Source organism: Saimiri boliviensis, chromosome Y, assembly GCF_048565385.1.
Source record: "Saimiri boliviensis isolate mSaiBol1 chromosome Y, mSaiBol1.pri, whole genome shotgun sequence".
NCBI lineage: Eukaryota > Metazoa > Chordata > Mammalia > Primates > Cebidae > Saimiri > Saimiri boliviensis.
Genome location: NC_133471.1, coordinates 11,399,442 through 11,471,530, shown reverse-complemented (window position 1 = coordinate 11,471,530; position 72,089 = coordinate 11,399,442). Strand labels below are relative to the sequence as shown.

The window sequence follows — 72,089 nt, the reverse complement described above, 5'->3', positions numbered from 1 at the left end:
GGGAAGTGACCATCAGTCCCAGAGAACAAGAACCTTGGAAGGAGAAGCTCCTTGGAAATGGCCACAGCTGCTGGACTATCAACCCAAAATGCCATCCTCATCCAGCTCCAGGTGCCAGAAAGGGAGGGAATTCCCTTCTCACAAGCACCTACTATGTGCAGATGTTATACAAATGTCTGTTTTCCTCCTAAGGATTCTGCAAGGGAGATGTTAGATGTTCCCATTTGACAGTGGGAAAGACTGAGGCTCAGCAAAGGAAAATCACAAGGTCAAGTTCACCCAGCCAGGGAGACAGAGGAGACCAATGGAAACACCAAGAGAGCACCTGTTATGTCACATGCCTTGGCTATGCAGGCAGTGGGAACTGCTATACAGAGCTCCAAAAACCACCCTATGAAATACCTAATCCAAGATGAGGAAACAGATATTCAGAGAGGTTCCTTGCTGTGATCTCCTTGCCAAATCAGGGCAGAGTAGGCATTGGAGGCAAACTCTGCCCTTTCCTACTTTCCAGGGCTGCTGGGAGAAAGGAAAGGGAGGAGATGGGGCCAATAATGGCTAATGACAGCAAATACTTACGTAGTGGCAGTTTTTCATCAGGCAATACTCTAAGCAATCTATGCCAATGGACATGTGCAATCTCTACAATATTAACCCCCTGGGAGATAGGATCAGGGCCGTTATTATAACCACTTTACAGGGGAGGAAACTCAGATGTCAGGAGGCAGCTGGGGTCAGATTCAAACTTGGGCAGCCCAGCTACTACCTCTCCGTTATAAGAAGGGCTGGGTGTTGGGCTGGTGGAGGAGCTGCTTTGCCTTGGTGCCAGGCTTCGCCTTGGGTTCAGCAGGTGTTCCCGGCACCCAGAGTGACGCTCTGGCCTCATCCAGGGTGCTCATCTGCAGTTCCTCAGCTGACCACTAGATGGCAAGACTGCCCAGGCAGTGAGAACCTGCTGCCCAGGGAGAATGGGAGGAAAGTCCAGGCATCTTCCCCAGGGACTGTCAGCCTGGTCCTGGCCACCCACCTCCAGCTCCCCAGAGAAGTCAGGCGAATGAGGCCTGCTGTGGTTTTGGAGGGTCAGGCTGAGGTGCAGGCCATGGTCTGGGCTGGGGTGAGGCCCAGCTGGCAGAGGGAACAGAGCAGCAGCCCACTCTGGCCCAGGATGTGCTCTCCAGAGACCAAGAGCGCCTAGGATGAAAGAGTCTGGGTGTCAGGCAGGCACAGGGTGGGGGTAAGAGCTGTTTCTCACGATCCCCTGTACCTGGAATACTGCAGTAGCTGTCACTTCCCAGCCTCCATGCCTGCCTCTGCCCCAGCTAACCTCTAAGAAATGCAAATCAGGGCCAGGCATGGTGTCTCACACCTGTAATCCCAGCACTTTGGGAGGCTGAGGTGGGTGGATCATGAGGTCAGGAGTTCAAGACCAGCCTGACCAACATGGTGAAACCCCGTTTCTACTAAAAATACAAAAATTAGCCGGGCATGGTGACGCTTACCTCTCCCAGCTACTCAGGAGGCTAAGGTAGGAGAATTCCTTGAACCTGGGAGGTGGAGTTTGCAGTGAGCTGAGATCACACCACTGCACTCCAGCCTGGGTGACAGAGCAAAACCCTTTGTCTCAGGAAAAAAAAATGCAAATCAGACATTGTTCTGTGCACTTAAGAGAAGCTGGGCTCTGGCATGGCCTGTGGACTGTTTCATCTTCCCAACCTCACCTCCCTCGCTACTTCTGTAAGGGCTACCCCGTGGTACTCAAGACAAAGTCCTGCCTCAGGCCCCTTCCCTCTGCAGGGCTCACCCTCACCAGTAAGGCCCCTTTTCCAACACCCTGCCCCCTCTCCCTGCTTCCTCCCTGCACAGCATTTATCATGCCCTGACCACAGACCAACCTGGCCCCACTGGAATGCACCACCCAGGAGGTCAGCACTTGGGCTGTCTTTTTCAACCTAGAGCACAGCCTGACATAGGTAAATCACACACGTTTTCTGAATGAACAGAGGAATAGATAAGGGGTGGGAAACGATGGTTCAGGGCTGAATCTGACTCACTGCCAACTCTTAAAAACACTTTTACTGGAATACAGCCATATTCATTCACTCACATGCCATCCATAGCTGCTTTCACAAGACGGTGGTGGAGTTGGTAGTTGAAACAGAGACTGGATGGTTCATAAAGCCTAAAATATTTACTATCTGTCCCTTTACAGAAGAGTGTGGGTCCCTGGGATGCATGGATGGATTGTGGATGCATGGATGGATGGTAGATGAATGGTGGATGGATGCATGGATGGATGGTGGAGGTATGGAGGGATGCAAGGGAGTGAGGGTGGTAGGGTGGGAGGGCAGAAATAGGGGGATGGATGGAAGATGGGAAGGAAGAAGGAAGGATGGGTGAATAAATGGGTGGGTGGGTGGGTGGATAGAAGAACCAATGAACCAGTACCAACACCAGGAGGGGAAAAGTGTTGAGGAAAAGGGGTTCCAACACCTCTCTTTTGAGGCAGTCTTGACAACAGCAATGCTAACTTCTGTGCCAGGCACCAAGGCTGAGCATTCCTGCATCACATCTCTCTTAACTTCCACCATCACCTTACATCCTGGAACCTGCTGCTGCTTCCATTCCTCAGATGAAACACTGGAAGCTCAGAGAGGAGATGTGCTCTGCCCAGTCACCCAACAGGCAAATGGCAGAGCCACCATACTGGTGTCTGGCTGCCTCGCTCACACCCCTGTCCTCTGCAGGCACCACCATCTGTACTGCGCCATTACCACAGGTCCCTGGTCCTCCAGCTGCCTCTTTCCCCAGGGCGGACTCACCCTGGGCAGATCACAGAGCCCCAGTTGGAGGGAGTGCCACAGCCAGTGTGTGTAGTCAGTCTATACTTCTCCCTAGAAACTCTGCTGGGCTCAAAAGGCCCTGAGGATGTGCTCCAGCATGACCTCCATGATGATCTTGTCTGGCTGAGATGGCTGATGCCTCTGGAATGAGAGGGCCCATGTGTCAGGGGCTCATCACATAAGAGAATGCCCATGGCCAACTGCAGGTGGAGACCCTCACCTAGCAAGAACATGTTCCAAGAATCCACCGTCAGAGACCTCATCAGCCACAGGCATTCCCTTACACTCTGGTGCAGGATTTTTTTTTTTTTTTTTGAGACAGAGTCTTGCTCTGTAGCCCAAGCTGGAGTGCAGTGGCACAATCTCGGCTCACTGCAACCTCTACCTCCCAGGTGCAAGTGATTCTTCCACCTCAGCCTCCTAGATAGCTGAGACTACAGGTACACGTCACCATGCCAAGCTATTTTTGTCATCTTAGTAGAGACAGTGTTTCACCATGTTGGCCAGGCTGGTTTCGAACTCCTGACTTCAGGTGATTCCACACCTCAGCCTCCCAAAGTGGTGGAATTACAGGTGTGAGCCACTGCACCCTGACCATGGCAGGATTCCTGCTGTGAGCACTTAGGGGGATGGGTCTAAGAGCCCCAGGAACCCAGATGGGAGGCCAAGGAGAGAAAGGGGGCTTCCAGGGCCAGTTCTCCCTAGTTCTCCGTGAGTGAGTTCCTGCCTGAGGCTCTGCAGGACAGTGCTAGGCCCCATGAGGAGCCCATCAGGTAGTGATGCTGGAGGAGACCTGGTTCCTGATGGCTCCAGAAACCTGAGCTCCCAATCTCCCTCTGCCCCCTCCTGAGAAGCCCACTAGCACCCCATCTCCTTCCCCATCTGTTTCCAGGATCTCATGCTGAAAACACATGCTTTTCTTGTCTTCCAGATCCCTCACCACATCCCAGGTAGGAAGGGAATATCGTGCCCATTTCACAGGTGAGAAACCCAAGGTGCACAGCAGGGAAGTGAGTTGCCCAGCATCCCACAAGAACTGGAACTCAAGACCAGATAGTACCAGTGCGGGGCACTTCTGCAGCATGTGGAGCCATATGGGGGTCCCTGCCTGGACACTGCTTCCCAGCCCTCACCGCATAGGTAAAGCTGCACTGCATATGCTGTTGGCTCCAGGACAGGTGGAACTGTTCAATGAACACATCTGGGGTCTGGGGTCTGTGTTATGGCCCCGCAGGCCTGGAGGGGTTCCAGGCCCAAAGTTTCCTGGAGCTGACAGGGAAGAGAATAGGGTACATGACCTGGCGGGGGAGGCAGCAGAGAAGCCTTGAACAAAGGGGAGCCCCACACTGGGCACAATGGCCAGACCCAACATACTTGCCCTGGGGAGGCAGCCAGACAGCCATCCCAGGTGGTGCTGTGTGCTGAGAACCTGTTGGCCCAGGTGAGCTGCAGAGTCACACGCTGTCCTCTCTTCCAGGTGAGCTGTACCTATGTTGAAATGGGAGAGCAGTGGTGGGGGTAAGAGAAAAACTCGAGGGAGAATGGGTGGGCGGGTGGATAAAAGAACCAATGAACCAGTACCAACCCCAGGAGGGGAAAAGTGTTGAGGAAAAGGGGTCCCAACACCTCTCTTTTGAGGCAATCATGACAACAGCAATGCTAACTTCTGTGCCAGGCACCAAGGCTGAGCATTCCTGCATCACATCTCTGTTAACTCCCACCATCACCCTACATCCTGGAACCTGCTGCTGTTTCCATTCCTCAGATGAAACACTGGAAGCTCAGAGAGGAGATGTGCTGGACTATGGTGAACGTGGTGTTATTTGGAAATAGTTGCAGGTTTTTTTGTTTGTTTGTTTGTTTGTTTTTAAGTATCATCAAGTTAAGATGGGACCATAGTGAATGAAGGTAGGCCACACACCCAATGAATGCTGTTCCAAGGAGAAGGCCATGTGAAGACACCACCCAGAAGGCAGGAGACCATTACGTGGGTCAGAGACAGAGACTGGCTCGATACCACCATAGCCACTCATTGCTGGCAGCGACCAGAAGCTAGAGGTGGCACAGAAGGATCCTTCCTAGGACTTTCAGAGGCAATGCGGCCCTGTTGACAAATTCTGGCACCCCCACACCCCATCACAAAACCTAACTCTAAACCCTAACCCTAACGCTAACCCTAAATGTAACCCTAAACCCTAACCCTACCTTAATCTCTAACCCTAATACCAACCCTAAACATTAACCCTAACACTAACCTCAACCCCAACTCTTAACTCTAACACTAACACCAACCCTAAACCCTAACCCTAACCCCTACTCTAACCCTAACCCTAAACCCTAAGCCTAACCCTAACCCAACTCTAACCCTAACCCCATCCCCAACCCTAACATGTAACCCTAACCAAAATCCCTAAACCCTAATCCTAACCTCTACCCTTAATCCCTAACTCTTAACACAAATAAAGTCTTCACTAAAAACACATTAAAAAAAAAAAAAAAAAAAAAAAAAAAAAAAAAAAAAAAAAAAAAAAAAAAAAAAAACAGGCATGGTTATGCACATTTGTAATCCCAGCCTTCTGAGGAGGCTCATATAGGAGAATTGCTTGAACCCAAAAGCTGGAGGTTACAGTAACCAGAGATTGTACAGCAGCACTACAGCTTGTTCAAAACAGTAAGACCCGTCTCAAAAAAAAAAAAAAAAAAAAAAGAAAAGTGAAAAAAATAAACAGAAAATATATTGAACATTATATAACAACAGTCTGTTACCCACAATGTATAATTTCTATGACTCAACAACAAAAGCAATAAAGTAATAAAATGAAGGAACACTGGGACATACACTCCTTCAGTAACACATGCAAACTGAAAAGAAGCACATAAAAATATGATTAATGGCATTATCATGATGGCCATCTAAACTGAAACCACAGTGACATACTCCTTCACACACATTAGAAAGGCTAAAATACAAGAAATGTAAACGGACAAGTCAGTGATGTCGGAGACAAATTACAAACATTAAACAAACATTAAATACTTTATATGGAATATTGGATGTTACAATCTATTTGTAACATACTTTGGTATCTCCTCAAAAATAAAAAAATAAAAAATAAAATAAAATAAAATAATAATAATAAAAAAAGCCCGGGCACAGTAGCTAATGCCTCTAATCCCAGCAAATTGGAAGGCTGAGAGAGGTGGATCACTTGAGTACAGTTCAAGACCACCCAGGATGACATAGCAAAACCACATTTCTAGTAAAAATACAAGATTTAGCCAGGTACGGTAGCACAAACATGTAGTCCCAGCTGCTTGGAAGGCTGAGGCAGGAGGACTGCTTCCGCCCAGAATTGGAGGTTGCATTAAGTCGAGATTGCACCACTGCACTCCAGCCTGGAAGACAGCACAACACCCTATCTCAAAAAAGAAAGGCTGGGAATGGTGGCTAATGTCTGTCATCCCAGCACTTTGGGAGGCTGAGGCAGACAGATCACTGAGGTCAGGAGTTCCAGATCAGATCACATTGGCCAGCATGGTAAAATCCCATCACTACTAAAAATATCAAAATTACTCAGGCGTGGTGGCACACACCTGGATCCAAGCTACTTGGGAGGTTGAGGCATGAGAATTGCTTGAACCCAGGAGGCAGAGGTTGCAGTGAGTCAATATCAGGCCACTACACTCCAGCCTGGCCGACAGAGCAAGATCCAATCTCAAAAACAAGAAAGAAAGAAAAACAAAATGCCTGGGAGTGACAGGGTGCAATGGCTAACACCTGTAATCTCAGCATTTTTGGAGGCCAAAGGAGATGTATCACCTGAGGTCACGAGTTCGAGACCAGCCAAAGCAACAGGAGAAACCCCGTCTCTACTAAAAAATACAAACATTATAGGTCGTACACACCAATAATCCCAGCTACTAAGGAGGCTGATGCAGAGGAAGCACTTGAACCTGGGAGCTGGAGGTTGCAGTGAGTAGATAGTGCTACTGCACTCCAGCCAGGGAGAGAGAGCAAGACTCCATCTAAAAAAAAAAAATAAAAGTAAAAAGATAACCTTACAGACAGGAAGAAAATGTTTCTGCATTATGTATCTAAAAACAATCTGTTAACAACAATGTATAATTCGAATAACTCAACAACAAAAACAAAATTACAAAATAGAGAAACAGTTGAACATACCCTTTGCCAATAAGACATGCAAATGGAAAAGAAGCACATAAAAAGATGATCCATTCCCTTATCATAACCAAGGAGGTGGCGGTTTCAGTGAGCCAAGATCTCGACACTGTAGTCCAATCCTGGTGACAGAACAAGACTCCTTCTCAAAAAAAAAAAAAAAAAAAAAAAAAAAAAAAAAAAAAAAAAAGCGAAAAGACAACCCAAAAAACAGAATAAAATATTTGTGCATTAAGTATTTAATGACAGTTTGTTAACCACAATGTATCACTTGGATAACTCAACAACTAAAACAACAAAACTACACAATTCAGAAATAGTTCAACACACACTTCACCAATAAAACATAAATGGAAAAGAAACACATGAAAAGATCATGAATGCCATTATCATTATGGCCATCTAAACTGAAATCACAATCACATGTTCCTTCAAACACACAGTAGAAAGGCTATGATTTAAGAAATGTAAAATAACAAGTGTTGGCAAGGTAAGAGAGAAATCACAAAGCTTAAATATCGTATGTGGAACATAAAATAGTGCACTCTACTTTTAACGTAGTTTGGTATTCCCTAAAAATGTTAAACATAGGTTGGGCATGCTAGCTAACACCTGTAATCCGAGCACATTCAGAGGCCAAAACAGGTGGATCATAAGGTCAAGAGTATAAGACCAACCTGGCCAACATAGCAAAACCCCATCTCTACTAAAAATACAAAAATTAGCTGGGTGTGATGATGGGTGTCTATAGTCCCAGTTATTCAGGAGACTGAGACATGAAAATTGCTTCAACCCTGGAGGTGGAGGCTATGGTGAGCAAAGATTGTGCCACTGCACTCCACCTTGAGCAACACAGGGACACTTCATCTGAGAAAAAAAAAAAAAAAAGGATCATCTCACAGGTGGTCTAATAAATAATGGATTACTCCTTTGTCTTTAGAAAAATGATATTATGATATTATTAACTTTTCTACTTTTAGATAACACAACTGCTATGACTTTAAGAACTTAACTAAAAAAAACCTTAAAAACCTAAGGTGGTCACTGGGAAAACACATAGAAAATCACTGCTGAGAAACCCAGGAGCCTGTGTTCCCAGAGGAACTGCACACACCTGTGGCAGACTGGATAGGAGAGGGCAGCAGGCAGGAGCACTCAGAGCCTGGAGGCCATGGTTCTAAGAGCATTGGGAAACCATTGGCAAAGTTAAATCCAGAGCTTGACAGGATGAAATTTGTGATTGTAAATAAATACTCTGACATGACCAAATGAGATCACCAGTCGGGTGGGATGGATGAAAGATCTTCCAAGTAGTCAGCTGGTTACAGGTGGCTTATGCCTGTAATCTCAGCAGTCGGAGAGGCCATGGTGGGTGGATCACCTGAGATCAGGAGTTTTACGCCAACCTTGCCAACATGGTGAAATCCCATCTGTACTAAAAATACAAAAAATTAACCAGGCGTGGTGGTGGATGCCTATAATTCCAGCTACTCAAGATGCTAAGGTAGGAGACTCTCTTGAACCTGGCAAACAGAAGCTGTAGCGAACAGACATCACAGCACTGCACTACAGCCTGTGCAACAAACGCAAAACTCCGTATCAAAAAAGAAAAAAAAAAAATTGAGAGAACATTAAGAACAATTCCCAAAAATAAAAATTGGGCCCATGTGGAAAGAGACATTTTTCTGACAACTAGGGTAAGAAGTGAATTCAAGTCTGTCTGTGGAGAGGACTTTCACACAGAAATCTTGTATTTTAGACTGGGCACGATGGCTCATGCATGTAATCCCAGCACTTTGGGAGGCCAAAGCAGGAGGATCAGGAGGTCAAGAGGTCAAGACCATCCTGGCCAACATGGTGCAACTCTGTCCCTACCAAAAATACAAAAAATTAGCCAGACGTGATGGTGCACAACTGTAATCCCAGCTACTAGAGAGGCTGAGGCAGGAGAATCCCTTGAACCCGGGAGCTGGATGTTGCAGTGAGCTGAGATCATGCCACTGCATTCCAGCCTGGCAACAGAGCTGTCGTCTCCAAAAAAAAAAAAAAGAAAAAAAGAAAAAACGTGTTATTTCCTGATTTGGGGGTTACGTGGGGGTCACCTGAAGGAGTGTTTATGCTTTTGGTGAAACACATGGGGGTATCTTATGTGAAGCTGCAAATCTGACACAGCATGTAAATGCTGGGGAATCAGAGGAAAGGAGATGGCATACTAACTGCAAGTGCAAGTTTCCCAGAAGCATGACGTTATTGGGAAGTCAACTACTTTTTGTAACAATCCTGTCAACACCTTGTCAGAATAGCAGAAACAACATCACACTTCATAACAGAGGCCAAATCCAGCCCAAACACAGTCCAGCATAGGCTGTGAACCCAGTGCCCCGGCAAGACCCAGAGGGTCCCATCCTTGGTGCTGCAGACATTCCAAAGGTGACATCTGCAACCCAAGTGATAGGTATGTTGTAAGAGACACTTGCATGTTCTGGGGGTTATATGAGTGTGATGGGTGCTGCATTAGTCTGATGGTATCATGGTGATTCCAGGCATTACAAATGTGTTCTGAGGGACACAAGTGTGTTCTGGGGGTTATATGAGTGTGATGGGTGTTGGATTAGTCTGACAGCATCATCTGTGTGTTCCAGGTGATAAGAGCGCTCTAAGTCTGACAGTGTAACAGTCATTCCAGGTGATATGTGTGTGTTCTGAGGAACACATGCATGTTCCAGGGGTTATATGAGTGTGATGGGTGTTTGGCTTAATTTGACAATATCATTTGTCATTCCAGGTGATATGTGCACTCTGACACTGTCACCGGCATTCTGGGCATATGTGTGTGCTCCGAGGGACACATGCTTGTTCTGGGGGTTATAGAAGTGTGACAGATGTTGGGATAGTTGGTGTCACTTCTGCGTTCCAGGTGACACATGTGCACTCTGAGTCTGATGTTGTCAAGGGCTTTCTGGGTGATATGTGTGCACTCTGAGGGACATATGCATGTTCTGGGTGTTAGATGAGTGTGATGGGTGCTGCATAAGTCTATATTATGGGTGCTCTGGATGATACGTGTGCACTCACAGGCATTAGAGGCATTCTGTACACTCTGAGAGACACATCCACATTCCCAGGATCGGGACCTGCACAGCGGCTGGCACATTCCCCTAACGGAATTGACATCTGCATAATGGGTGCTTACATCAGCACCACAGACAGAGCATTACTGGTATTATAAAGGATTATCATCAGTGTGGAGGGTGTTCTATTTGCTCTTGATGCTGCATTTCTGATCTGAGCCTGCAGCATAGTCCCGTGGCCACCTCACCTTGGGTGCTGACAACAACCCTGGCTGCAATGGATTCACTGTGGTTTTTGGTTTCTAATTTTCCACACGAAGGGTCTCTGCCCCTCAGCAGTCAGAGTGGCAAACAGGAAAGATGTTACCGTGGTCACGGGCTCGATGTGTCCCAAAGTGAGTAGCGTTCTCTGGTCTGTGCTGAGGAGAACCTGGCTCCTGCCCTTGCAAGGGCCTGCGTGGAGTAAATGGGTGGGATGCTGTGGCCCCTGGGACTAGAAAATCTGGGGCTCATGTGCCCTTTGCCGGCAGCTGGTGGCACTTCAGGGCCATCATGGTCATGTCACTGGTGGGTGGATGTGTGCCCTTCAAGTCAAAAGGCAAAGTGTTCAGCGCCATCATTCTGGAAATGCAAACTGACACGGAGCCCATGAAGAAGGGAGAATTAATTGGAAACGATAGGAAATAAAAACATGGATGCCCATTTTCCAACTTATACAAAAATTCACTCGACATATTCTTCAAAATTAAACTTAACTCTAACCTTTACTGTAACCCTAACCATAAACCTCACTAACCCTTTCACCCTAACTCTTTACCATAATCCTGACCTCTCAACCTAACCCTGTTACTCACCTGATCTCTCCCACTAATCTCTACTACACAGCTCACAACCACCAACTGGAATATCCTATCTTGCAACCCTTACACTATAATCTACAATTGGTAAACTCTTAACCCTTAAATCCCTATCTCTTGATTCTGTAATACCCTGACACACTAAATCTGTAAATACTAACCACAGCCTATTCACAATCCCATTCTTATCCATCCTAGTCAGTGCCACGCCACTTCAAGGACTGATCTATAAACTCAGAAATGTAGACTAAAAATCTTCAACATAATAACAGCAAATTTAAACCAAGAGCATTTTGAAAGCATCAAACATCATGAACATGATCTTTTATCCCAGTAAGTCCACGGTGGCCTGCCTAATTTTGTATTTTCAGTAGACCTAAGTTTTTGCCATGTTTGCCAGGCTGGTCTTGAGCTCCTGACCTCAGGTAATCTGCCTGTCTCGGCCTCCCAAAGTGCTGGAATTACATGTGTGATCCACTGAGCCTGGCCAAAGAATCAATTTTATATGTATACACTAACAATGAAGAATCTGAAAACAAAATTATAAAAATTCCCCTTTAAATAATACCAATAGCAATAATACATTTAGGAATAAACGTAATCAAAGAGCAAGACTTAGATGGGGGAAATTATAAGACATCGCTTAAGGAAATTAAACAGAGCCCAAATAAATGTAAAAACATAACGTGTTTATGGATTTGAAGACCGTATCTGTTATGTTTGCCAAACTACACAAAGCAATCTACAGATTCAATATCATTCCTACAAATATCCCAAAGGCCTTGGGACAGAAATGGGAAAGCTTATTCTAATGTTCATATGGAACTTCAAAGAACCCTGAGAAGCAAAACTGATCCTGAAAAATAACTCCAAATCTGGAGCTTCACACATTCCAGTTTCAAATCTTATTACAAAGCAATAGTAATCAAGACAGTGTGATACTGGCACAAAAAATAAACAGAAAGATCAACTGAACTGAACTGGGATTCCAGACATAATACGTCCATACTCAACTGATTTGAGACAAGGTCCATAACCATTAAATTGGGGAAAAATGCTGTCCTCAACAAGTGATGTAAGGCAACTTGTGATCCACATAAAGAGATACAAAATTTATCCTTACCTCATATCACACAAAAAATTTAACTGAAAATGTATCAAATATCTAAATATGGCAAAACTAAAATCTCTAGAGAAAACACGCAGCTAAAGCTTCATGACCATGGGTGCAGCAATAGTTTCTTAGATCTGACACAAAAACCACAAACCAGAAAAAGAAAAATAAATCGATGGATTTCCTCAAAATTCAAAGCTTTTATGCCACAGATGACATGAAGAAAAAAAAATTGAAAGAATTGTTATAATAGAAAAAAAAAAAAAAAGCTGTCTTCTATCAACACTCAACACAGAAGACTTCTATTAACAGATGCATAGGTTTTTTTTTTTTTTTCCCCAGACAGACCAAATGTTGGTTTTCAGCTAGGTGTCCTACAGTGCAATCCAATTCTGACACTAACGGGAGAAAGCATCAGACCCCATGGGCTAATGGCTCAGTCCTAGGAAGGCAAGTCATGCTGCTTGTTGCTTGAAAATTATTGATAAACACAAGGACGGTAAAAAGAAAGTGACTTTATTACAGAGCTTAGCTGAAGGGACCACAGAGGCTCTTGCCTTAAGAAAACCACTTCCACTTCCAGGGCACAAAGTGGGACCTTTAAAACTAGGACTTGGCGGGCCAGGCATGGTGGCTCAAGCCTGTAATCCCAGCACTTTGGGAGGCCAAGGCGGGTGGATCACAAGATCAAGAGATCGAGACCATCCTGGTCAACATGGTGAGACCCAGTCTCTGCTAAAAAAAAAAAAAAAAAAAAAAAAAATTAGCTGGGCATGGTGGTGCATGCCTGTTGTCCCACCTACTCAGGAGGATGAGGTGGGAGAATTGCCTGAACCCAGGAGGCAGAGGTTGCAGTGAGCCAAGATCATGCCATTGCACTCCAGCCTGGGTAACAAGAGCGAAACTCTGTCTCAAAAAAGAAAAAAAAAAAAAAGTAGGACTTGGCAAAATGGCATGCAGAGGATGGGGTGAGGAGGTGCAGGGTCAATAAGACTAGCTCTGATGTTTTAGACATTAGGTGTTCTTGCTAGTACCACTATAGGCAGAGCTAAGTTGTAAATTGACTGTTGTCTACTGGCAATCTCCTGGTAGGGGAGAGTTCTGGAGATGCCTAGCTTATTTCAAGGTTTGGTCCCTGGAACTTCTAAGAAAACACAGAGTTAGAAAACTTTTCCGTGTAGGAATTATCTCATGGAGAGACAATGAAGCTTATAATTGCATTTCTAAAGAGCAAACCAGGAAATGCAGGGCAAGAAAAATGGTAAAATTAATTCATTTCTTCTATAAGAAAATAATAGTACTCAGTTATAAGATGACAATCAAAAACAGTAGGTTCCCAAGTTACCTTCTGGCTGACTTGGCTACAGATTGGAGGCTCCCACAACACCCTTATTGGGGTTCAGCAATTTACTAAAGCACATTACAGAACCCATGAGAACAGCGTACCTACTCTGGCTGACTTATTGCCAATGATATTTTAAAGGCTACACATGAAAAGTCAGATAAAGAAATGCACAATGTCAAGTATGTATAAGGGATGCAGGCCTCCCAGACCCTCTCTAGATATGATGCTTCCAGCATCTCCCTATGTTCAGCAACACAGATGCTGGCACTCTCCCAACCCTGCCCTTTAGTATATAGACAGATTGGTTACATGAGTGTCCATAGGTGATCAACTCAACCATCAGCACCTCACCCCTTCACGGAGATAGGAAGGGAGATTAAATTTCAAATCCCCTAACCACAAGGTTAGTTCCCTTGGCAGACAGTCCCACTGAGGCTGGCCAGCTGCCCCTAGCCACCCCCAGCCATAAGTCATTTCATTAGCACACAGAAGACACATCATACTTCATACATTCCAAAGGCTTAGAGCTCTGTCTCAGGACCCCACGGCAGACATCACACATAACTCTTGTTATTTTTCAGTAACCCACAAAATGGAAGAAAAAAAAACACATTGGATACTTCAAACATGTCTATTATCCAGATTGTATAAATAACTTTTATAACTCTACAACAAAGACAACATAACCTAAAAATCGACAAAGGGCTTTAATACATTCTTCACCAAAAAGCACATGAAAAGATGCTTAACATCATGACTCATAATTAAAACCATAAAGAGATACCCCCTAACTCACATTAGAACAGCTATACTTAAAAAAAAAAAGTGTTGACAAAGATGTGCAGAAACATGAACTATTAAACACTGCTTGTGACAATATTAAATGGTGCAAAATATGTGTGAAATTATTTGGTGTTTCTTCAAACAGTTACAAATAGGTTTACCATATGACTCAGTGATTCCATTCCTAGGTACATATCCCAAAGACCTGAAAAGAGGGGCTCAAACAAAAACTTGAGTGTTCTTTAACTGTGTCAAGATCCTGACTATGCAGGAAAGGATGGGGAACAGTGCCAGGCAAACTGGATCAGAATCAAAAAACACATTATACTCACAGGTAGAACAGAAAGTAAAAGTGAAATGAGTTTGTTGACAAAATTATCACATAGGAACCATGCTGTTTTCCTGATCTAGGGGTTATGTGGTGGTAACCTGCGAGAGTGTTTGTACCTTGGGTAAAATTTTGTGGGGCATGGCAATCTGATACAGCAATAACTGCTGGGGAATCTAAGGAAAGAAACAGGTTATATTTTTTGCTGCTACTAGAAGTTTCAGAGAAGTATGACATTACTAAAAAGTAAATTACTTTTTAAAACAACCATACCAATACTATGCTAGAAAAGCAGAAACATCATAAAAATGCACTATAGAGCCTATGCTTCATCCAAAGTTGTGAGTCTGTATAAAAGCCTCAATGTCAACAGACTCCATTTAATAAATATTATTATATTTATTAATATGAGAGGCTACTCTGTAGGTGTATTAGTTTTATGCACAGTGTGAATATTAGTGTTAGGACATGGTGTACATATCATACTGGTATTGGGGAACAGTGCACATATTACATTAGTGTCAGAGCACAGTGTGAATAGAATTTCATTGGTATTAGAAGCAAGTGTGGATATCAGATTAGCGTTAGAGTATGGTGGGGATATTACATTGGTGTTAGGCATGGTATGGATATCACAGTAATGTTAGGGCATGGTGTGATTATTAGAGGACACTGTGAGAATATATCTTAGCAGCTACTGTGTCTGGGACACTGACAATCATATCAGAGTGTAATCATAACAATGGGATTTGGGGACTTCATATTTCTAGATGAATTTCTTCCTTTACTAGTACTCTAAAGACTCTCTTCTCTGAGCTCATGGCCATGTAACGGAAGCTTTTCACTAACCAATGAACAACACTTAACTGACCCGATCCTTGTGCTGCCCTGAGGGCATCGAAGCTCCTTGCTGCTTCTGGCACCTGAGAGAGAAGTTGGTCACCAGTGGGTTCACCCAGGCTCTGGTGGCGCCAGAGCTCAACATGGATACTATTGCTCAGTTTCTTGGGAGACGTGCACCCCCCTACTGGCTGTCCTAAAATACCTATAAAATTAAATACTCGGTTTATTCAATGTAATAATTTTGGATATTCAAACAAAAATGAAGACCACTGTGGCCATATCTTCCCAAAAATGGTGATGGAAGACTTTAGAAGACATGTAGAATGAAATGAATATACACACAAATTAAAAAAAAAAAAAAAAAAAAAAAAAAAAAAAACTACTCAAAATAGTCCAGAGACAGAGACTGCAATGTGCAATGCAAAACTATAAAAACTCTAAAAGAAATCTATGTGATGTTGGGTTTGCTGTTGACTTTTATCACACATCAAATGCCAATTCATGAAAATATTCATAACACAGACTTTATAAAACTAAATATTGTACTATGAGAAACCGTATTTAGAAAACGAAAAGACAAGACAGACCTGAAAAGATATTTACAAAATACATATGTGATTTTAAAACTGGGTAAATACCTGAACAAATACCCCACCTAACAAAATACACCAATTACTCAGCTAGGCATGGTGGCTTATGCCTGTTATCCCAGAACTCTGGTAGGCTGAGAAGAGTAAACCGTGTCAGATCAGGAGTTCCAGATCAGCCTGGCCAACATGGCAAAACCCCATCTCTACTAAAAACGCAAATAATTAGCCAAGTATGCTGGTGGGCGCCTGTCATCCCATTTACTTGGAAGGCTGAAGCAGGAGAATCAGGTAAACATGGGATGCGGAAGTTGCACTGAGCCAAGATCGTGGCATTGCACTCCAATCTAAATGACAGAGCAAGACTCCATCAAAAAAAATAAATAAAATAAAATAAAATAAAAGTGTCAATAACATATCTGATATGCGTTGACATGTTAATACAGAAGTAAACTAGGTTGGGTCTACACAGGAAATCTGCATTTTCTTCCCAATCGGCATGAATCTAAATCCAGTTTAAAATAAAACCTTTCTTAAAAAATTGTAATTTTTTTCAAATATCTGTTTATTTGTATTAGTAAGTGTTAATTGACACTGTTTTTGAAAATAAGAGTATTCATGATGCTGCAAAGTAAACTATGCACTCTAATATCTAATTTCAAAGAAATGCCTCTTTTACATTGTTTTAGGTTAAAATAACACACACAAACACATTTATCACATCTTTTTTCTTGTGGTATGGTTCACTCTCTAGGAAAGCTTGTCACCTTAGAACCAGGGGGAAAAATATCTTGGAGATTATTTTAATTTATGGCTGGACGCTCTCAAAAGCATAACTTAAAAAAAAAAAAAAAAAAAAAAAAAGTTAAAATAGCAATTGATTGTGACTGAATCACTTATTCTAATGAATGTTTGTCTTTGGATTCCCAGCATTACTTTTAGCTACAAAACAATAAAAGTAAATATTCAGCATTGGAAAAAATATTCAAAGACAGAAAGACTGTAAATGGATTTTGTGGCCACAATTATTCAATGTTTCATCATGATGCTTTCTAATACAGAAGAGTTTAAAGGGATAGTCAAAGTTATTCCCCCGAAGATGCTTTGCAGAAATTGATAAAACTAGATGAACAAAAGTGGCAGGACATTCAATGCGACTTTAGATGTCACTGTGTATTTTGGGGAAAAATAATTTACCTTTCAGAGGATGAAAAGAAATACTGGAAGCCCAGACTCTGGAATGTTTCTACATTTGCATATCAATTTAACTAATAATGAATATAATGATAAAAAGGGATCTGTGCTTTATTTGTGTAACAAAATACCAAAGCAGTATTTAATGCTCCAAAGAAAACAAGTTATACCTGAAATACAGTTGACAGTATCAGAATCAAAATATGCTTCCTGGCCAGGCATGGTGGTTCACGCGTGTAATCCCAACACTATGAGAGGCCAAAACATGCGGATCACCTGAGGTCAGGCGTCCCAAGACCAGCCTGACAAACATGGAGACACCCCATCTCTACTAAAAACACAAAAATTAGCCAGGCGTGGTGGTGCATGCTTGTAATACCAGCTGCTAGGGAGGCTGAGGCAAGGGAATCATCTGATCCCAGGAGGCAGAGGTTGTGGTGGGCCGGGATCACGCCATTCCTCTGCCCTACTGTATATGTAAAAACGAAGACTCACTAAGCCAGACTAAATTGTGTATTCAGTGGAAGGCTGATCAGGAATTCAAAAGAATGCAACCTTTTATCTCAGTTACCTACTTCTGACCTGGAAGCACCCCCACTTCCTGCTTCTAACTGTTCCACCTTACTGGACCAAACAACTGTACAACTTGCACATACTGATTAGTGTCTCATGTCTCCGTATAATGTATAAAAGCAAGCCGTACCGTGAACACCTTGGGCACCTGTTGTCAGGACCTCCTAAGGCTGTGTCATGGGCATGTCCTTAACCTTAGGAAAATAAGCTTTCTAAATTGACTGAGACCTGTCTCAGATATTTTGGGCTCACAATCCACAATCACCATGGTGTGACAGTTAACTAGAACATTCAGTACAGAGATGTGCCATACAGGTTTGTTGCTTGGGAACAATATACCATTTAACTTAGGGATGGAGGGGACTATACCGTATAACTTAGGGATGGAGGGGGCTACACCATCTAGGCTTTGTAAGGACACTCCATGGTGTTCGTAGAAAGATGAAATCGCTAAGGACAAATTTCTCAGAAAGTATCCACATTGTGAGGAGATGCTTGAGTGTATTTTAAATGGTTAACGCCTGGGGGAGGTGGGGGAAGGAAACTCAACTCCCGTTATGGTTTAATAGCAAAGCTTAATATGGTTAACATATTTCATCTAAGCTAAGATGCCAGTGACTAAAAGACATTATTTTATGCACCATCACAAATAGGTTGCCAATTAAACGGACTTTCTGAATAACAATAAATATGTGAATTTACTTCTATTAACGCCAGGAAAGCAAAATGAAAAAGTACCAAGGTCATGACATGTTAAAGCAAAAAAGGAGAAGGCTGTTAGCCTGAAGTCTTCACTAAACAAATGGAAACCAAACTTGGAAGCATTTAAACTGACAAAAAAAATTAACCAACCAACCGCAGTCAATGACAAAAAGCCCAGCCGCCAGTTGGCTGTATGATGAGTGACACGGAGGGAACCATCCCACAATATGCATTCCCCTACCTGGAGCCAACGAGAAACCTCAGCCCCAAATCTTGTTTTCCATTTAGAGCTTCAGCCATGATTCATCGATTATTCCTTTGCTCAAATAACTATTTTACTATATTTTGCCTAAAAATCTTCTAATCCCTAAACCCTAACCCTCACTCTAACCCCTAACCGTTATTTTCCACGTTTGCATTGGTATGTCAGCGTTGATTATTAACAGTACTGTACCAGCAGGGCCACGTGGGTACTGCTGGTTTTATATTAACATTTTGGTACTGAGGCCTTGCACTGGCATTACAGGTGTTTTGTACAAGAGCACCGTGGGTGCTGTATTCATATTTCGAGTGTCATATCTGCTTTGGGAACGCTCTATTTGTGTTTTGGGGCTAAGGTGCGGACTTGGCTCTGAGGCCACCTAGCATGGGGTGGGGAGAACCTCAGCGCACAGGATTCAGAGGCTTTTGATATCCAGTTTTCCACACAGAGACCTTCTTACTAGTCTCTGACCGTCAGCATTCCGGGCTGCAAACAGGAAGGATTTTACTCACCGTGAATGTGGCCCAGAGTTGTCCCAAACTGAGGCAGTGCCCCCAAGTTCTGTGTTAAGAACGTGGCTCTGCCTTTGTGTGCCTGCAGGGTCTGTGCTGAGAAGAATACAGCTCCATCCTCGTGGCGCTCCCCGCAATGCCACCCTGGGTTTTCTGGGGAGGAGGACGCAGCTCCGCCATACCAGTACCCCCAAAGTCTCTACTTAGGAGAACAAAACTCTGCGGACTGCCGTGCTGCCCCTGACGCCGGCGCTATGACAGCACACACGCTGGCGCTGTGACGCCACAGACGCATGCCGGTGCGACGCGGGGCACACTGGTGCTCTAAGGCCACACATGCCGGGGTTCCAGGGCCGCTAGCACGCCGGCCCTCCGACTCCAGGCACGCAGGCGCTCTGACGGCGGGCTCGCACACAAGCTCCCTGAAGCCACGCACACCTGTGCTGTGAACCCAGGCTCGCACGCCGGCGCCCTGACCCCACGCTCACACGCTGGCACTCTGACACGCCACGCAGACACGCCACGCTCTGAAACCCCGCACGCCTGCGCTGTGAGGCCGCGCACGCATGCCGGTGCTCTGACTCCAGGCTCACACGCCGGCACCCTGACGGGCGCTCGCACCCAAGCATTCTGATGCCACGCACACACACCGCGCTGTGACGGCGCGCTTGTATGCCAGCGCTCTGAAACCACACACGCCGGGGCTCTGTTGCCTGTGCACGCGGGTTGTGGAGCCTCGGGAATCTGAAAAGGCGATCTCGGGCGCCCCCTGCTGGCCATTAGGGTCAATGCAGGGCCCTCTGACAGCGCGGTGAGGGCATCTCCTGCTGGCAGTGCGGGCACTTGCAGAGACCTCTTATTCATAGTGTAGTGGCAGCAATAACCCTGCTGGTAACCACGGCAATGCAGGGTCTTCTCCGTGCTGCCAGACCCTCTTGCTCGCCGTGTAGTGGTGGCATGCGCTGGTGGGGGCCCTACAAGGCCCTCTGGCTCACAGTTACTTCTCCTTGAATCTAGCCATCTGACAGGGATACCAGGCTCTGGGTTAGTACTGCGGGTTGCCTGCACAGGGCCCTTTGATGTAAACTCTCTTCAGACCTCTCAGCCATGGATACCAGCACCTCTCTTAATAGAGGTGGCAGGGGAGTGAAATGAACTCTGAGGGTCCTTGGTTGTACTTGTTTCATGCACTAGTTTTCTGCTGGTTGGCCTCCTGCCAGAAGGTAGCGCTTCCAAGAGAGCATCAGCTGTGGTAGTATAGGCGAGGATCAGTGGAGCCTAGAACTTACAAGAGAATATGACCTTTGTCTTCAGCTACCAGAATGGTTATGGAAGGACCATCAGGTGGAGGCAGGGTTAGGCATGTCAGAGCTCAGACTCCTTGGGTGGAGCTTGTTGCAGCTGCTGTGGGGAAAGAGGGTGTGATTCCAAGGTCCATGGAGTTATCTTCCCAGGAGGATTATGGCTGCCTCTGCTGTGTCATGAAGCATTTCCGGGAACTGAGGGAAAGCTGGCAGTTACAGACCTTACCCAGCTCCTACACAACCCAACAAGCAAGTCTCACTTCTACCATGTTCCCACCAACAGCAATAAGTTTGTTTCCATGCGGTGGGTGAATAGGGTTGAGACCTTTCCTCAGACTACCAGCCTCTCAACTGAGAAAGCGAGACAGGCTTTTGTGCCTCCCCACCTGTTGACTCTGCACACCAGATTCACACCCTTTCCCTATTGCTGGCTGGAAAGTTTCTGTGCAGTCGAAATTGTTTCAAAGTTCACCTGGTGGTTTCCTTCTCCCTGTGATCTTTTCCCTGTTCCTCTGACAGCCCTTTTCAGGTCCCCTGTTAGACAAGTCAGAAATGGCTTCTCTGGGGACCCAGAGAGCCAGGGATTTTCCCCCTGCTTCCCCTACTCCTGTATTTCACTAGGTTCTCTAAATTGTCTCGGCTCCAGGTAAGGTCAAATTCTTCTCTTGTAATCTAGACCTTCAGGTTCCCCAAAGGTGTGTGTTCAGGCGTGGACAATCCCTTTTCAGTGTTTGGGTATTCAAAGCATGTAGGCTGTCTCCTGGGTCATGCAGGAGCAATCCATGTCTTTCAAAGGATCTGTGGATTCTCTTGGCTTTCCTGGTGTATCCCTGAAGTAATTCTTGGATCCAAAATTCATGATGCCAGTCTCTACATCCTGGTTTGTCCATCCAAGTGGGAGCCCCAAGTTAATCCTGCCTCCTATCCACCATTTTTTTTTTTTTCCTATTTTGTATTTTCCATTAAAACTCATTAGCATGTGAACTCCATGAGGGCAAAAATTTTATTTCTTTTCTTTTCTTTTCTTTTCTTTTTTTACTGCTAACTACCTCAGTACTGTTAAATATCCTGCCATTTTGTGGACATTCTAAATATTTCTCAAAAATGAATGTTGATATATTACATTGCTTATCTCACCATCTGCCACAAAGTACAAACTCTCTAAATGCCAAATATTACTATTTTAGGAATTTTAAATAATATGATGCTAACTATTTTCAATAATACTTTTCTGTCATTACTTGAGACAACTATGATTATATATCTCTTTAGGAAGTGCAATCTAGACCACCACATATTTCAACATCAGGTATCCATTAGCTCATGTTCCTAAGTTCATCATTTTACTTGATCAATATTGGTAAAGATCCATGGCCACAAGTGAACTTTAATCTATGAATTTACAACTGGGAACTTAGGTTGAAAATTTACCTAGTTTTTTTAATGCAGCCTGTGTTAATTATTTATTCTGCTGCTATTGATGACCAAACCAATTATAATGTTATTATTGGACTCTGGCAAGATAAGTAATGCCAATTAATATCATTGTGTTATTTTAAAATTATTTGAAAATATTTTAAGTGAAATATAAGACTCGTTACAAAAGGACTTAGGCAGATGTAAATTATTAACTTTTTCCTCATGAGAAGTATTGTATACTTAATGACAAATGCCTAGTGGCTAGAATTGTTAAAATATTTGTGAAGCACACCACTGAGAATGAGGTTGAAAAACTTTTCTCATCATACTAATAATCTCAGGAGAACTCTATGCAGAAGGTAAACTTAACCCTTAATATTCTTTATTCTCTAAAACATATAAATGGGGAATCTAATATTTATACAACCAAAGCTTTACTATACTTTCATTTTAATATATCAATTGTGTAGCATGTCTTTTATAAATATAACTTTTCATAATATTTAAACCTTTTCCTGTGAGCAAAATTACTAATTAATACAGTAGCATAAGCCAGAAAAACAATTTTGTTTTATTTTAAACAAAAACGCTTGTATCTCTAGGTTTGGGGACAGGAGATCAGGATCTAAATACTTGTAAAATATTTTCAAGCTACAGTACGTCCATTTCAAAGTCACATGTTAACATTAATTCTAAATCTATGCTAGAATCCATTCCTAATACTGACAAAACTTGGACAATTTTAATTATGTTCATAATGTGGGAAATTTGAAAAAGAAATAGCCATAAATAATGAGCAAGATTTTCTACTTTTGAGACTGATTTTTATCCCAATGAATTCTTCCTTAAGTATTGAATATATTAAGTATTGATTAGTAGGACAACCATATAATTGCTTGTACAAACAGGGACACCGTTGAGAGTAAAAGAGGGGTCCTATTGATAATTGTTTGAACACGTATAAATCAAGACTTTCCAAACAAACCAATACCTATGGACTCCCTATTAGAACGCTTTATAGTCATATTGTCCAGTGTGTATGCTCAGTGTGAAAGTATAAAGGAGGCAGTGTACACGGGTGTGTTGTTTAGGAACAATTATCAATATTATCAGATCGTAGGATGAAGAATCCAGAGACGCAATTTGCATTAGCAAGAGTGAACATACAAAGAAGGAAACTACAGCAATAAGGCTTTTCTAAAATAAACATCTTAGGGAATTTATTCAAATTAAATATATAAGTTTTAATTGTATTTTAATTGAAAAATTTACTGTAAATTTTCTACCAAAACATTGAAGATTAAAATTATAAAAGTTAAAGACACAGAGTTAATCTTATTGGATACTCTTAATTCTATAATGGGATGATTTTTGCATGAATTTCTTTTGATTTTATTTTTCTGTCTAAATAGGGACTGCTTAAAGACTGAGACAATAATCTTATTTTGGCCTGCTTCTCTCAACTCTCATTGTGAACTTCAGGGGCGAGAATTCAGTTAATTGTATTTCTCATTTTCTGCTATGCAATTATTATTAACTTATGAAAGATCTCACTCTTGCTTTACTTACACATTTTATCCCCTATTCCTAGTCTTGAAGTCCATTTCCCCTGGACCTACTATAATGTTTTGACATGTTACTCTAGTTCTCTCAACCACAAATAGCTCTGAAATGAATATTATAATATAACCAACTTATCTTTCTGTGAGAATATGGTCAGTCTGTATTCACTCACAGGTGAAATGACTGAGTCTATTCTTGTACTTGATTTCTGTGAGTCGTGACAGATTACTTAGGCAGAATGACTGTTTCAAATTATATCATCTCTGAGAGAGGATATCAATTGCTGCTTCTCATCATCCTCACCATCACCTCATATTGTCCGTCTTTGTACTGGTTGCCATGCTATTATTTGTAATGTAAAATCCAATTTTTATTAATTTACCATTCTCTGATTGCTAATGTGTACATCTCTTCATATACTTTTTTAGATGATCAGATGTCAGTGATTTCCCGGTTTATAATTACTATATTTCTCACATTTCTCAATAATTTTTTCTCAGGAATTCATATTCTCCAAGGTATTCAAGCCTCCTTAACAAGTAATGTGCCCAGACTGGTGGTGGAGAGAGATATCCCAGGACAGAGTGTTTAAAGCCACAGCCTAGGATTGTTGTGCAAAGAATACTTTGCTGCCCCTCCCTGACAAGCAACTGTGCCCGTCAGAGAAAGTCCTTGTGTATTCACCATTGCATTGCTATTTTGGAAGAGCCTTTTTATTGTAAATTCCTTGGGTTCTTGAGTGTGAAAAATGGTGAGAATTCTCAGAAAATGGGAACTTTCCTGCCCGTGTTTTTCTGTCTGCTCCATCAGATGCTGGAAGTTTGGTTACTCATCATTCCACATGCATTTCCTTCAAAACTAGGCTAGCATTACTTTTATTCTATGTCTCCCGGTAGCATTAGTATGCAGTGATCAACTTAGGCACTGAAGCCACAGTAATCACACTAGATCCAGCCCTTCTTTTCTCCATGACTGCTCATGTTTCTTCTCAACACAGCTCCTAGGGTTGTTCAAGCATTTCTTTAAGTGTTTTATGATTTTAAGATCTTCAACACAAATATATATATATATATATATATATATATATATATATATATATGTGTGTGTGTGTGTGTGTGTGTGTTTGATTTAGAGTATAATATATCCAGTAAAATGCAAAAATCCTAGGATACACTTCTATAATTTTTTTATATAATTTTACACCATCCAGATCAAGATATAGAACACCGACAACACCCCAGAAACATAACTGATGCCTGCAGGGCACTAAACCCCAAAGATAACCAATTGGACTTCTTTTATCATGGATTAGTTTGTCTTCTTTTAAAAAGTTATGCAAATTTATACATAAATCATAGGTGAGTGGCATCTTTCACTCAATATTATGTTTATGAGAATCACCATTCACTCATTTCTGTTGTATAATATTCCATTGTATACATCGTTTAAAATGTGTTTATCTTTTCCTATTTCTGGACATTTAGATTGTTTCCAGGTTGGACTATATGAATAGCGCTGTTACAAACATTCTTTTACATGTCTTTTGGTATACAAACATATACATTTTAAATTAGGAATATGGTTTGTCCATGTTTTACACCAATAAATATTGCAAAAGGGTTCTCTCATAGACTTTGATCTAATTTATACTTACAATTGTATAAATATGAGAGTTCTAGTTTCTTCAGTTCTTCACCAGTCATTGAGATAGCCTGTCTTTTTCATTTCAGCAATTCTATTGGATATGCAGTACTATCTCATGTTAATTTAAACAAACCAACCACAGTCAATAGCAAAACCCCAGCTTCCAGATGCCTGTATGACTAGAAACGCTGAAGGCGGTTGACTAGCTGGACCCAATGAGAAGCCTCATTTAGCTGCCACCACTTAGAGCTCAAAGCCCCAAGCTGCAAACAATATGTTCCTTCCATACTTAGGTGAGTTTTTTTGTGAGGATTTTATAGTATATGTTTTTGGATTTTTAAATTTCAAGGCATTTCAGAAATGTGTAAACCTCCTTCTGTTCTAGGAGCCAGGGAGCCCTGAGAGCTGACCGTGCCCACTCTCTGCCTCAGGTCTCCCTCCTGTTCTCTCTTTGGGTGGAAATGGCACGGCCTTACCTGCAGAGAGGGGATGAGTCGATCATGCATGGGCACCTGTGGAATGGCGTCAGGGTCATCATCCAGAGGTGAGCTGCAGTAGAACACAAGGTCGCTGGGGGCTGGCGTCACCAATTTGCTCCCTGTGAAAATCAAATCTTTCATTACTTTCAAATGGTACTAAGTAAGTACAGTCCACATCACAAAACTTGTTGTCATTTTAGGCTAGTTCTATTTCATCTTTATGGAAGACATCAGTCATATGGTTGACTTTTATGGAGCCAATCTTTACAAAGCACTCTGAGAAAAACCAGCCTGATACCTAGATTAGAGGGTTCACAGCCTTACAGGTTAGTAGGGAAGACCATTTCCTTATAGGCTCAAGAATTTGGGGATATTTTGGGGACCTCAAGAAGAGGGGAATTGACACAATGCGATAAAGACTGCAGCTGAACTTTAACAGTATGTTCTTGGCTTGGTTTTAGTCTCAACAAGGCCTTTAAGAGTCCAACAGGATATTCTGTATGACAACTTCCAGCAAAGAAGCTTGAAAGCACCTATTTGGTCAGCTCTTGTTCTTGCTGCACTTACACAAATAATCAGGCAAAATCTAACAAAACTAGACTTATTTTAAAAATAAGAATAATCTGACTTTGTCTATGATCAAAAATTATGGCTGCTACAGAGAGAAATTTTATGTTTCAATGGAAAACAATAACTCAGCCAGGCATGGTGGCTCATGACTATAATTCCAGCACTTTGGGAGGCCAGGAGTTCAAGACCAGCCCGGGCAACATGGCGAAACCATGTCTCTACTAAAAATACAAAAATTAGCTGGGCACGATGCCAGGTGCCTACGTAGTCCCAGTTAAACAGGAGGCTGAGGAGGGAGGCTCACTTGTATCTAGGAGGAAGAGGTTGAAGTGAGCTGAGCTTGCACCTTTGCACTCCAGCATGGGCAGCAGAGCCAGACCCTGGCTCAAAAAATGTTGTTAAATAGGAAAACTCCAGCACTTATGGGTTATGAGATTCTAGTCTCATTTTCTGTCTTAGGGCTATTTTTACCTCTTTGTAAACTGGATCCTGTCATCTGATGAATTTTGTCCCATGACGATACTTGTGGAACAAGAAGCCAAGTTTTGTCTCCCCTACTAATGTATCTATTGTCAGTTAATCTGAAGGGTTCCGACCCTGGAACAAGGTTAGAAGAGGAAAGTTTTGCTCCCCAAAATGAATAACCAAATTTTGATACATTCACACAATGTAATACTATTTAGCCATAGAAAGGAACAAGCTATCAACTCACACAAAAACATGAGTGAATCTTTCATGCACATTGCTAGGTGGAAGAAGACCATCTGAGGAGAATCCACACAGTGTGACCACATTTAATGGGATTCTGGAGAAGGAAAACTACACAGATGGGAAGTCACTGGCTGCATGGGGTGGGGGTCGGAAGTGTTCCTATGATACTTTAACAGTGGATACCTGCCACTATGCATTTGTCAAAACACACAGAATTTTACAGCTAAACAGGTAAATCCAACTCAATTCTAATTAAATAATATTATTCAGGATGCAGAGTATCACCACACAGATACATAATGTGAAAAATCATTTAACTATGCTACAAATTACTATTGTGTGAATGTGGTTTGTCCCTGAAAAAAACTCAAGTTGAAATTTGACCCCCAATGTGGCAGTGTGGGGATGTGGGGCCTAGTGGAAGGTGCTTAGGTTATGGGGATTGATACCTCATGAATAGATTAGTGCCCTCCCATGAGGGTGAGTGAGTTCTGCTCTCACAGGAATGGATTAATTCCTGCAAGAGTAGTTAGTAAATAAGGGTCTGGCTTCCTTGGATTCCCTCTTGCTTTCACTCTTGCTGTGATCTCTGGTGTACCCCTTGCTCCCCTTCCACTTTACACCATGAGGTGAAAAAGACTGAGGTCCCACCAGATGCACTGCCCAACCTCGGACATTCCAGCCACCAGCATCATGAGCCAAATGAATGTTTTTTACTTACAAATTAATTACCCTGCCTCAGGTATTCTGTTTTGTAAGCACAAAGTGGACTGAGACACAAATGTGCGGAAAAAAATCACTGAAGGTATAGGGAAAATGGTGCTGACCTACGTCATTTTGAAAATGAACAGAATCTGTAGGCAGAAGGCAAATGAAGTGTACTTCATCACGGGATTCCATTTTATAAAGTTCTTTTCAAGAAGGGTAATCGTGAAGAATTGTAAAACCACAGTATCTGTATCTGGAATCAAACAATGAGTTACATAAGTCACAGATGGTAGAAACTAGGTTGCTCGCTGTTGAAGGGGGCAGTTACAAATAAGCAAGGGGAGAAGGCTAGAATTATTCATGTGATAGTAGATCAGAGGTGGACACATCAACGTAAACTTATATTTAGTTCAATATAGATACATACAGTTCCCATAGAAATCTTTGTAATTAGATGTGTATAGGTAGGTTACACACACACCTATACTTCCTAGCATTGCTAATGAGGGACAAGATACGATGTGCTCATTTGGCAGCCAGATGTAAGTTTTCCTACCATTCAAAAAGGAATCAGGCTTTCTGAAGAGATGTCTGATACTCGAACTGGGACAGTAAATATATGAGCCGGGATACACTCAAAGTATCAGAAAGTCAGTACTAAAAAACCCTGAAAGATGTAAAAGAAAAATTGGAGCCAAAGAGAGCTACCAATGACCAACACAGGAATGAATTGTGCAACATAATGCTGTAGTGTTTAATACTAACTAAAGCTTCCAGTAATTATCTAGGTGCATTTGTATACGTAGGTGAATAAGCAAGTGGAGTTGAATAGAAATCTTCTTTGCAAAAGAATTCCAAATAATTGATGTACACACTCAGCCATCAAGAAGGTGGAGCTAACTCCTCACTCTGTAAGTATGGTCTTTACATAGTAACTTACTCGAGAAGAACACATGCAATGTGGACAAGGAGGAAAAGTGACTTCACAGGAGAAACCTGACAAATGCTAGCTCTGTCAGATGATCCAAGTTAACATCAAAGGTGAGAGTTCACCTTGAGAACATGAAATGACAAGGACAGCACTTCACCTCTGTGTTCTACTAACTCCAGACCCATAACCTCAGTCTAATTATAAGAAATATTCCATGTTTAACCACAGCCAGGAAGAGCCATAGGGACGTGATGATTAACATGCCATGTGGGATCCTGGATGAAATGCTGGGTCAGGGTAAGACAGAACTAAGAGAATACAAATGAAGTATGAACTTTAGTTAATAATAGTCTATATTCGTTCATTAAGTATAACAAATTATGTAAGATATTAACAAGACATGTGAGACACACTGATAGAAGATGTTATTGAGAGAGAAAACTAGGTTGGAGCTACATGGGAAATCTATGCATTTTTTTTCTTTCAATTTCTGTGTATGTCAAAAACTGCTGTAAAATAAATATTTAAAACATTATAATTTTTGAACACTTCCTTGTTTAATTATTTATACTATGAATTGCTAGTAATTGACAGTTAACTAGTCCTGTTTTTTTTTTTTAAATAAGAGCATCTATGACACAAAAAAATTAAATAATACAGACTGATAAATAAAAATAAATGTTCTTTACATGTTTGTTACAGTAGTAACACATATGTATAAACTTATTTATGTTTTTTTTTTTTTTTTTTCTTATGCTGTGGTTGTGTCCTGGGTTCATTCTCTACAATGCTTTTCACTTTAGACCATGCAAAATAAATAAATAAATAAATAAATAAATAAATAAATAACCTTACAGACTCTGTTTCAATTTATGGCTAAACATTTTTAAAAGAGTGACTTTGTAAAAATAGATTCCAATGGCAAATTGATTCATTATGACTGGATCACTTATTCCAAATACTTCTTGTCTTTATTTTGTTTCAGTGCCTACCTTTTAGCCATAATACACTGGAATCAAACATTGGCAACTGAGTAAAAAATATTCAAAGAAAGAATGTGAACCGAAGTTGTGATCATGATGATTCAATGTTTCACCAGGTTTTCTAAAACAGAAGAGCTTAAAAAGATATTCCAAGTCAATTTCCTAAATGAACCTTTGCAGAAAATGAGGAAACTAGAGAAACAAAAATGGCAGGACATTCTATGGGTGATTTTAGATGTTTCTATGTTTTATGGGGAAAAACACTTTACCTTTTAAAGAATCACAGAGAATTATTGGAAACCCAAACTCTGCAATGTTTCCAAATTTAGTTGAACTTCTATGTAATTATGTCTATATAGCCAGTCATGAAGTTGATTTTTGTAAAATCTGTGCCTCATTTAATAAAATACACAGTGAATACTTAATGCTCATAGGAAAACATGCTAAACCTTGTGAAAGGAAAATAAATCTTGGGCACCCAAAATCACTAAGCTAAAGAAAAAAGTCAAGCTGGGAACTGCTTAGGGCTAACCTACCTCCCATTCTATTCAAAGTCACCTGTATGCTCACAGAGATAAATGCATATCTGATTGCCTCATTTGGAAAGGGAAATGGGAACTCAAAAGAATGAAACCATTTGTCTCTTATCAAACTATAATCCAGAAGCCCCCTGTCTCGCCTTCTCTTCAGGTTGTCTCACCTTTCTGGACTGAACCAATGTACATATATTGATTTCCGGACTGAACCAATGCACATAAATGTACATATCTTACACATAATGATTGATTTCCGATGTCTCCCTAAAATGTATAAAACCAAGCTGTGCCCTGCCACCTTGGGCACATGTCAGGACCTCCTGAAGATGCATCATGGGCACGCATCCTCAAACTTGGCAAAATAAACGCCCTAAAAATTCTGAGACCTGTTTCAGATTTTTGGGGTTCATACGTGTAATGGAGGATGCAATGTTTGTAAAACAGACATTATTCGATCTACTACTACAAGTATTGCCAATTAACCTTACACTTTATGAACAAAATAAAAAAAAAACGATGAGGTACAATTAATATATTTAAACTTAAATAATGTTGCAAGTTTTAATATGCCTACTTTTCACTTTTTAAATCTGTTTTGACTACTTTAACACCGTAAGAGAAATGAGTAATAAAAACATGAACAAAAGTGTTTACAGAGGGTGGACATGTTTCCTCCAGCCTCAGGCTTGGGGTGACTTGAAAGATGCCCGCCCATCCCCAGCTTTCATCTCAGCTGTCCTCATGGCGGCTCTAAGCATTTCTCCTTTATCTATACTAAGATATCACCCCGGAAACAAAGCCAAATCTTACAATATATTATGGCACAGTATGAGTGAGGAGCAGCCAAAGTCTCAAGCAAGGGCTGCTTTTGAAAACAAGACTTGGAGAATGTAATATGTGAAAGTAAACCTAAGAGCGTACAGGAAGTTTTTGCCTCACCTTCCTCACATGGCCTGTAGCTACATCTCCCCAGGTCCGTCTTGAGGAGAACAAAACTTTGGTCTTCACCGTGGACATGCTACCAGGTGCTCCAAAGCCATGGCCTCTCCTCCATTGGGTCCTGAGGAGAACAAAGCTCTGGTTCTAACCCTAACCCTGTCCTGTCCCTAGACTTAGACCCTGACCTTAACTAACACTGATCCCTACCCTGGTCCCTAATTCTGACCCTGACTTTGATCTTGAACCTGACCATGACCCTACCTCTAAACCATACTTCCAGCCATGACTCTGACCCAGACCCTAACCCTAACACTATTACTATCATTACGATCTATCTCTAACCTTACCCTCTAGTGCTAAATAGCTGTACACAAAAGCACTTCTGAATTATTTAACTTCTTTTCCTTGAATTCTCTAAGGACATCCTAAAGGAGATGTCAATATGTATTTTGCAGTCCCTCTGAGTGGTATGGCTTAAGAAGTTCTAATAACTTTGCAAGACATGAAAAGTTCAGAGGGTTACAGCACTGGGTTGTTAGAGATGCAGGCTGCTAATCACAATAGTCATATTTTCAGTTCATTTTTTATGAATGCATTCTGAGTGTTCCATTGCACTTCACTTTTTGCATGGCCATATGACATTTTTTTACTTTTTTTTTTTTTTTTTTTTTTTTTTTTGGCCATTAGAGGTGAGAAGAAATAACATGTGGCTTTTCCAGAAGAAATCTCCAAGAAACAGAGTTCCATCCGGTGTGCTTTTTGTTTTTTCTATAGCAATGGGGATCTTATTGATGGTACCTCGTTCAGCCTGGATTTCTGTTAGGATGATGCAGCACAGAGCTTCCTCTCACCTGACCCATGATGAGATGTAAATAAATGAGGAAAAATATGTTTGAGCCACTGAAACTTGGAGGTTGTTTGTCACCGTGGTTTAACCTAGCCCCCACTGACTGATGCAGGGAAGAAGAATGAGTCAGAACTGGGTCTAGACATGTGAAGAGTACTCCCCCAGGCTAACTAAAATCAAGTCTTGTTGCAAAGGTAACAGTGAGCACGATGTGTTACTAGAGTGAGTGTGTGATACATAAGGTATATCAAGTGAGAGTAATGAGAAACTCAACTTTAAAATTAGACCGAGGTAATTTGGACTGGAGAGATTCCAATGCCCTGCTTAGCATTTGACATTGTGGTGGGTGAACAAATTAATAAAGAACCCTAAACAAAGGCTTGGGACAAATATCTGAGGGTATCTAATATCCCAATTTGTCATCCTAGAATGTGCTGAGTCCTTGAAAAAGGCCTGCATTTCTCCAACAACCCACATTGAGAGACTTTCCTGCACTTCTGACCTGTGGCTAACACTCCTCACCTTTCGTTTTATCCTCAGCGTTTTGGGGAAACACCTTACTTACAGGTTATCAAGTGCCCCTTATAATTCCCTCCAGAGATAGAAAAGACTAATGGACTAATGATAAGGGTGTCTGAGCTCACAGCAGCAAGCAGGCATGCATGCTCTGCATGTGGCTCATCTGCGAGGAGCTTACTAAATACCATGTTCTACAACATTGCTTAACACAAGGGAGCACTCTCCTGACTCAGAGGGCTTAATTGCTCACCTACCTTCTTTTTCTGCCCTCTTGGGCTCCTATAACAGAAAGAACTCCAGGATGATAAAGTGAGTCAAAGGGGTGTCAACCACATCACAGCAAAATGAAGAATCCTAAAAACTCCCTGGCCTAAGATGACAGCCTTGGCTGGGTAAGTTTGAATGTGCTGATAGTGGACATGGGAGAGTGAAGGTGGTTAAAATATTCATATTAAAGAGCTTCCACACAGATCGCAAGAAAAGAGAAAAAAAAAATAGAGACAGCAGCACGAGTCCCTACAATAAAAGCAAATGTTTCAAGATCAGTTATACTTGTTCTGACAAAAATTAGAGACAGAAACAAAAGTTTAGCCTGAGTCTACAACTAATTGGACAATAAGCCAGAAGCACGTATGGCATAGAAAGATTTAAATAGTTCTCCCTTATATTAATACAAATTCTAAAATTACGAATATATGGATTGCAAATAAAACTAATATTTTAAAAATTTAAGGAATAAATCCTGGGGTCTACAGTAGTATTTAAAGGAGATCTCACAAACAGGTTTGGCTTTTGAAGGTTAGAACTGATGGTCTGGAGAATTCATCTTGTTCCAGAGAGAGAAAGAGAAGAATTTCTTGGGTACCTTCAGAAATGCGTCTGGCTTTGCCTCATCTTGTATGTTTGAACTAGGCATATGGCAGAAGACATGAAGATTCTGCAGATTTAAGATGTGAAAAGTCACTGGTTTCTTTAAGAAGCCTGGGATTATTCTGTTGAAAAAATAAGTTTGTTGAGAAAAAAATGAGTTGGTGAATTTGAAAAAATGTTACTGAAGTGAAGCAGAATTGTTTTTACTAATCTACTTATTACCCTCACCCTCACCTCCACCCCTACCCCCACATTAACCTCTAACCCTAAACCCTAACCTGCTGACCCTAACCCTAACCCTAACCAACCCCAACCCCTAACCCTACCACTAACCCTAACCCCAACCCCTATCCTCTAGCCTAGACCCTTGACCCCAACCCCCAAACCCTGACACTAAGCCTAACCTTAACCCCTAACCCCAATCTCTAACCCTAACACTCTTCCTACCCCTAACTTTAACCCTTTACATCTGCCCAGAATCTCCAGTACAAGCAGGGACCCTTGGCTCCCAGCTGTGTACCAATGCATCTTGCACAGAATTCCATAGCAGTCCTGAAATTGGCACCTGAATGCCCACTGTGCCAGCCATGCTGTGGAAGCCCAGGGTGTATTCTCAGCTCCAGAACCAGGGCTCAGCGCCTGCATCAGGTTGCTCAGGGCTGAAGTGAGCTGGGACACCCAAGGTCTTCATAAGACCAAGGGTATCTTGTGGCTCCTGTCACAGAGCAAGACGCAGACCCAGCAGCACTGCACTCCTTGTCCTTCCCTCCGCGGCAGCTCGGCAACCTTCCAAGTAAGGGGCCTTTCCCTGATGACACTCCAAGCATGAAGCACTGGACTTTCACACAGTGAGGCTGCAGATGTCCACCTAGGCCGCTGGGAGAAAAGGTGGTAGAGGGAACCTCATATTGCCCTGTGGTATGCATGCTCTGGTTTATACAACTGCAAGCCATTTACGAGAGACTCAAGCTGAAACACTACTTGTTTCCAACGTTTTTTCGGCAGAGAATTTAAAATGTACTCTCCCAAACAAGCTAGCCACAGAGCACAGTGAGCACAGTGACTACTTCCCCTCTTAAGTCGCTCTGAGGGCCTCCACATCAGTCCTAGAATCGGAAGATTGGTGGAGAAGAACTGGGATGTTGAGGGGTTATTAGGTACTTGCTGGACAACAGCCTCCGCCTACCAAAGCTTATAGATGCCCAGATCCCGCCTGACCAAATCAGACATTGTAACACACACAGCTCTCACTAGCAGAACTTACATATGCAAAACTCTAAAGCAAAGGATTGTCACAACTCCTTGGTGTCTCAAGGAACTAAAACACTGCCTAGCACAAGTGCACCATCAACCTTATCACTAAGTAAACCTCTGCATATTTTATTCATTTGATTGTGGAAACGATATGATGAACAAAAAAATGTTTTAAAAATTGAGCAAAAGACCTTTGCGATCTCTTCACAGGATCCTATCTGGTGGACCTCCAAATCTGCCAACACAGAGAAGGCTTCCGTAAACATGTGCAGGAGAGAGGCCAGACAAAATTGTCTCTCTCAGCCTCAAAGTGGCCTGGCAGTCACAGGAATGGCCGTGTTGGGTCTGGCCTGCAGGAGGAGTCAAGCTTTTGGCTTGAGGCACCCCACTGCACCTCAAAACCAAGTTCTGCCTAACAAAGAAAAATCTGCCAGACCCCTTTCCCTAATGAAAGGTTCTCCCCAGGGCCTCAAAGCTTGGGGTGTTAACTCCTTCCTCCTCAGGCCCGGCCCTAAAGTGCAAGACACTTGAGCTAGCAGTGTGGGTCAGCAAGAGAGCAGAAGCCAGTAGAGGGCAGGCCAGAAGACAAGTACCCTGTGAAGATCAAGAGAGAGGCCATCTAGGTCCCAGGTAGCAGTTACTTCAGACTGGGACACTTCACATTTACAGGAGACTATAAAAACCCTGCCTCACCCTCACTTGGGGCTGACACCATTTTACTCTTCAGCCCATCGGCACCCAGGCTCTCATTAAAACAGTGGCTTGGGGCCGGGCGCGGTGGCTCAAGCCTGTAATCCCAGCACTTTGGGAGGCCGAGGCGGGTGGATCACGAGGTCGAGAGATCGAGACCATCCCAGTCAACATGGTGAAACCCCGTCTCTACTAAAAATGCAAAAAATCAGCTGGGCATGGTGGCGCGTGCCTGTAATCCCAGCTACTCAGGAGGCTGAGGCAGGAGAATTGCCTGAACCCAGGAGGCGGAGGTTGCGGTGAGCCGAGGTTGCGCCATTGCACTCCAGCCTGGGTAACAAGAGCGAAACTCCGTCTCAAAAAAAAAAAAAAAAAAAAAAAAAAACAGTGGCTTGCTCCACACCACCTTGAGTTGTTTGTTGGCCTCTCACGGTTCGAACCAATAATAGAGCCTTGCGCCTAATATCCCAGGTGCTAATCCAAGAGCAATGTCTGCTTGACACCCCTCCTCCACCTTCCATATTCAAGTGATCACCAAGGGCCTGGTAGTCTTCTCTCCTAAAAGCCTCTCACATCCACTTCTCCCCCTTCATTGTGTCCAGGCCACCAGCATGACGCCTGCATGTGTGTTGCAACCTCCTCGCAAGATCTAAAAATGCAAATCTAGTCATAGGTTCTGTGAAAGGAAAATCTTGAGGCCCCAAAACTATTTTAAAAAGGGAAAAATCAAGTTGGGAAATGCTCAGGACAAACCTGCTTTCAATTCTATTCAAAGTCACCCCTCTGCTTACTGAGATAGATGCATGTATGATTGCCTCCTTTGTGGGGGCAATTTGGAAACTCAAAGAAAATACAAGTTTGTCTCTCACCTACTAGTGACCTGGAAGCCCCCTCACTGCTTCGAGTTTTCCTGCCTTTTGGGAGGGAAGCAATGCTCATCTTACATGTATTGATGTGTCCTGTCTCCCTAAAAGGTACAATACCAGGCAGTGTCCCAACCACCTTTGGCACAGGTCATCAAGACTTCCTGAGGCTGTGTCACGGGTGTGCGTCCTCAACCTTGGCAAAATAAACTTCGTTTTTTCCTTTTTTTTTTTTTTTTTTTTTTTTTTTACTGCATTTTAGGTTTGGGGGTACATGTGAAGAACATGCAAGATTGTTGCATAGGTACACACGTGGCAGTGTGATTTGCTGCCTTCTTCCCCATCACCTACATCAGGCATTTCTCCCCATGCCATCTCTCCCCAACTCCCCACCCCCTGCTGTCCCTCCCATTTTCCCCCAGCAGACCCCACGGTGCAGTGCTCCCCTCCCCGTGTCCATGTGCTCTCATTGTTCAACACCCACCTATGAGTGAGAACATGCGGTGTTTGATTTTCTGCTCTTGCATCAGTTTGCTGAGAATGATGGTTTCCAGGTTCATCCATGTCCGTACAAAGGACACAAACTCATCTTTTTTGATGGCTGCATAATGTTCCATGGTCTATATGTGCCACATTTTCCCTGTCCAGTCTATCATCGATGGGCATTTGGGTTGGTTCCAGGTCTTTGCTGTCGTAAACAGTGCTGCAATGAACATTTGTGTGCATGCGACCTTATCGTAGAACAATTTAAAATAAACTGGCTAAATTGACTGAGACCGTCTCAGATATTCGGGGATCGTAAGCCCATGCATGGGACGTCCCCTGGGGGTGGGGGGGCATCCCTCCTCCTCTAAGGTCAACTCGCTTCCTCCTTGTGTGTTTTCTTCAGAATAAATTTCGCAGCTACTTGATCTACACCTGTCTGCCCCACAGGAACCACTGTTCTCCACAGGCACATGGCCGGTGTTCTTGCCAGGCTGTGTGGAGAGGACCAGGTTCCTCTCCTAATTCCTGCTCAGTCATGGCTGTCTCGGCTCTGAGTTCATAACAAATGTTGACAAGCTGAGAAATCCGCGTCCTTTGTAGGGACATGGATGAACCAGGAAACCATCATTCTCAGCAAACTGACACAAGGGCAGAAAATCAAACACCGCATGTTCTCACTCATAGGCAGGGGTTCAACAATGAGAACACATGGACAAAGGGAGGGGAGCACTACACACTGGAGTCTGTTGGGGGGAATAGAAGAGGGACAGTGGGGGATGGTGAGATGGGGAGAAATAGCATGGAGAAGGCAGCAAATCACACTGGCACGTGTGTACCTATGCAACAATCTTGCATGTTCTTCACATGTACCCCAACCTAAAATGCTATTAAAAAATAAATTAAATAAATAAATGTAAATAAGTAAATAAATAAATAAAGTTGAGAAATTTGCTCAAATTTACTCCATCAAAGAATTACAAACTGTAGAAATCTGCAACTGCGCCGCCCGCTCCTGACGTGCCCACCCATCCACTCCCTCTAGGCGAGTGTCCCCCACTGAAGCCTTACTACAACACCCACTAACGGAAGCCCCAGTCTCACACTCAGCGGCAGACGCACTCCCTGTTCACGTCCAGTCAGGCGCCGCGCTGGGCAGCCCGTACCCTGGTGGGGTCCCGCAGGCCTAGGCCGGGGAGCCCGCCTTGGAGTCCTTGTGCATGGAGCCATGCAGCTGGATGAGGCTGATCCCTCACCATGCTTACCAAGCATCTGCCACTTCCCAGGAATTCTGCCCCTGGATAACCAAGGCAAAGTACATGGCTGTGCAGAAGCAGTAGCTGTGTGGAGGCACAGTCAGTAAAACTTGGGGGCCCTCTTGTTATTTTCTACCCCTGACCCGTGTGCATACTTCTGTCGTAGCTCTGACCACAGTAGATTCTGCCATCATTGTGTCTTACATCCTCTGAACCCTGTGCAACGTCTGTTTATGGTGAATGCTGAGTAAAGTTCACTTCTTACTGCTATCTCGTCATCATATCATTTCTATGTACCCAGCTAGCTAAGAGCCTGGACTGTGGTTACATTCTCAGGAATGTTTGTAAGGTCATATTTAGGTGTGAGGAGAGCAGAACAGAGCTAGAGATTATGTTGCACACAGCTGTTGGCACTGGATGCCTGGTGAATGTCTTATGCAAATGGGTAATGTGAGGAGCAGCCTTTGGAGTAGACAGGACTTAAGTATTTGTGTATAACATATTATTGATGCCTGTGTGTCATACTCTTCTACTCCCAGTCTGGTACGCAGTTGCATAACATATCTGAGTCCGGCACTCAGGGAAGCAGTCTGGGTGGAGGTACAGTGGGACATGATCAGCATTTAGGAGACACTTGAAACTAATAAAGATTGAAACACCCCTAGAGAAGAAGGTTAGGTAACTGCCTGTGTTGAGGGAGGGAGAGGCAGTTACAGATTACAGTAGGATGGAAAATGAAGAGGAGGTAAGAGGCATGAAGAAGGCAAAATGTCACAAGTGTGGGGCAGGCATCTTTGACTGTGTGGTCAGTGTCATTCAGTCATGAGAGTTCAGGCTTTCTAACAGACGGTGTCTTACATCAACCATGCGATATGGGCACTGTTTTTGTCTCTGTTTTACAAGTAAGGAAACTTTTGCATGTTGACTTGTAAATACAGGCTGAGCCCAGCAACTCATGCCTGCAATCCCATTAATTTGGGAGGTTGACGTGAGATTACCACTTGAGGTCAGAAGTTTGAGACCAGCCTGGCCAATATAATAAAACCCCATCTCTACTAAAAACATGAAAATTAGTTGGGCATGAGGGCAGATCCCTGTAATCCCAGCAACTGGAGAAGCTGAGGCAGGAGAATCACTTGAACCCAGGACGTGGTGGTGTAGTGAGCTGAGATCATGCCACGGCACTCCAGTCTGGGTGACAAAGTGAGACCCCATCTCAAAAAATAAATAAATAAATAAAAGAAGAACTTGCAAATACAGAATATTGTCTCTCCAGGTAGGAGTGGGAGGTGTGACCTTAAACATACCTGCAGTAGGAAGATATCATAGGGGAAACCACCCTAAGAGAATCTTGTGTGTACAAGGTTAAAACCCTAAGGCTCAGCATGTGGCAGGCAAGTGTGTATTTTGGAGCTCACTCACATTTGGATTTGTCCTATATTAATGGAGAAGGTTGTCACTGTGTTCTTGGGCCCCTCTCTCATTGGCTCATTGCCTCTCCTGTCCAGGAAGAGGAAGACAGAGATTTGGTTGAGGGGACTTATCTCTAACAGCAGCCTCTTGTTGATCTTTCCAGACAAGACACCACCACCACCACCCTGGGCTGGAACCCTCTCTACAGCTAGGAGCCAATGGCAGAAGACAAAACCAAACCCAGTGAGCTGGACCAAAGGAAATATGATGCTGATGACAACGTGGAGATCATCTGTATGGGAGATAGTGCAGTGGGCAAATCCAAGTATGTTGGGAGATTAGGGAAGAAATACCAGGCCCAGAGAGGGTCTGGGTCATTTAAAAAGTCCTCCATCAGCCTGGCCAACATGGCAAGACCCCATCTCTACTAAAAATACAAAAATCAGCTGGGCATGGTGGCACACACCTATAATCCCAGATACGTGGGAGTCTGAGGCACGATAATTCCTTGCACCTGTGAAGCAGGAGGTTGCAATGAGCCGAGATTGCATCACTGCATTCCAGCCTAGGCAACAGAGTGAGACTCCTTCTCAAAAATAAATAAATAAATAAATAAATAAATAAATAAATAAATAAATAAATAAAAATAAAGGCCTCCAGAGGCAGAGGAGCATGGCTTCTCAGGGCTGGTGAAGGCGCAGTCTTGGCTGGAGCCCAGATATTCATGGGGGAACGAGGGGAATCACTTCCACAGTTGTGTGTTTTGCAGGGTGAGGGGCAGGTCATAAGGACTGAGGAATTTGAGTGTTTCCTCTGAGCCCTGTGAGAAGGTATGGCACAGTTGAGGACATGGTATGTGGTATGCAGACTGAGGGATTACAAGGGAAGGGAGTGGCAATGGGAAGACAAAAGTAGTCAACTATGCAACCGTGACAGATTGGTAAAGGGGTAAAGATGCTTTCTGGAGGGACTCTCTGAGATGGAGAAAACTGGGTAGAACTGACGATTTATTATGATCATTGTAAAGATTGGTGTATACTTTTAAAAAGCCAATTGCAGTTGGGGTTAGGGTTAGGAGTTAGGGTTAGGGTTGGGTTTATGGTTAGGGCAGACGTTAGGGTTAGATGTTTAGGGTTAGGGTTAGGGTTTAAGGGTTGGGGCTGAGGTTGAGGTTAGGGTTAGGGTTACAGGCGTGAGCCATGTGCCAGGTCGGGAAATGACTTCTGAATGGAAGGAACAGCCTTCCTGGTCTGTGTTTCCCTGTGCAAACACGAGTAACAGTTTGTGCAGTGTTGTGCTGAGATGGAAATAACAGATTTTAGAGCTTCACACTGGTGGTGTCTGTGTATCCTAGTGATATGTGCTGTTTTGTTATGACAGGTTTGTTATGCTTATTCCTAAGTTCCAGACTTGACCTGGAAACTGTGGTTGTATTATGAAACGGGAAAAGGAAGCCTTAAGTGGCTTCCAGGTTGTCAGCCTTAGGGTGATAAAGTTTGGAACAATAGGCCGGGCATGGTGGCTCATGCCTATAATCTCAGCACTTTGGTGGCTGAGGCAGGTGGATCACCTGAGGTTGGGAGTTCCAGATCAGCCTGATCAACATGGATAAACCCAATCTCTACTAATAATACAAAAATTAGCTGGGCGTGCTGGCACATGCCTGTAAGACCAGCTACTCAAGAGGCTGAGGCACAAAAATCACTTGAACCTCAGAGGCAGAGGTTGCGGTGAGCCGAGATGGTGCCTTGGCACTCCAGCCTGGGCAACATGAGTGAAACTGTCTCCAAAAAAAGAAAAAAAAGAAAACAAAAGTTTGGGACAATGGGGAGATTGATATGCCATCTGACCACTTTGACTGTCCTGCTTACAGACTCATGGTGTGATTTCTCATGGATGGATTGTATCCTTCAAGGTTCAAAATACCCTTGGTCCTGTGGGTCTTCCCATGCTCATGTATCTGTGCCCCACTGCCCACCCCTTTGTATTTATTAGCAGCCCAGGAAGGAAGATTGGTTAACTGAATGTGCAGGTTTTGTTCTGCACTGCTTTCTCGCTGATTGACCCACATGACATTGCAAATCAGTGCTGTCTATTTTGAAGCTTACTCATATTTGGATTTGTCTTACATTAAGAGGGCAGTAGAATGGCTAATAACACGTGGTCGAGATTTAAATCCCATCTCCTCCTTCTCCTTAGTAGCTTCTGACACTGGACAAGTCATTTAAGCTCTTTACCTCAAAGCTTGAGCAACCTACTATTGAACAAATCTGTGATATGAATGAACTTTATAAAATACCAGCCCCACCCTCCTCTCATGAATTGTTATATTGTATAGGTTTGGAGTGAGTTTATCGCTCTTACTGGGAGACTTTTTAAACAGCTTCTCAAGTGGATCCATTGAGAACCACAGATGAGAAGAGCCCTTGGAGCCTGCTGCTTCCTGTCCTAGGCTCAGCACCCCAAGGCTCAGTTGTCCTAAGATCTGAGTATGTCTTACTCCACCTTGCACCAGGTGCTTCTGCACACCCAGCCCACCTGTGTCACTTGGTTCTGCTGGTTACACCGTCTGGCATCTTGCAACCTCAGAAGGTGTTAATCCCTAGAGTTTAACTTTTTTTCTCAAGGTTTCACACATAGGCAGACTCCAAATTGATTGACAGCATGCCAGCTGTATGGCTTGTGGGAGGTTCTTTTTCCCTGGAATGGTCATGTTGCTACCGAGTGTAAGGGTTTTCTTTCTAGCATGCCAAAGCTTCATCCTTGATAGAGTTGGGGCATCTGCATTTGGATTTTCCAACTGCATGATGCTATTTATGAAACTTGTCTGTAAAATCGTGTTCTGTGTTTCATCTCAGACTTCAATGGCCAGGACACACTCACATCCCCTCACACCCCTAACCCTTCCATGGAGCTTGAACCAGTGATATGTGAAGCTGATCCTCTGCAACATTCATTTGATTTAAAATGTCAATAACTCCAAAGAAAAGAGGAAGGAGAGGATCCATTTCATCAAACCAAACACCCCTGCTCCCCGCTCCTTCCTTACCTCCCCTTTTATTGGGTTTCCCATCTCTGCAGAACAAATAGGAAAGAAAAAGAAGTACAGAGCATTCATAAATGTAAGGAAGCAGTAAAACTGTCATAGATTATGTGATCCATGTTAGGTACAGAAAATCATGAGGATCCTACCCCCATGAAAATCTTATTAAAAATACTAAATAGATTCGGCAGAGTTACAACACAAAATGTCAATACACAATAATCTGCTGTTTTTCTAGACACGAGCAACAAAAAACATGAGAATGTAATTAAGAAAACAATTCCAGGCTGGGGGTGGGGGCTCACACCTGTAATACCACGACATTGAGAGGGTGAGGTGGGAGGATCTTATGAACCCAGGATTTTCAGGCCACTATGGGTAGGTAACAGAGGGAAACCCTCTTTCTACAAATAATTTAATAATTAGCTAGTTGTGGTGGTGCATATCTGTACGCTTAGTTACTTGGGAGACAGAGGAGGGAGTATAGCTTGAGCCCAGGAGGTTGAGGCTACAATAAGCCATGTTTGCACCACGGCGCAACAACCTGGGCAACAGAGCGAAACCATGCCTCCTAAAACAAACAAACAAACTAACAAAAAAGACAGATTAAAAAAAAAAAAAGAAATTCCATTTTAAAAATCAGCAGGCTGGACATGATAACTGACACCTGTAATCCCAATACTTTGGGAGGCCAAGAGGGGAGTATCATTTGAGGCCAGCAGTTTCAGATCAGCCTAGACAAGACAGCAAGACCCCAACTGTACAAAAAATCAAAAAATGAGTCAGGTGTGGTGGTGCACACCTGTAGTCCCAGCTACTTGGGAGGCTGAGGTGGAAGGATCACTTGAGCCTGGGAGATAGAGGCTGCAGTGAGCCATGATCATGCCACTGCACTCCAGCCTGGGAAACAGAGTGATACCCTGTCTCAAAAAAAGAAATTGCTCATATAAATATGGGTTTATTTCTGGACTCAAAATTCAGTTCCACTTATCTATACATGCATCCTTATGCCAGAATCATGTTGTTTTTATTACTGTTGCTTTGTGGTAAGATCTGAAATTTGGAAATGTGAGCTTATGATTTTTTTTTTTTTTTTTTTTTTTTCATTATTTTGGCTCTTCTGTATCCCTAGGATCAGCTTGTGGATTTCTGCCAAAAGGACTTTGGGATTTTAACAGGAATTGCAATGAATTTGTCAATGGCTTTGTGTAATATTCCAATATTAAAAATTGTTAATTGTTCTAGTTTATGAACATGAGGTATCTTTATATTTATGTATGCTTTCTTAAATTTAAGAAATGTTTTGAAATTTTCCATGTACATGTCTTGTACCTTGGTTAAATTTATTCCCAAGATATGATTACTGTTGATTGTTTTTTGAGAGACTCTCATACTGTCAGCTGGTCTGGAATGCAGTGGGACAATCCTAGCTCTACAGTCTCAGTCTCCTGGGCTCAAAAGATTCTCCCACCTCAGCCTCTAGAGCAGGCATCCCAAAACGTTTTACAAAGGGGACCAATTCACTGTCCCTCAGACTGTTGGAGGGCTGCAACATACTATGCTCCTCTCACTGACCACCAATGAAAGAGGTGTCCCTTCCTGAAGTGCTGTAGGGGGCCGGATAAATGGCCTCAGAGGGCCGCATGCGGCCCACGGGCTGTAGTTTGGGGATGCCTGCTGTAGAGTAACTGGAAGTACACAAACATGCCACCATGACTAGTAACCTTTTCAATATTTTTGTGGGAATGGTGTCTGGCCATGTTGCCCAGCTTTCATTCTAAAATTTTTTTAAATTCTAAAATTTTGGTCATGAATTAGCCATAAATACTGTGACGGTTATTTTTTTTCCCCCCCTCGGGAGTCTTGCTCTGTCACACAAGCTGGAGTGCAATGGCACAATCTTGGCTCACTGCAACTTCCGCTCCTGGATTCAAGCAATTTTCTTGTCTCAGCCTCCCAAGTAGCTGGGATTCCAGGCATGCACCACCACACCTGCTTTATTGTTTGTATTTTTAGTAGAGATGGTTTCACCATGTTGGCCAGGCTGGTATCAAACTCCTGACCTCATAATCCACCCACCTTGGTCTCCCAAAGTGCTAGGATTACAGACATGAGCCACTGCTCCCAGCCTGTGATGGTTAATCTTAGGTATAAGCTTTACTGGATTAAGGGATACACAGCTATTAAAGCACTATGTCTAGGTATGTCTGTGAGAGTATTTTTAGAAGTCATTCATACTGGTAGGACATATCATGGCATATCGTAACACTGATATGACACCCACAAGACTGCTGTGACGCCTGTAAGACTGACATGATACCCACAATACTGATGATACCTGCAAGACTGCTGTAGAATGCTGTGACCCCCCATACAACTGATGTGACACCTGCAATGCAGATATGACATCCATAAGACTGATATGGCACCACAAAATTAATATAATACCCGTAAGACTAATATGATGCCCATAAGACTGATGTGACACCCACAATAGCGATATGATCCCCATAAGACTGATGGGACACCCACAATACTGATATGACACCTGCAACACCAATATGACACCTGCAATACAAATATAATACACACAATCCTGATATGATACCCACAATACTGCTAAGACACCCCTAAGACTCATCTGACACCTGTAATACTGATGACACCGTAAGGCTGATATGACAGCTACAATATTGATATGGCATACAGATTCTCACCAGGGCTCTTGGTACACAGCTTCCACTGACCTGGATTTGGATGGGGTTTGGCCTCTACAGTATAAAGTTTGATGTTGTCTCTGCTTTACTGACATGGCATTGATGTGGTTGTTCATAATTTCTTTTCCAGTAATTTCATACTTCTAGGAATCTTGCAATAGCAGTGTAAAATGTAACATCTCTTCTCTTAGATTCTCCAGCAGTTACTGCAACTCCACACTGCTCTCATGTTCCCCCAAACCATTTACCCAATGTCCACCCTTATCAAATATGTCTAAGACACTGTCCAGCCAAATACTTAAAGTCATAGCAGTTATGAAATATAACAAGTTAACATTGTGGTTTTTCTAAAAACAAAAATGTATTTATTGGCTAGATAATCTGCAAGAATCACCCTCAATTTGTAGACCAAAGAAATAATAGTTTAATAGAACAAAAGGCCATATATGAGATAATTAGTAAAGAAAAACAAAATCTCAGTGTTGAATGAAAAATGAATGGCAAGACAAATTACTGAAACTTAATAACATGCTGGGCTGAGTGTGGTGGTTCATGCCTGTAGTCCCAACTACTCGGGGGACTGAGGTGGGAGGATGGCTTGAGCCCAGGAGGATGCACTGAGCCAAGATGGTGCCACTGAACTCCAGGCTGGGCAATAGAGCCAAACCTTAAAAACACTCCCCTCCTGAATCTCTTCAGGGAGCAAGACAGAATTATCTATCTTCTGCTGCCTCCCTTTTGTTTGAATGTAAAACACAAAAATAAAAGCCTTGTGGAATAAATTTAACTAAGCTAAACAAAACACTTAAACAAAAGCTTTGTGTGGGACTCTTGCTCAGCCTCATCTCAATTTCTGTTACTGGAGAGCCAAGAAACTCTGGTCAGTAACAATATCACCGACAGCAGGGTCCTGCAAGAGATACTGTATTAGGTAGAAATTAATTTAAAATCATTAAAGAAGATTGTCATTGGGTCATGAGAAATTGTCAAATATAACAATTCTCTCAACTGAAAAGATAGAGTAAGAAGTATATTTTTAAAATATTATTGATGGAAACAAATAGAGATACATAGGATTAAGAGTTCTGTTGGAGACTAGAAAGAGATAAATCAGAAGTCAAATAAGAGAAATTTTTTTTTGAATCAAACTGGAAACCGTGAGAAAATGGGTGATTTCATAGTAAAAATACATGCTAACAAGATAGGCTTTAAAGGAAAATTTAAATACACCAATTTGCATAGAAAAGCTTGAAATGATTCTTAGAGAGCTCCCATGAGAAAAGGACCTCAGAGACCAGGTGTGGTGGCTCACACCTGTAATCCAAGGACTTTGGGAGGACGAGGTGGGCAGATCACTTGAAATCTGGAGTTTGAGACCAGCCTGACCAACATGGTGAAACCCCTTCTCTACTAAAAATACACCAAAAAGGTACGCGGCTGTGTTAGCACACACTTGTTGGTCCCTGGTACTCAGGAGGCTGAGGCATTAGAATTGTTTGAGCCAAGGAAGCTGAGGTTGCAGCGAGCAGAGATTGTGCCATCACTGCACTCCAGCCTGGATGATGGAGGGAGGAATAAAAGGAACCCAGTCTGGCCGCAGTGGCTGATGCCTGCAATCGCAGCACTTTGGGCAGCCGAGGCGGATAGATCACTTGAGGTCAGGAGTTTGAGACAAATCTGGCCGACACAGTGAAACTGCTCTCTACAAAAAATACAAAAATTAGCTGAGCGTGGTAGCAAATGCCTGTAGTCGCAGCTACTCAGGAGGCTGAGGTACGAGAATCGCTTAAATTCGGGAGGCAGAGACTCCAGCAAGCTGAGACCTGACTACTGTATCCAGTCTGGGAAAAAAAAAAAAAAAAAAAAAAAAAAAGAAAAAAAAAAACAACAACAACAACAAAAAAAAAAAAAAAACAGGGCCATACAGGTTTACAGCTTAGTTTTAACTAGCGTTAATGTGCAAATATTATTTCCGTTAATAAACAAGGGGTTAAAACACCAAGCACTGGCCAGGCATAGTGGCTCACACCTGTAATCCAAGCACTTTGGAGGCCAAGGAGGGCGGATCAACTTAGGTCGGGAGTTCAAGACCAGCCTGACCAACATGGTGAAACCCCATCTTTAAAGAAAAAAAAAAAAAAAAAACAAAAAAACGAGAGAGAAGAAAAGACTCCAGGGCCATACAGATTTACAACTTAGTGTTAACTAGCATTAATGTACCCACTTTTCTGTTTTGCTATGGTGTTTCCACTACATTCATAAACAGGTGTTAAATACATCAAGCACTGGCTGGCTCTGTGGCACATGCCTGTAATCCCAGCACGTTGGGAGGCTGAGGTGGGAGGATCACCTGAGGTCGGGATGTCAACACCAGCCTGGCCATTATGGTGAAACCCCGTCTTAACATAAATAAATAAATGAATAAATAAATAAATAAATAAATAAATAAATAAAACCCCTTCTTAAAAACCAAATAAATAAATAAACAAAGAAAAACACCAAGCACTGATCCCAGGCACCTATTTCCGTGGTGTCAGGCTGTGCTGCCTGCGCCTACCAGAGCTTCCTGACCACCCGACGGTTCCTCCTCCTCTCCCGGTACCGGGGTATCTCCCCAGAAACATACCCGCGTCCATAACCGCATTTTGGCCTGCGTGGGAATGACACGCCCAAGCCTCCAAGAACTGTCGCTCCGATGAACAGCCCAAGGGGAAACGCAGCTATGCTCCCTCCACCGCATTCAGAGGTGATGGGAAGCCTTTTCCTCACCTTCAACTTGGCGGGACAAGGTTTCTCTAACTGGACTCTCCCAAGTGGGTCCTGATGAAAGGAAGCTTAGTCCTCGCAATAGATGCCCAGGACGCTGCCATGAGGATGGGTTGCAGTGCGCATGCGCGGAGCGCAGAACCTGGGCGCCCCCTTGGGGCAGGCCTGGGGAAATATCTGAAAATGCGCGTCTGGAATTTTCCAGGCAGCGATTTTGGAAAGAATTGTTTTATTTTCTATTTTATTATTTTATTTATTTTATTTTATATCTATTTTATTTATTTTTAAATTTAATTTTTATTTTATTTTATTTATTTTATTTTATTTTTAATTTTATTTCATTTATATTATCATTTCATTTTATTTATTTTTATTTTTATTTTATTTTAATTTTATTATTTTACTTTATTGTATTTATTATTTTAATTATTTTATTTTATTTTATTTTAGATTTTCAGGTACATATGAAGAACATGCAAGATTGTTGCATAGGTACACACATGGCAGTGTGATGTGCTGCCTTCCTCCCCTTTACCTATATCTGGCATTTCTCCCTCTGCTGTTTCTCCCCAACTCCCCACCCACTACTGTCGCTCCCCATTTCCATCCGACAGACCACAGTGTGTGATGCTCCCCTCCCTGTGTCCATGTGTTCTCATCGTTCAACCCCCGCCTATGAGTGAGAACATCTGCTCATGTCAGTTTGCTCAGAATGACGGTTTCCAGGTTCATCCATGTCCCTACAAAGAACACAAACTCATCGTTTTTGATGGCAGCATAATATTCCATGGTGTATATGTGCCACATTTTCCCTGTCCAGTCTATCATCAATGGGCATTTGGGTTGGTTCCAGGTCTTTGCTATTGTAAACAGTGCTGCAATGAACATTCATGTGCATGTGTCCTTACAGTAGAACGATTTATAATCCTTTGGATATATGCCCAGTAATGGAATTGTTGTGTCAAACGGAATTTCTATATCTAGGTCCCTGAGGAATCGCCACACTGTCTTCCACAATGGTTGAACTAATTTACACTCTCTCCAAAGTAAAAGTGTTCCTATTTCTCCACATCCTCTCCAGCATCTGTTGTCTCCAGAGCTTTTAATAATCGCCATTTGAACTGAACTGAAATCGAATCCGCTGTCCCATGCCTTGATCCGAACGCACGGAGATAGCAAGCAAAGAAAATGATTAGTTTACGCCTGTAATCTCATTACTTTGAGAGGGCAAGGCGGGCGAATCACTTGAGGTCAGGAGTTCAAGACCAACCGGTCTAACATTGCACAACCTGGTCTCTATTAAAAATACTAAAGTTGGCTGGGCGTGGTGCCCAGCTACTCAGCAAGCTAAAGCAGCGGTGCCCAGTAATCCCAGCTACTCAGCAAACTAAAGCAGGGGAATTGCTTGAACCCATGAGGTGGAGATTGCAGTGAGCCAAGATCCTGTCACTGCACTCCAGCCTGGGTGACAGAGCCAGACTCTGTCTCAAAAGAGAAAACAAAAAAAAAAAAAAAAAAAAAAAAAAAAAAAAGATCAGTAGATGAAAGTTACTTGATTTTCTTTCTTTTCTTTTTAAGAGAGAGGGTCTCACTCTTATTGCCCATCCTGGAGTGCAGTGGCATAATCGCAATTCCTAGTTTCAGCCTCCAGCTCCCGGGTTCTAAGAGATTCTCCAGCACCAGCCTCCCAATGCACTGGGATTACAGGTGTGCACCACCACACCTGGAACCATCTGATTTTCTTTTATTTATTTATTTACATTTTTTAGGGTTGTGGCAGGTCTAGCTATGACACCCAAGCTGGTCTAGAACTCCCAAGCTCCAGCGATCCTCCCAACTAGGCCTTCCAAAGTGCTAGGATTACAAGTGTAATCCTAGCCACCGAGCACTGCCTGATTTTCTGTCTATCAGCAACAATGCCTAGGAATAATTTGAACTTGAAATTAAAAAAAAAAATACCATCTGCAATAACACCCCCACAAGTGAATTTATAGGCATAAATCTAACAAAATACATACAAATATGCATTCAGAAAACCTTGGATCACAGATGAGAAGAATAAATAAATATATAAATGAATGTAAATACTCCTTGTTTAGGAACAGCACACTCATTAATGGTAGCTTCACCACAAAGCTAAAGTAATGACGAGAGTGAAATTGTTGAAGGAATGGACAGACAGATAAACAGAACACAATACAGAACCCCAAAACCCTGAGTAAGTACAGTCAACTTATTTTGTCAAAGGGGCAAAAGCAATTCATTGGGGAAATAAAAGTCTGTTCAACAAATGGTGACAGAGCAATCGGAAACCACAGGGAAAAAAAATGAACGTAGACCAAAACCTCATAGTCAATCCCCCAAAAAAACACTCAAGACAGTCTGTAGACTTAAATTTTCAAATATAAAATTATAAAGTTACAGAAGAAAATCCACATGACTGGGTTGGTGATGATTTCTTAGATACAATATCAAAAGCCAGTCGATGAAAGAAATACATAATAATGTGGACTTCATTAAAATTTAAAATGACTACTCTGTGAAATATCTTGTTAAGAGAATCAAAAAACAAGTAACACACTGAGAGAAAATATTCACAAAACAACCCTGAAAAAGCCTTGTGGGCAAAATTTACAAAGAAATCCTAACACTCAACAAGAAGAAGCAGAAAAAAAAAAAAAAAAAAAAAAAAAAAGCCTGAATTAAAATATAAAGACACCTCACCAAAAAAATACAGATGCTATGCCTGGGTGTAGAGGTTCATGCCTGTAATCCCAACACTTTAGGCAGTGGATGCAGGTGATTACTTGAGGCCAGGAGTTCAAGAAAAGCCTGACCAGCAGCATGGCAAAACCTCATCTCTACTAAAAATTCAAAAATTAGACAGGCGTGGTGGCACGTGCCTGTAATACCAGCTACTTGGGAGACTGAGGCAGGAGAATTGCTTGAACCTGGGAGGCAGAGGTTGTAGTGAGCTGAGCTGATGCCACTGCACTCCAGCCCAGTCAACAGAGGAAGACTCTGCCTCGAGAAAAAGAAAGACAGAAAGAAAGAAAAGAAAAATACACAGATGGCAAACAAGCATCCAAAATAATGCTCAATAGCACTTGGCATGAGGGAAAAGCAAATTAATGTAACAATGTGAACCACTGAACATCTGCTAAAATGGCTAAAATATTTTTTAATGCGATAAAAATTGCAACAGGAACTCTCATTCAGTGCTACTGCAATATATAACGGTACAGCGGCTTCAGAAGGTAATTTGGCAGATTTTTCTCAAAGCTAAACATTTTCCCACCATAAAAGCCAGCAGTTGCACTCCTAGCTATATAGACAACTGCTTCGTAAACTTAGGTCCAAATGAAGACCAATATGCAATTATGTACAGCTGATCTCTTCATAATGGCCAAATACTTTAAGGAGTCAAGTTGGCCTTCAATAGGTGAACGAATAACCAAGCTGGGTATATCCATGGAATGGAATGCTATTCAGTAAGAGAAAGGAGTGATCTGAGGTCAGGAGATCAAGGCCATCCTGGCCAACATGGTGAAACCTCGTTTCTACTAACATAGGAAAAATTAGCCAGGTGTGGTGGCTCGTACCCATAGTCCCAGCTACTTGGGAGGCTGAAACAGGGGAATTGCTTGAACCTGGGAGGTGGAGATTGCAGTGAGCTGAGATTGCACCACTGCACTCCAGCCTGACAACAGAGCAAGACTCCGTCTCAAAATTAAAAAGAGAAAGAGAGAGAGAGAGGGGTGATATATGAAGCCATGCAAAGATATGGATGAATTGACATACACATCACTAAGTGAAAGAAGCCAGTCAGAAGAGATCACACACTGCATGATGCCAAAGGAAAAACTATAGAGATGTTAAACAGGTCTGTGATTGGCAGTGGTTTGTATGGGGTAGAGGGATGAGTTAAACAGGGGAATAGGTTGATGGAAGGAGGCACAATGGGCCAGGTGGGAGTGGACTCAGGTGGGTGCAATTGTGCTGGGTGTGTGTGAGAGAGCCTGCGGGATGCAGTGGCAGGATGAACAAAAAGGCTACTTGTCACTTTAGGAGATAAGGGTCTCCTTTCATCATACATGGAACTATTTCAGGATAAGTTCTTGAGAAGACTGTGCTCTGTGTGGCATAATTTACCATTTTAATCATTTGTTATGGGGAAAGACACATGACATAATAGTTACCATTTTAAACATTTTTAAGTGTGTCGTTCCGTGGCACTAGGTTAGTTTCCTTTTTTTTTTAAAAAAAAAGATAGTTACTCCAAAGAGTATGAAATGGTATCTCATTGTGGTTTTGATTTTCACTGATCTAATGGCAAGTGATATTGAGCCTCTTTCCACGTGTTTATGGGCTTTGGATTTAGCAATGATTTTAAGTATGACACCAAAAAGCACAGGAAACAAAACAAAAAATAGATATGTTGGACGTCATCAAAATTTAAAACTTAGGTAAAAAATTTTAAGCGTAGTACATCAAAGGACACTACCAAGAAAGTGAAAATGAAACCAATTATATGGGAGAAAAACATTGCAAGTCGTATCTCATAAAGGTATAATATTCAGAACATATAAAGATCTCAACAAAAAGACAAACAACACAGTTTTATAATGGGAAGAAGACTTGAAAAGACTTGTCTCCAGAGAAGATACACAAAGTGCACATGAAAACATGCTCAACATTACCAGCCATCAGGGAAAAGCAAATAAAAATTACAATAAGATACCACTTGACACCCATTAGAATAATTATTACCAAAAACAACAACAAGACGTCTGGGAGCAATGGTTCATGTCTGCCATCCTAGCATTTTGGGAGGTCGATGCGGGCAGATCGCTTGAGGCCAGGATTTCGAGACCAGCCAAGCCAACATGGTAAAACCCTATATCTACTAAAAATACAAAACTTAGCCAGGAGTGGTGGCACACACCTGTAATGTCAACTACTGGGGAGCCTGAGGCAGGAGAATTTCTTGAACCTGGGAGGCAGAGGTTGCAGCAAGCTGTGATTGTGCCACCACACTCCAGCCTGAGTGACACCGTGAGACTCCATCTCAAAAAAAAAACAAAACAAACAGAAACTAACAAGTGTTGACAAAGAAGTGAAGAAATGTGAACATTGCCGATGGGAATGAAAACTGGCACAGCCTATGGAAAAGTTTGGAGGTTCTGCAAAAGGCTAAACATAAAATTACCATAGGACCCAGCAATTTCTTTTCTAGACACATCATAAAAGAATTGAAAACAAGTATTCAAAAAAAAAAAAAAAAAAAAAAAAAAAAAAAAAACACGTACATAAGTGTTCATCGCAGCCCTATTCACAATAACCAAAAAAATGGAAATGTCTATCAAGAGATGACTCAACAAACAAAATGTGGTATATCTTTTTTTTTTTTTTTTTTGAGACGGAGTTTCGCTCTTGTTACCCAGGCTGGAGTGCAATGGCGTGATCTCGGTTCACCGCAACCTCCACCTCCTGGGCTCAGGCAATTCTCCTGCCTCAGCCTCCTAAGTAGCTGGGATTACAGGCACACACCACGAAGCCCAGCTAGTTTTTTGTATTTTTAGTAGAGACGGGGTTTCACCATGTTGACCAGGATGGTCTCGATCTCTCGACCTCGTGATCCACCCACCTCGGCCTCCCAAAGTGCTGGGATTACAGGCTTGAGCCACCGTGCCCGGCCAAAATTTGGTATATCTATACAATAATATGAATAATAATATTGAGTCGTAAAAAGGATTGAGGTGCTCATATTTGCTACAACCTGGAAGAAGCTGTACACAAAATATCAGAGACTATATGTATCCATTCATATGAAATATCCAGAATAGGTATCCATAGCTATAGAAAGCAGGTGAGTGGTGGTCAGGGGTCAGAGGGAGGGCAGATTAGGTCTTAGCTGCTTAATAGGTGGGACTTCCTTTTGGGATGATAAAAATATTTTGGAACTAAGAGGCGATGGTTGCACAATATTGTGCATGCACGCAATGTCACTGAATTGTATGTCTTAAAACAGTTAATTTTATAGTATGAGATTTTTACTTCAATTAAAGGAGGAGGCTGGGTGTGGTGGCTCACGCCTGTAATCCCAGCACTTTAAGAGGCTGAGGCAGACAAATCACAGGTCAGGTGTTCGAGACCAACCCAGTCAACGTGGTGAAACCGTGTCTCTACTAAAAAAAGAAAAAAAAAAAAATTAACTGGACATGGTGGTGTGCCCCTGTAATCACAGCTACTCAGGAAGCTGAGGCAGAATTGCTTGATCCTGGGAGGAGGAAGTTGCAGTGAGCCAAGATCTCACCACTGCCCTCCAGAATGGGCGGCAGCGCAAGATCCCGTCTCAAAATAAATAAATAGATAATAATAAAAATAAAATAAAAAGTGGAAAACCCAGTCCCTTAGTGTTCCTTCACCAGGAATTGGCCTGGCATTCAAGTTTGTCCACAGTCCAGTGCTGCCTGTGCGTGTCCAACCACATAACGGACCTGTGCTCCAACCACACCATCTACCAGCTCCTAAACCCACAGCGTGGTAATTTTGGGTCCAGGTCACTTTCTCTCTGAGGCCTTCACAGATGCCCAGTGATCAGCAACACCTCCTCGGGCTCATAGGGTCTTGCAACTTGCCCTGCTATAAACCACACCTCATCACATGATCACCAAGAGTTGTCGCATCTCTCTTTTTCCTCTCTTTTTTTTTGAGACAGGGTGTCATTCTGTCACCCGAGCTGGAGTGCAGTGGCACAATCTCGACTCACTGCAACCTTTGCCTCCCAAGGCTTAATCAGTCTTTCTGCCTCAGCTTCCTCAATACCTAGGACTCCAGGCAAGAACCACCATGCTCAGCTAATGACTTTTGTGTTGTTTGTAGACATGGGATTGTGCCATGTTGCCCAGACTGGTCTCAAACTTCTGGCTCAAGCAATCTGCTTGCCTCGGCCTCACAAAATGCTGAGATTACAGGCATGAGCCGCCAGGCCCACCCCGTCTCATTTCAATAAGGAATTATTAGCTTTTTCTGAGTACCACTGTGTGCAGGTGTCTTGCTCAGGTGAACTCATATCGGTCTGCTAGGTATGGCTAGTGCTCTATGCAGAGAGGACAGCCAGGCTAAGGTGACTAACTCACCTACAATGACTCAGCCTCCAGTGGCTTCACACTCAGGTTCCAGCCCAGAACCAGGTATCCAGGGGCCACTTAGGGAAAGTTCGTGAGTTGAATGAAGATGTGTTCGGTCCACACAGGAGCGGCATCCCAACTGTGGGGTCGTTTGTGTGATCATGAGGTAGCCCAGGTTCCACAAGGAGCCTCATGAGCCACACAGATCCTGTTATATATAAACCAGCCCAGGACTCCCCAGAGCCTATCTCCAGGAAGTGTATTCACACTCCTATTTTTATACTTGGTTAGATTAGAGCTGAGGATGCCTGTACCTTTCTTCCATCCATACCCTCCCACTATCTGGATGTTAAAGATGTATTCTGGGGCCTGCTTCATCTCCACAGACCGGGATCCAGCTCTGTTGAGGCTCCCCACAGAACCCCAGAAGCTCTGCAGGCATGCAGGGTAGAAGGGTTGCCTATCTGACACAGAAGGGGCTTTTGCTTTTGGGGGCCTCAGGCTACAGGTAATTCTTTCTGCTTAGGTTGCAGGGAGCATCACAGCCCCCAAGGGAGCTCAGGACCCAGAGAGAAAACAGCCTCCATTTCACCCTACCTTCAAAATTTGAGTGCTCCCAACACCAGAGCACTCTTGATTCAGGGAAGGTGAGTCCAGAAATTGGGGCTTAATACAGGAGGGCTTTTGGCTCCACCCAGGGAAGAATTCAAGAGCAAGTCGGTGGTGTTAGACAGCAAGTTTTATCGAAGCAGCTGTGCATAGCAGCAGCAGAGGACACCCTTATGGAGCAGGGATACCCCATAGGCAGTGAGCCAAGTAGCAGCTCAGAGGCAGTTCTGCAATCATATTTATACCCACTTTTAATTATATGCAAATTAAGGGGCAGGTTATTTAGACACTTCTAGAAAAAGGGCAGTAACTTTCAGGTGATTGCCATGGAAAAGGGCAGTATTTTCCAGGTGTTACCATGGAAGGGCAAACTCACCTGGCACTGGTGGGTGTGTCTTATGGAGGGGTGCTTTTGCCATTTTCCTGTATCAGCTCGTCTGTAATCTGGTCCAGATTTCAAATCTTGCCTCAGGAGTCAGGTCCCACCTCCTATCTGAATCTGGTCACAGCCCTAGCTAGACAGATCATCATCCCAATGCCAGCCTAAAGTCCTGCAGTCAGGCCCTCCTGTGTTCTGCCTGGGGCACCCAGGAAGAGGATGGGACACACTAGGAGAGGCTATGGTGTGTGAAACCAATAGTCAGGCCCCACAGGTTGAAGTCCTAATCCCAGTACCTGTGAATATGTCCTTATACGGAAATAGTATCTTTGCAGATGATCAAGTTAGGAGTAAATTGTTAAGGCCAGCCTTAATCCATTATGATCATGATTTTTAAAAGGGGAAATTTGGCTAGGCCTGATGTCTCACACCCATAATCCCAGGACTTTTGGAGTCCAAGGTAGGTGGATCACGAGTTCAGGAGTTCAAGACCAGCCTGACCAACATGGTGACACCCCAACTCTACTAAAAATACAAAAATTAGCTGGATGTGATGGCATGCAACTGTAATTCCAGCTCTCAGGAGGCTGAGGCAGGAGAATTGCTGGACGAGGGAGGTCACAGTGAGCTGAGATCTGCTCTGTGTCAGCAGGGCTGTGCTCCTGCTGTAAAGCCAAGATTGCACCTGGGCGAGAGAGACGGAGACTTTGTCTCAAAAAATAAACAAACAAACAAATTAATTAATTAATTAATTAATTAAAATAAAACGTGGCAGGGACGGGATTTAGAAATAAATGCAGACAGGGAAAAATCTGTTTAAAGACTGGAGCTTTAACCAGTCATGGTGGCTGACACCTGTAATTCCAATACTTTAGAATGCCAAGGCAGGTGCATTACTTGATGTCAGGAGTTTGAGATCAGCCTGGCCAACACATTGAAATACTGTCTCTACTAAAAGTACAAAAACTAGCCAGGCACAGTAGCAGGTGACTGTAATCCTATCTACTCCAGAGGCTGAGTCAGGAGAATCGCTTGAACCCGGGAGGTGAAATGGAGGTTGCATTGAGCCAAGATTGTGCCACTGCACTCTAGCCTGGGCAACAAAACAAAAAAGATTGGAGCTTTGCTGTCACAAGCCAAGAAACTAACAGAAGATGAAGAGAGGCCTGAAACGGATCCTTCCTTAGTATCTTCAGAGGGAGCATACGCCTGCTGAGACAGAGCAGAAATGGGACTTGGCCCACTCCCACTAACATGTTCCATACATGCCCACTGACCACCAGACCTTGCAGCATCACCCTCCACGTGCCATACTAGCTGACTAGACCTTGCCCACTGTCTGAGAAAAAAATAAGCGAAGCATCATCCCACCATAAGGTAGTTGACTCTATCATCTGCTGGTGCACAAGGCCAGGAGAATGACCGTGGCCTTATGATAATACTTACCCCTGGCCTCATGATATACTAAAGTCTGCACCCAAAGAAGAGCTTATTGCCATTTTCTAATCACACAATGTATGTGTTAGCCTGATTCTTTAATGCATCTGATCACCGTCCCCCATATGTGTGATGACACTCTCCTAACCCATAAATTATGCATGACACCCTCCTTAAGGCACTGCTGTCCCCAGAAGTCATTGAGCCTCCACTGTGCTAGTTCTAGAGCCCAGAAAGCCCGGGGCTGGTCAAACCCAACCCCTCACTCCTCCTCTGGCCCCTCCTCCCAGTTATCAATACCTTGCAACAGCCATCAAGCCCCTTTTAATCTCTAGAAAGGAGGATCAGGAGAACACTGGGACCAGCTCAAGCCTCCATCCAGACAGGACCTCTGACCACTGCTAGGGGGTCCCTTCTCAGGAGGTTCATTCCAAGACCAGGGCTCCAGAGACTTCAGTCCATTTTCCCAAATGGACATGATACATCAGGGACCTAGAATGTCCAGGACCGAGACTTGTTGAAGACAAGAGGGAGCAACATTCCCTGGAGGTCCTCATGCAGCCCAGTCCTCTGGCAGTGACCAGCCAGCATCTGGGCACCTTCTTGATGGGTCTCCAAGCCCTGATGCTCACAGGAAAGGCCACAGGCCAGGGTTGGGATGGGCCCAGAGCTCTGTATGTTTCTAGGGAAGGTTGAGGGATGGCGTCCCCCATAGCAGTCCAAGACACCAGAGTAGTCACTGCTCCTGCTGCTGCTGTCTGAGTTTGGGGGAGCTGACCTGGTGGGGGACATGGGAGTCCAGTCCTCCTGTGGCAGATAGGCAATCGGCTGTGCCCTCTCCTCTCTTCCTCCAGACACACAGATTTTCAAGGATACAGTGGGCCACAGGTGAACAGTGCAATGGCCTCCTGGATGCAGGGTTCCAAGGCTCCTCGTGAGGTGCCTTCACAGTCTTGATTCAGCAGCACGCTGGTCCTGTGGACCCCCATCCAAGTCTGGAACAGAGTGTGGGAGGAAGGAAGGGCTCAGGCAGCATGTTCAGAACTCATCGTGGGAGCAGCTGCCTCCTTTCTGGCAAGCCCAGCCTCCGTCCTCCTCCAGGAAGCCCTCCTGGAGTCCACACCCAGAGGCCAAGCAGCACCTGTGTCTTGAGCATTCTGTCATTGCTCCATGTGCCACCCCAGCCTGAACATGGAACCCTGAGTCCCTTCAGGTCCTCATGACTCCCCCAGCAAAGGGCTTGGTGCTCACAACAGCCTGAACCAAGGTACAGATGGTGATATCTGCCCAGGATAGAGCCAACGTCTGACAGCATGTGTCTCAGGGCCTTTCATCAGCTACTGAGACTGGGCACTCCTACCTGATCCACACGTACACACACACACACACACAAGAGTCGCTGTCAGGACTGGTGATTTTCAAAGCACTTGGCTAAGACCAGCAGAACTGAATACTTCTGTGGGGCCACAGGGGGCCCCTTACATCCAAAAAGAAGCAGTTCCCTTGGAGGGACCAGGAGCCTCCAGCCCATGCACCACACACACCACACCCTCCATCATTGCACTACTCTCTGGAGACCAAGCTATGGCACTAGATCCCCGCCCAAGGGTCTAAATAACCCCTGGCAAGTGCCCTGGTTCTCTAGGGAAGGGCTGGTGCCTGCAACAGGATGACAGTCCAGGTGACCATCACAATTTGTGCCCTACTCAGCCTTGTTCTCAGCTGCCCAGGTTCTTAAGAGTCACACCTACCACCTTAGGAAAAGAGGGGGACTCTGAAAGAGGCCAGGTGTCAGTTCATGTTTCAAATTCTATTTTTGGACAAAAATCTTGAAAACTAGGCCCCTTATTGAGCGAGAAAAGGATTATTCTGCACAGTAAGCAGGAGCTGTGGTGTGGAGCGAACATCCTTGCCACAGAGGGTCCAGGGATGTCCAAGGGCATCCAGCAGGGAAGATCCTGGAGAAGCGGGGCCAACTTGGTTCAGACCACAGGAAGGAACACTCACTGCTTCTTGTCCTCTGCCCAAAATGAGGAGTCTAAAGAGAAAATCCAGAGACCACTGGAGCCCTTTCTCTCCCCCTCCTACCACCCAGAGGGCATGAACCTCCAGCCCAGTTGCTCACTGGTTCCTCGGTTGAGAGCCCAACATGGGGGGGAGGGAGGAAAGTGTGATCCGAGGGGGACCAGGGGACTAGGCAGAGCAGGAGCCCAGTGGCAGTGAGAGCCCCAATGGCAGTGCATCCACCACAGACCCTTCCCCACAAACAACTTCACAGGAGGAGGAGGTGAGGCATGTGGTGGGTGCAGACAGGTACAAACCAGAGGAGACAGAGATAAGTCATTAGACATTTACATTTTTTTTCCATCAACAACGGAACTGGAGACACTAGAACAAAAAGGCATCAGCAATGGAAAAATAAAACTAATTTTTCCCCATTTGAGACATGGTATAAATCGAAATTCACTTAATATACAAAAAGGACTCCAAGCATAAACAAAGCTCCCTCACTGCCCGCCAGCCCTCATGAAAGCCAACATGTTGAGCAGGCCAGTGTTCTAGTGAACCCCTGCCCCCCACACCCTGCCATGGTCTCTACACCCACCTGGAAGTTCCCATTGTGCATATTGTAGAGGGGCTGGAAGAATGCCGCTGGAGAGGGCACGTTCTGGTAGAAGGTTCTCTTCACCCTGAGGCCAGGAGAGGCCAGTCAGAGGCCTATGGCAATGCAAGTGGACTGAGGTCACTGCAGAGGATGAGCCTCTCTTCCATCTCATCACATCCCAACCCACTCTCGGGTCAGGACCCATCTGGGCCTCCTTGCCTAATGGCCACATGGGACTGATTTATGCCGAGGCACATGTCCTTGAGAGCGTGACCTGCAATGGCAGGTTCAGAACAGAGAGTTACCGGCTGTGTCCTCAGTCCACAGAGGGAGCCAGCACCTCCAGAAACTCGTCTTTGTCATCAGCAGGAGGTCTGCAGCTCCCACGCCACCCAGTGTCTCCCTGAGCACCAGACTTGCTGCTGAGGATCCACTGACTCTCCCACAAGGATGTCACCTGGGGCTCCAATCCAGCAGGTCCAAAGAGACCTCACCAACTTCCCAGCAAGGCTCTTCCCATTTTCCCCACCTCAGGGGTCACCACTTATATCTCAACCAGCCACATGTCCCCTCTATTTCTCCTCCTAAGACCCTGCAATTCCCTCTTCTTTGCTCTTTCTCCACTTATTTGGCTGGCTCAAGCCAAATCATCTCCTGCTGTGTACCATATTGGTGCACATTGTCCTCCAGAAGGTGTCCCCTGTCCCCTTGTCCAGCGATCCATTTCTCAAAAGATTAAAGTAGGTTATATCACACAGTTTCATACTTTCCTTTGCTCCAAGGAGAAGCCAAGTGCGCTCTCACTTGGCCCCAGACAACACCCCTGTCCCCACACCCTCTTTTTCACATCTACTCCCTGACACGGCCCCAGCACCCTCTCTTGAAGCCTGACATGCGGTGCATGAGGCATGATGGTTTATTTAAGGAGTGCCCTTGTCCAGCTTGTTCTCTAACACATCTGCCAGGGTGAGAACAGGGTCCCATGTACACCAGATGCCCCAAATGTCCTTTCATAGAATGTGTGAACATATGAAAGAACAGAGCTCCTCCAGAGGCAGGAGACCAGGACCTTGGGCTGCTGATCTCCGTGATTCTGGGCTTGGTTGGGACCAAGCTGTCCTTATCTTCAGCCTCTGCCCCAGATCCCCCTTCCCTTCTCTCCCCTGGCAACTTGAGCACCCTCTTCTGGCCCACGGGGAAGACTGGAGAAGCCCACTCCACTGTCAACATTGACAGTGGGGAGGGGAAGGGAGAAACCAGGTAGAGGTGGACCTTGATACCCCCCCCACAACACACTCACACATGCACATAGAGATACATCTTCACACGTACACTAAGACATGTACACCCTTACCCTTTCACACAAGTGTGCATGCACACACATACACACACACACACACACACACACACACACACACACACGCCAGCTACCTACCTGGGTGGCAGCTTGAACAGAAAGTAGATCAGGCCAGTCAGCAGGAGAAAGACAGACACAGCAACAAAGATGTTGTCTGGGTGCCCCAAGGGTGGGATCAGAGGACCTATGGTCAGGAAGGGCACGGGGTTGTGAGCAGCCTCAGTGCCAGGAGGCTCCCCACAAACCTACTTGGCAAAGGTGCACCGTTTAGTGCCCTGGGCCAAAGTGGGAGATTTGTGATGGGCCTTGAAGGTTTGTGTCACCTGTTGAAGGACCTTGTTTATGAGCCATATACCTGGGCCTCACTCTTCCCATCTTCCACGTGTTGGGTCATAAGGTCCATGGGACCTCTCAGCACTGCAATGCACAAAGGTCAGCCCAGCTCTCACTAAGGACACCGAGGTCACATCCAGCCTCCATGCAGGAGCACCAGCCCTGGTGTGCAGCCCTGCCGACCTCAGTCCTAACAGGTGCCACTGACTACAAGTTCTCAGGAAACCCCAGCGTTGACAGGTGTTTGCTTCCTCCATTTAGACCTCAGAGCTTCAGAGGATGGGTGTCAACTGGGGCATGACTGCCTCAAGGAGGGACTTCCAGGAGGTTGAAAGGGTGTGGGGGTGAGGTGAACAGGGTAGAGGACACCCAGCCCAGACTCTAGAAGTGCAGGAGCCAAAGCAATGCCCACCTTTTCTCTGGGGAGCCTGGAAGCACACAGGCTGGCTCCACTTGCTCCACTGGCCTGTATAACGTTCCTCCTCCACCATGTCATCCTCCATCATGGCCATCTGGACACACAGCGTGGCCTCATGAATAAAGCCAGGGTTCAGCTCAAAGGCTTCAAGTATAAGCCCAGTAACTCCAACAATGTGATCCCTGTGCTGGGCCCGCTGTGGGGGTGGAGACAGTTAGCAGGGACTGAAGGTGGGGTTTCAACCTTCAACCATCAAGAATACACACATGTATTATTATATGCATATAACATGCCTGTGTTAACACACAGGCACACTTGCCACATTCATGTGTGCACACGCAGAGAAGGCATACTTTGAAACTGACACTCACACACAGACACAGCTGCATTTGCCCCAGATACACATATGCACACGCAGGCAAACATCTACAGGGACGCTTTCACACTTATCACAGTTGCATGCACACTCATATGCACAGCACATGCATTTATGCATGAACACACTCACCACACTCACCACAGTTGCATACACACTCATCCACACAGGCACTCTCACATATACAAACACCGGGCACTGGCACACTTTCATGTACACTTACATATAAACATGCAAACATGGGTGTGCAAACACATAAGTGTGCACATTTCCATGTGTGCACACATAAGTACATACATGCACACTCACCACACTTACGGGCACACACCCACAGAGACAGGCAGACTCCCCCTAACTCCCATGCACGCACACAAAGCGTACACATGTGCATGTCAGTATATGTGTATGTACACACACACCTGGCTCTAGTTCCTCCCCTCCTCATTACTGCCAGTTGACATCTCCCTGTGTAGAGTGGGGATTCTGCCCTGGGCTGCTGTTCCCAGGAGAGAGGACTCTGGAGAAAACCAGCCAAAGTGTTACCTCTTCCTGCTTCTTGAAGGCCAGCTCATAGCTGAGAAGTGTGGTCATTGGCTCCAAGGCAGGACTGATGATCCAGGTCAGCGTGCAGTGGCCAGTGCTGGCATTGCTCTGCAAGTCAGAGGTGGATCCAGCTTAACTGGAACAGAGTGAATCCATGTGAGGCTGAAGGTCCATGGGTCTGGGTCTGTCATTCAGCACACCCAAGACTGGAGATCTGAAAGATTCCCAAGGGGCATGGTCAAGACCCTCTCCAACCAGACACCTGACTGGAAGACAGGTCCAGTAAAGCCCCAGGTGGGACAGGACAGCAATCACTTCCACTGGCCTCCACAGCGTGATTAGGTGGTTTCTAAATATTGCTTCCCTTTCCTTCTCAGTCAACTGCTGGAAGTTCTTCCCAACATATTATTGGAGTCCTTCCTGGGATGACTGAAGAGCATTTCCCATGACTTAAACGGCAACTGTGCCCCAACTAGCAGCCCTGCATCTTTATTTAATGCTAAAACCCTGCCCCTGCAGTACCTATGTGGGCACTCGCCTCCCAGGTGCCACCCAGCCCCCAGCCCTGGATCTCACTTGGCAGGGACTGAGAACACTCACTGGGCCACTGGGGTGTTGCCCCCAGCTACCAGGCAGCCAGAATATTCTTGCCAAGGGGTCCATCCCTGACATATAGCTACTGTTCACCGTGTCTCTGGGGCAGGTACTGTGGGTCCACCAGGCTGACCAGCTCCCTCCCAAACAGGCAGTGGTGGAAAGTGATGGTGAAATTGTTGGATGGCAGGATCACCGCCTCGGGTGGCAGCAGTAGAGTGCACTCACTGCCCTGCAACATGCACTTATGTGTGCCACCAGGCACCTGGTTGCTGGAAAGGGTGTGTATCAGAACCATGGGACTGCTACACTGTTCTGGTGCAACTGCTGCAATCTTGGAGACCTCTCCCTCATCCCTGTCCAGGTGGTCATGGCCCTCCATCCTCACCTGGTAAAGAGGAGCTAGGTGCTGGAGCCCTAGGCCAGCTCTGAGGCAGACCAGTGGCAATGGATCCTCAGGATGTTGTTGGTGAGGCAGGTAAAGGTTTCAGCCCTGGGCCCTGGAAATAATGATGGTTGGGAGCCAATGGTAAGTGCTTCAGGGCAGAGCTGAGCTGGAGGGTTGGGGGGATCTGATGGTTGACACCTTCGCAGGGCAGTCACCAGTCAATGATCCCAGAATCTATTCAGGGAAGCACTGATAGGCCTGGGAAGTGATGAGCTCTGATTCATGGTGCCTGGGCCAGTTAGACTCAGAGAGGTGTCAAGAGGATGAACGAAATGAGACTAAGGTCAATCCAGACGCCGAAGGTAGGGAGGTATATGTCGGAGACTAGAGACTGAGGTCCAGGCTGACCCCTAGAGGACATGCCCCAGCACAGTTTGGGACAAACTTTTTCCTAGGGGCTCAACAGAGGACAATCCAGTCACCCAGACATGCCCTAGTTCTCCACCCATCTCACACAGACACCAGTGCCCAGCGCTCACCTCGTCCTTCCCCTGGGATGGAGACTCCCGAGCAGAGACATGTGCAGATGCAGATGCAGGTCAGGAGCCAGGTGCCCATGACTTGCCTCAGGGCCTCACTCTCCAAGGTCCAGCCTGCAAAGGACTGGGCTGAGGACCCTGTGCGAACGAGCCATCCCACTCTGGAGGGGTGCTCCCCATGAATTGCTCTGGAGGGGTGCTCCCCACTCACACAGTGTCCTGTGAAAGACACTGGGCAACCTGTCCAGTCTTTCATTGACGGGCATTTGGGTTGGTTCCAGGTCTTTGGTATTGTAAACCATGCTGCAAAAGACATTCGTGTGCAAGTGTCCTTACAGTAGAACGATTTATAATCCTTTGGATATATTCCCATATATACCATAGAATATTACACAGCCATAAAAAACAATGAGTTCGTGTCCTTTGTATGGACATGAACGAACCTGAAAACTATCATTCTCAGCAAACTGACACGAGTAGAAAATCAAACACTGCATGTTCTCACTCATGGGCAGGGGTTGAACAATGAGAACACGACACAGGGAGGGGAGCAGCACACACTGGGGTATGTTGGAGGGAAATAGGGGATAAACGGTGGGGGGTGGAGAGAGATAGCATGGGGAGAAATGACAGATACAGGTGAGTGGGAGGAAGGCAGCAAATCACACTGCCATGTGTGTACCTATACAACAATCTTGTATGTTCTTCACATGTACCCCAAAACCTAAAATACAATTTTTTTTTGTAAATTTAGTAAATTTCTTAAAAAAAAAAAAAGAAAAAAAAAGAAAGAAAGACACTGGGCACCATTGCCCAGGCTTTACTCATAAGAAACTGAAGCTCAGAAAAGCCGTTTGACCCAGCAAGGCTCATGACTGCAGTGTGTGAGGTGCACCCTCAAACTTAGATCCTGTACTCTGACTCAGCTAGGTCTCCACCTCTGCCTCAGCCAGCCCAACTCCCTGCACCCCCGCAGAGGAGTCAGGGTTGGGGGAACTTGTTACTTGCATTCACAGGCAAGGAGTTGAGTCCTGAGAAGGGGAGATGGCTTGCCCAGGGTCACACAGACAACCTCTACAGAATTTTTTTTTTTTTTTTTTTTTTTTTTTTTTTTTTTTTTAATGGAGTCTCCCTCTGTTGCTCAGGCTGGAGGGCGGTGGTGCAATCTTGGCTTACTGCAACCTCTGCCTTTCTGGTTCAAGTGATTTTCCTGCCTTGGCCTCCCAGGTAGCTGGGATTACAAGCGTCCGCCGCCACACCCAGCTAATTGTTTTGTATTTTTAGTAGTGACGGGGTTTCACCATGTTGGCCTGGCTGGTTTTGAACTCCTGACCTCAAGGGGTCCACCTGTCTTGACCTCCCAAAGTCTTGGAATTACAGGTGTGAGCCACCGTGCCCAGCCTCTATGTATTCTCTCTCCTTTCTGTCTTCTTAAAGACCCATCCCAGGGTTCTGCCCCAGGAAGGTGGACAAGGATGGTAGCGGGGTATCTGTCCCAAGAAAGAGCACCACCAGAAGGGCAAAGCCCCCCATGCTGAAATGTGAGGCCTGAGCCCCAGGATCTCTGGGAGAGCCAGAGGTTGGCTGGAGATGAGGGGCTGGGTGTCAGAAAGTACTTGGGTGTGGGAAGTCTGCTGATGCCCTATCACCCCATTTCCAGCTCCAGATGCTACTAGGCAGGATAACCCCTAGGCAGGAAGCAGGGCCAGCCTAGTTATACAAGACTGATTAGTGATAAGGAAGGAGAAATAAAAACAGACATGCATGCAAACTACATCAAGCACACCCTTAAGAAACCTGCACATCCTCAATGGACAGTGGGCACTACACTAACCCCACTACATGCCACTCCCAACAGTGTATCCAGGTACCCACAGGACAGTCCCCCATTAAGAGTGATGATCAGGAAATCTCGCCCTTCCCTAGAATGGAGCGTGCAGCCTGTCACCACCAGCCACAGCATGAAACACCATGGCAAGTTCTCTGCAGCAGTGTCTGTTCCTTCTTGCAGCAGTTACTGGAAAGTTGGGGAAGACAGTCAGCCACCTCTTGGGATATGTGAAGGCAGGGTTAGAATGATTACCAGGACCGTAAGGAAGCCCAGGCACAACAGCCACACCTAAGAGCTGACCTAGGCCCCAAGAAGAATGACCGCTACACCAACTGTGGAGAAACACCCACATCTGCGTAGAATCAGGCCAGGCCGGCCATAGGCTAACCCAGAAGCAGATGGTTTGAGAGCAAGGAGTGGGATGGGGTGGCTGAAGGAAGAGGTCCCTTCCTCCATCCTAGACCACAGGGCCAATCAGTCCAGGCAGGTGCACACATCCCGACCTGCAGCCTCCCTGCTCCTGGATGTCACCAGGGAGGCCTCACCACAGCTCAAACAACACCCGCTCACAGGATGGTTGTTGAGAGCAGGAGGGAAACCCAGTGTCTGCAACCTGGGACAGAGCTGCCCCTGACACTCCCAGTCCTGCTGGGGAGCCTGGCTGACATCACTGCCCTGCACAGTCTCTCCCAGATTGGGTCTGTGGTCATAACCTTCAGTCCATGGATCACTTTTTGGTCTCTTCTGAGATCCCTATCTCTTCCACGGCCTCAACGTCAAGCTCTGGCCCAGATGGCTACTGAGCCTCTTGGCCTGCCTGCCCTGGTTTCCTGGGGCACTGTGAAGCTGTGGGCTGCCCTGCACTTGGAGCCCTGCCTCAGGCCACAGGCTCTGCCACACCCACAGGAGGGTCTTCAGACAAGCTCAGCCCTTCACCCTCCCTGGCCCTCATCCCCTGAGCACTCACGTAACACCAAGCAGAGTTTTAGACCAGAGCAGGCCACCATCAGGGAGGCTGGCTAGGTAGCCCTGGGCTCCTCTGTGACATGAAGCACACTCTCCAAGTTGGCCTTATACAATTACACAGAGCTCATTATATATACATTTTTTTTTTTTTTAAGATGGCATCTTGGTCTGTCACCCAGGCTGGAGTGCATTAGTGTGATGACAGCTGACTGCTACCTACACCTCCTGAGTTCAAGTGATCCTCCTGCTTCAGCCTCCCAAGCACCTGGGATTACAAGCATGTGTCACCACATCTCACTATTTTTTTTTTTTTTTTTTTTTTTTTTTCTGAGACAGAATCTCAGTCTGTCACCACTTGCCAGGCTGGAGTTCAGTGGCATGACCTCAGCTCACTGCAACCTCCACCTCCTGGGTTCAAGTGATTCTCCCGCCTCAGCCTCCTGAATAGTTGGAACTACAGGCGCCCACCAACATGCCTAGCTTATTTTTTATTTTTATTTTTAGTAGAGACGAGGTTTCACCATCTTGGCCAGGATGGTCTCAACCTCTTGACCTAGTGATCCACCCGCCTCGGCCTCCCAAAGTGCTGGGATTACAGGCGCGAGCCACCACTCCCGGCCTGATTTTTGTATTTTTAGTAGAGACAGGGTCTCACCATGTTGGTCAGGCTAGTCTCAAACTTTCAGCCTCAAGTGATCCACCGATTTTGGCCTCCCAAAGTTCTGGGATGAGAGGCATGAGCCAACACACCTGGTCTAATTTTGTCTTTTGTAATGGGGGCAGGGAAGCATATCCTGGTTCTTGTAGCTCATTTAGTAGGCTGGCAGCCATTGAGGTGGATAGGGTGGAAGTTGCTATTTAAGTGGGCACTTGTCCAGCAAGTTCTTCTGTCAGCTGGGAGAAGAGGAAGAAATGCAGACCCTGGTACCCTAGACACAGCTGGAGCCTGGGGTCATGGAAGCTGTGACAGAAGATGGGGCTGGAAATGGGAGCAGGGGCCTGAATTGACAGGACCCAAGGGTTGGGCAGTGGTCATAGGCCAGGGCTGGAGTAAAGGTATTGGCATATATTCCTGGAGTCTGCAGCTGAGATGGAAAAATGATGCCCATCCTCTTCCTGCTGTCTTTGTGAAGAGGTACCCATGTGTTGCCTGCTCTGCCCACAGCCTTGCTACCCCACTGTAGTTGAAGATCGTCACTGTGTGATGTCCCTACATGAGGCTCCTTGAGGCAGGACCCTGTCTGATCATGTTGCATTCCCTGCACCCATCTCAACTGTTTGATAAATCTTTCTCCAACCCCTCCACTCTAGCATAGGCTGCCCTTGCTTCTGGATGATGTTCATGTTGTCAGCATCCAGAAGCAGGGCTCTGGGATGATACTTAAAGACGTGCTGTGAGGATACCCACTCTTGGTACTAATCTACCCCATGTAGCTAAACTCTGAAGAAAGGGTGAGCCCAGAACAGCATATGTCACAGGAAGAGCAGAGGGCAGGGACGGCACAGGAGGATCCCACCAGGGCCCACATCCTCCAGACTATAGTTTCCTCCAGGAAACTGAAAAGGCTATGCTCTTTCTGAAACAACCCCTCTCCTCCCCTTCCTCTGCTTGGCTGGGTTGACCATCCATCTGGAATTCCACCCTCACCTGCTGCCCCACACACAGGTCCAGTGGGGTATCCCAATCCTCCTGGCTCCTCTTCTGCACTAAAACAACCAAATGCCTGGTGTTTGCTAGAGGCTTTCCCGGGCCTGGGCCTAGACCTCAGCTCCAGCCTATGGCCATGACAATTGGAGCCCAAGTATGCTCATTTATTCTCACCCCTACAAAGGTCAGTTCAATCATCGAGGAAGCAGAGTTCCTTCCATAATTAGAAATTCTGTCTGACAAAGACAATGCCCTTCCCTCCATCCACTTGGATCATGTTCACACTGGCCACAGCAGAACCCATGACCCCTACAGGTCTGGAAATTAGTTTGGAATCCTTGAGGTCAGCTCTGCAAATTTTGCTATCTCTAATACATACCCAATGCCAGAACACCAGAGGAGGTAAAGCTAGGGTGGTGCTCTAAAATGACATGCTTCCACAGTGGCTTCCTGGGCCCATGGATGGAGGGCCACTTGTCCTTCTCTACCTCCTGAATTTCATGCTGACTGGAGAGGTTGAGAAACCCAAAGCACAGACTCACCTTCCCAGATGCATCTGCCCAGTCCCATCACAAATCTGAGGCACCCCCAACCTGGAGGTGACTTGTCACCCAAATGTCTCTGGTTGCACAGCAAAGACCCTCAGCCTGATTCAGGAGATAACTGCCACAGCTGGTGATGTGAGCCTTGCACGACAAGTTCACATAGGCTGCCCACATCTGAAACCACAAGCACATTACAGAGCTTCTCTCGCAAGCAGAGCTAAGTGTCTGCCACTGCTGATCTTGTAACCCAGGGAACTGTGAGACATGACAGTCCCTGTGACACTGCGGACTGCCAGACATAGACTTCAGTGATTTGTCTACTGACTGGCAAGTGAGTGTCCTCTGTGTTCTTCCCAGGAAACACCACAGACATGCATTAAACTGGTCCCAGGAAGCGAGGACCCTGTGCAGGTGCAGAGCAGTGCCCTTCTCTCGTATGCTTTGCGAAAATCCGAGGCTCAGTTTCTCCTTCCATCAGCTATGGCAAACTGAACATCAGGCTTTGGGAGAGTATTACACATAAAAGCAATGCAGACTCATTTGAAGAAAAACAGTACAGAAGAGAACATTTTTAACAGGGTCCCCTTTCACTTTCCCCCAGAAGTAGCTGCTGTAAGCAGTTAGGCACAAATGCATGGAGACACTTTTGCTTTTACTTTTTTGATTTTTATTTTTACTGAATCTCACTCTGTCACCCAGGCAGGAATGTAGTGATGCGATCTCAGCTCACTGCATGCTCTGCTCCAGAGTTCAGAATATTCTCCTGCCTCAGCTCCTGAGTAGCTGGGATTACAGGCAGCCACCACCAAGTCCAGATGATTGTTTTGTGTTTTTATTAGAGATGAGATTTCACCATGTTGACCAGGCTGGTCTCAAACTCCTAATCTCAAGTGATCCACCCACCTGAGCCTCCCTAGGTGCTGGGATTACAGGTGCGGGTGATGGCATCCGTCCAGACACTTCTTGAGCTGAAACAAATACATATTTCTTAAAGACTCCTGCTGTGCTGCCACTTTGCAGCCTTCTTCAGGCATTGTTACATTGCTGGTGAGAGTAAAAGTCTATGCAAAAATGTTTCCCCTATAGTTTTGCACCATCTTTCTAGGTTGGCACATAAAACCGACCTCATGCCAGGTGTGGTGGCTCAAGCCTGTAATCCTAGCACTTTTGAAGGCCGAGGTGGGTGGATCAAGAGGTCAAGAGATTGAGACCATCCTGGTCAACATGATGAAACCCCGTCTCTACTAAAAATACAAAAAAAATTAGCTGGGCATGGTGGCACGTGCCTGTAATTTCAACTACTCAGGAGGCTGAGGCAAGAGAATTGCCTGAACCCAGGAGGCGGAGGTTGTGGTGAGCCGAGATCACACCATTGCACTCTAGCCTGGGTAACAAGAGCAAATATTCATCTCAAACAAACAAACAAACAAACAACAACAACAACAAAAATGCGCATCATGACTTTAATGGTAGTATAGGCCATGGTTTAATAATCCCTGCAGTGGTCTAGATCCAGTGCCTCACACCTGTAATCCCACAGCTTTGGGAAGCAGAGGTTGGAAGATCCCTTGAGGATCCCAGGAGGTCAAGATTAGTCTGGGCAACAGATTGACACCCTGTCTCTAAAAGAAAAACGGTAATAATCATAATTTCTGCAATGAACATTTGAATTGTTGTCTGTACATGCTATTTTCATTTTTCTTTCTTTCTTTCTTTCTTTCTTTCTTTCTTTTTTTTTTTTTTTTTTTTTTTTTTTGAGATCGAGTTTCCCTCCTGTTACCCAGGGTGGAGTGCATTGGTGCGATCTTGGCTCACCTTAACCTCCGCCTCCTGGGTTCAGGCAATTCTCCTGCCTCAGCCTCCTGAGTAGGAGTACAGGCACGTACCACCATGCTCAGCTAAATTTTTGTATTTTTAGTAGAGATGGGGTTTCACCATGTTGACCAGAATGATCTCCATCTCCTGACCTCGCGATCCACCCGCCTCAGCCTCCCAAAGTGCTGGGATTACAGGCATGAGCCACCGCGCCCGGCCTATTTTCATTGTTTTAAGAGACCAAGTCTTGCTATGTCACTCAGGCTGGACTGCAGTGACATGATCATAGCTCACTGCAGCCTCAAACTCCTGGGCTCAAGCATATATGCTATTTTAAATGAAGGTAGTGAACAATTCTGGGCATGGATCTTCAACCAACAGAGTGAGTCCTACTATAGGAAAAATTGCTAAGGGTGGAATTGTGGGGTCTCAGGATTAGCATTTTAAAATATTGATAGAAGCTGAAAAGTGGTTCTACAAAAAAAATTTGCATAGACTTTTACTTTTACCAACAATGTAAGAATGCCTGTTAACCCTCACCAACAGTAAACATTATCCATCTTTTTAATCTTTGCCAATCTCATAGGCAAGCTATCTCAATGTGGTTCTAATTTGTACTTCCCTGAATATTACTCGAGAATAGCATCGTTTCATGTATTTATTGGTTGTGTGTTCTGTGGGGTCTGAAATAAGGTCATATTTCAGTGTGTGTATATGTATGTATATGGTAGTGTGTGTATGTGTGAGTGTAACTGTACATATGTATGTATGACAGCACATATATGCACATGTGTGTGTTCTTGTGTGGGTAGTGCACATCACAACATATTGGGTAAGGTTTAGGTAAGACGGTAGCTCTCTGGAGTCTGAGAAC

The 72,089-nt window shown here is 44.5% G+C and overlaps 1 pseudogene; it reads right to left on the bottom strand.

Annotated features, from left to right (window-relative positions):
* Window positions 1-57,749: 57,749 nt before the first annotated feature.
* LOC141583004 (interleukin-9 receptor-like) lies at window positions 57,750-69,425 on the bottom strand (annotated as a pseudogene).
* Window positions 69,426-72,089: the final 2,664 nt, after the last annotated feature.